The 68,917-nt window shown below is 34.6% G+C and overlaps 2 protein-coding genes and 2 long non-coding RNA genes across 4 annotated transcripts; all 4 read left to right on the top strand.

Moving 5' to 3' along the window:
* The first annotated feature begins 19,097 nt into the window (after positions 1–19,097).
* On the top strand, positions 19,098–20,369 carry LOC141701468 (uncharacterized). The gene is made up of 3 exons (XR_012566794.1): positions 19,098–19,124; positions 19,905–19,958; positions 20,191–20,369. It is a non-coding gene; the product is annotated as an uncharacterized LOC141701468 (long non-coding RNA).
* Positions 20,370–35,723: 15,354 nt separating this feature from the next.
* Positions 35,724–36,704, top strand: LOC141701470 (F-box/kelch-repeat protein At3g06240-like). The gene is made up of 2 exons (XM_074505114.1): positions 35,724–35,795; positions 35,859–36,704. Exons 1-2 carry the CDS (start codon positions 35,724–35,726, stop codon positions 36,702–36,704), a joined length of 918 nt encoding a protein of 305 aa, XP_074361215.1.
* Positions 36,705–51,865: 15,161 nt separating this feature from the next.
* LOC141701469 (uncharacterized) lies at positions 51,866–52,198 on the top strand. Its single transcript, XM_074505113.1, has one exon. It carries the CDS (start codon positions 51,866–51,868, stop codon positions 52,196–52,198), a length of 333 nt encoding a protein of 110 aa, XP_074361214.1.
* Positions 52,199–66,200: 14,002 nt separating this feature from the next.
* LOC141701471 (uncharacterized) lies at positions 66,201–68,302 on the top strand. Its single transcript, XR_012566795.1, has 3 exons — positions 66,201–66,297; positions 66,776–66,836; positions 68,271–68,302. It is a non-coding gene; the product is annotated as an uncharacterized LOC141701471 (long non-coding RNA).
* Positions 68,303–68,917: the final 615 nt, after the last annotated feature.

Genomic DNA, 68,917 nt, shown 5'->3' with positions numbered 1-68,917 from the left:
ATACGACCGATTTAACTAATATACTCGAGAAAACCGGTCGTATTTAGTTAAATACACAAAAACGACCGATTTAACTAAATACAACCAATTTTTGACCAGTCGTATTTACCTATTTTTCTTGTAGTGGATGATGATAATAGTAGTATCCTCGAATAATTTTATACGAATGGTGTGTTAAATTGAGGGTTGTTTGGACGATTAGTTCATTGATTGCTGCTTCTTCTAGGCATTATTTGCTTCTAGTGCTTCTAATTCACAGGTGGATACCTCTGAGATTTAAAATCCATTTTTAGATTAGGTAAAATTTCGAATTAGTTCGAATTTTTTATATTCGTCCGAATTGGTGGTTAATTTTTTTTGTTGATTGTTCATCAATTTTGTTTATGGATATGATTATATTGGTTTGTAATCAACATGTACATATTTTTATTTTAAATTTTTGAGGTGTTTTGTATGCTCATATGAAAACGGGCCACCGAAGATATTTTTACATTTTTTGGTTATAAAACTGATTGTTTGATGATTATAACTACTCGATTAGATTTTTAAAAGTTTAACATTTGTTGTTAATTAGTTTTATAAATTTGTAACTAATTTTTGGGTTCGATGAAATTGAGTTTAGGCCATCGGGTTCGATCACGATTTGGCTGATTTTTTCATGGTTATATAACTTTTTTTTACGATCGTAGTAATGGTCGATTTGGTCATGTTTGGCTTGAAAACATTGAAAACCAAGATGATTTGAGGGCTCATGGAGCTGTTGGAGTTGGCCGGAGTTCTTGAACTCGCTAGTCGGAATTTGGATTGCCCATTTCCTATGTCCTGTTCTTAGTATTCCGATCATCTTCAACATACTACCTCCATTTGATCAATTAGACAATAATAACTCAAAATTGTTAAATTCGTTAAAGCCAATTTGACGAAAGTCATTTATCTGCTTAAATATTGTAAGTTGCAGCCATCAAAGTGTAGAATTTGCAACAAATGCCAGCAAAAGCAAAAAAGTTATTTTCATGGACACTACAATTGAAGTTACTCATATAAATAAATTTATATTATAAATGACCTAAGTAATATGTTTGAAAAGAATAGGCGAACCAAATTGATATTAGAGATGCATTTTAGTTAGAACTGTTAATAGATAATTAGAATGGTTAAATATATTAATATTAAGAGACCGCTATTAAAATACCTAAATACCTAGTAGGACTATTTGTTGGACTTGTTAAAAAAACAAGATTGAAATCTAAAATTTAATTGTTATTTTGGGTGCAACTTAATAGTGATTATAACTTATTAATGATTGATGAATATAATTTAATTAATTTTTATGGGTGTATATTTTATTAATGATTAAAATATACAATTTAATTGATATCTTTGATAGTGTATTGGTGACTTATTAATGATCGGAAATATATTTTTGGGTGTATATTTTACTACTAATTAGAATATATAGTTTATTTGGTATTTTGTAAATGTATTAATGATTCAAAAATAATAAAATAATTGATATTTTAAGTGTGTTTATAAAAAAAGATAATATGTGTTATTTAAAGCGACCAGAGGGGCAGATTGGGCTGTTTCACGGCGACATCAGGGGGCGAAGGTGCAGGTTGGGGGTTGTTGGTGGAGATGGAGGGGGGGGGAGAGGGAGAAAGAGAAAGAGCGATGGGGGGAGCGTCTTGTGATTACCTCAGCGGTGGCGGAAGGCGCGACAGCGAGATGGGGGGTAAATGAAAGGGTGGGGGCGGGTTGTACTTTAGGTAGTAAGTTGTAATTAATTACAAATATACCACTAGTTTCTAGTTTTCATTATAAGAATATTTATACTGGAATAACACTATATTATATATGTAATGCCCCAAATTCAGGGTCAGAGAATTTGGTCATAACAATGAAACCTCAATATAAAAAATATTTAATAACAAAAAGTTCTTAACAATTGAAATATAACATCTGCGACCCAAATTATACCAAGATCTTTTTAGGTTATAGTTCTAGAAACAAGAATTTCTAAATTCCATAGATAATTTTTTTTCCTTTCTTTAAAACTCTTTTCAACAATTTACAAACCCAAAATTAAACCTGCTAGTATAACTTAGAAAAGTATACTAGGCCCAACTATACGATTACATAGCTGAAAAAAGCAAGCATCACATGGTTTTAGAGAGAAAAGCTACACCTCCTCACTAGATTCTATTTTCCCTCCTATCTTTTTACATTCTTCGGCTGATTCATTTCTTCACCATTCCTCCATATTTGATGCATTTAATATATGCTCTTCTTTTCTATAATCCTTGCTTCTTTTCCTTCCAAATCTACTCCATCTTTGCCTCCACTTTTCTGCCTTATTCTTCTATCTGATGGGTTCAAGAAACTTTGACCACTCTATTTCCATGAACTCAGATAAATTCACTCTTATGCTAGGCATCATTATGCCAACGTTACTATTCCAGCACATCAGGAAAAATTTTCTTTGCAGTTGCATCATTAAGAGTCCTTTAACACATATGATGTTGTCGATGCTCAGCCTTTGTCGCCTAGAAATCCGGTGGGATTGAATGTGCGTATGTAATAATGCGATACATAAAAGAAATTATCGATGATGACAAGTTGAATTTTGCTAAAAAGGTATTACTTTGACGCTTCCAGTTTGCTATATACTAAGATATGGTTACTTTTCAATATGGTTACTTTTCATTCATCTTGTACTGAATTTGTTTGTTTGGAATTTGTAGTGGTTGGCCAAGACTCGATCGTGTTACAACATTGAACAGCTAGATGAAGTTCGCATTGAGGCCCTGCAGTTCATCTAAGAGCATATCTGATCAATTCTTGTACTCAAGGTCTTTTCTTTTGCGTAGTCGTACATTTGGTAATTTAGACGGTTTGTGTAGTAAGAATATAAGTGTATGAATGCTGGGGTTGGTGTATAGGTTTGCAAATGCTGGGGGTTGTACATTTGGTAATGTAGATTCTGTAGTTTTTGAATGATTGATGCAGATGATGGGGTTGGTGTTGGTGATTTTTGGATGATTGATGCAGATGATGGGGTTGGTGTTGGTGGTTTTTGGATGATTGAATGGTTAAATGTATGAATGATTGACTGTTGGATTTGTATGGATGCTTGTTATTCCAATATTTTAGTTTTGGTTATGTAGTAAAGGACATCGGTTTTATTTATAACAAATGTCTATTAGTAACGAGTACATCGCTTTTTTAGAAAATTAGTGATGTAAAATTTTACACATTTTGGTCTATAAACTTCTTACACCTCACTTTCAATTAAGAAAAGCTGATGTCAAAAAGAATGTACATCACTTTAAGGTAAAAATATGATGTCAAAGAAATCCAGGTTCAAGTCTAAATGAAACATAGAAATCACTTTGTTTAAGATAAAACTGATGTCAAGTGACATTATAAACATCACTTTTAACCAAACAAAATGATGTCAAAAATTGCAATGTACATCAGTTTCAGACAAACAACTGATGTGAAAGACTAACATGTTCAAGTCTAAATGATACATAGACATCACTTCATTGTAGAAAAAACTGATGTCTATACGCTAAATTAGACATCACCTTTCATTAAAGAAACAGATGTTTAATATGCCATTTTACATCACCTCTGTCAAAATTATCGATGTTTTTGTGACAAAAAACATAGCTCAATATGTTTAATATGTTTTAATAGGTGTAATTTAGTTATTAAATAATTTTGTTATAACATTTTTTGTAAAAAATCATCACATAGACATCAATATTTTTCACTAAAATGGATGTTTTTGTGATAAAAAACATAGCTCATGATATGTTTAACATGTTTAATTAGGTGTAATTTAGTTATTAAAAAATTTATTTATAGCATTTTATGTAAATAATCAACACATAGACATCTATTTTTTAACTAAAATCGATGTCTGATCGAGTATAGACATCGAGTATCCACGTCTAGAATAGACATCACCGACATCAACATCGGTTATGAAACAACATAGACATCGGCCAAAAAGTGATGTCTATGGACTTTTTTCTTGTAGTGAAGAGACATAATTCCAAAATAATATGATATTGTACATTCTAGGCCGAACCTACGCAGATTTGTTTTTGGATTTATATGGCTTCTCCATAAACAAGAGAATATTCTCTAATATTCTTGATGTAGTACTTTGGTTGACACATACCCCCATCCCAAATTATCCCCGTAAACCAATAACTACAAATACCTTGGTCTTTTTCCCAGAATCTATTTGTTGGCATCCTGTACTACCGATATTTCTACAGAATCCGTTGTGTGTACACGATTAGGAAGACTTTTGATACAAGGCAACCAATAAAAAAACCAGCTTCAATGAAGGATGATGACTACACGAACCGCTGTAAGAGAAGGAACCAACTTTAATGAAGGATGAAAAATGGAATCTATTAGATAGCCAGGCTCTGGGGTTGTCAGATTGACTTTGGTGAAAAACATTGCTTAAAATATCATCAAGGAAACGACAACTTATGGTTTGATCAAGGTTTTTCCAATATGTTTGAGAAGCCATCTGCTTCAAATAAGGGGTATTTGAATCACTTGTTAGTTGCCATAAGATTGAATGAAGGCGATCATGTTGCTGACCATATGAACGAATTTAATTCTATCCTAGCAAGATTGACATCAGTGGATATTAAATTCCATGATGAAATATAAGACTTGTTGTTTGCATCCTCATTACAGACAGTTGGTCAGGTTTTGTCACTACTATAAGTAATTTATCCAGGAGCGGTAAGATGACTTTTCATGGAGTTCGAGATTCGATTCTTGGAGAAGTATTTGTAGAAGAAACTCAGGAGAGTCGTGAGGTTCCTTGTTAATGGCTGAGAGTAGAGAAAGAAAGTTCATAATGGGGCAGGATAAGGGCGTAGCAGATTAAAGTTACAGAAGAGAGGACAAACCAAAGATCAAGGATATTGTTTGTTGGAATTGTTAGAAGAAGGGTCACTTCAGGAATCAGTGCACACTCATGCGACCCTAAAGGAAAGAGTAAAGAGGATAATTCATCTAACATAGTTGAAGAAGTGATGGATGATGATGCTTTGATTTGTTGTATTAAATGTTCCGTTGAATCATGGTTATGGATTCAGGTGCATCATTCCATACTACCCTTGCAAGGATTTAATGTTAAATTTCAAATTTCAAAATTTTGGTAAAGTCTGTCTTACTGATGACAAGACTTTAGATATTGTGGGCATGGGAGATATTAATCTCAAAACCTCTTTGAGAACTAGCTGGATATTGAAAGATATAAGGTACACCCCTAGAGTGAAAAAGATGTTGCTATTTGTAGTCAGTTAGATAAGGAAGGGTATCGAGTTACTATCGGAGACAAACAGTGGAATGTTATAAAGAGAAATCTAGTTATTGCTCATGGAGAGAAAAAAAGGACTTTGTACATTGTTGAAGAATCCAGCTATGAAGCAAATATAGATGCTGATGAAATTGGGTCTTTAAGTTTATGGTACAAAAGGCCTGGTTATATGAGTGAAAAGGGTATGAAGTTGTTAACTTCGAAGGGGGAGATTCCAGAGTTGAAGAATGTGGAAAGTGGGTTCTGCGAGCCATGGTTTCTTGGAAAGAAGAAATGTGTTACTTTTGCAAAATCAGGGAGGACCCCTAAGACGAAGAAGTTAGAGCTAGTTCATACATATGTATATGGTCCAACAACAGTTGCGTCGTTGGACAAATCTCTCTACTATGTCACTATTATTAACGATTTCACTAAAAAAATATGGGTTTATTTCTTGAAGAATAAATCGATGTGTTTTCTACTTTCAAGAAGTGGAAGACTGAAGTTGAAAATCTGACCGGTTTGAAGGTGAAGAGTTTGATGTCAGATAATGGTGGTGAATACAGTAGTAATGAGTATAAAAGCTATTGCACAGAATTTGGGATTAAATGATTAAAAATATTCTAGAGACACCACAACAGAATGGTGTTACAGAGTGCATGAATAGAACCTTGAATGAGAGGGCCAATAGTATGAGATTACATGCAGGATTGCCAAAGATGTTTTAGGAAGATGCAGTTAAAATAGAAGCGTAACTCATAAATAGAGGACTTTCAAGTCCTTTGGGGTTCAAGATACCTGAAGAAGAGTGGCAGGAAAAGAAGGCACACTTGCGAGTTTTTAGTTGTGTTTCTTATGTGTGTAAATTATGACATGGATAAACTTGATCTGAATAGAAAAGAAGTGTATCTTCATTGGTTATGGCTCAGATAACATGGATTACTCTTTTTGGGATGAACTGACGAAGAAGATCGTTTGAAGTAGAGATGTTACTTTTAGTGAGAAAGCAGTGTTTATAATCTTATAGAAGATTATGAGTTTATAAAGGACCAACCTAAGAAATTGAAAGTAGTGCTTGAAGATATCAAAGAAATAGATCTGCAGGCATGAAATAGTGGGAGTTCGGAGAATGTCCATGACAGGGTTCCAGTTACCCGACAGACTGAGGTAAGAAAATCTAGGAGAATTGTGAGGCCACCACAAAGATATTCTCCTCCAGTATATTATATGTTATTGATGAGGATAGAGAGCCTCAGTGTTATTCAGAGGTAGTACAGGTGGATGATTCAGTTTTGTGGAAATCAGCCATGGATGAAGAGATGAGTTCTCTTGAGAAGAATGAGACATGGTCTTTAACAGAGTTACCAGCAGCGAAGAAGGCTTTACATAATAAGTCGGTGTTCAAGATCAAAAAAGAACATGATGGCATCAAAAGATACAAGGTGAGGTTAGTAGTCAAGGGTTATCAACGAAAAAAGGGTAATGACTATATTAATATATTTTCCCCGGTTGTTAAGATGACTACAGTTAGAATTATGCTAAGTATTGCGGCTGTAGAGGTTACATCTAGAGCAACTGGATTTTAAGATTGTGTTCTTACATGGTGATCTTGAGGACATCTACATGGTTCATTTAGAGGGATTTCAGGTAGTTAGGAAAGAAAAACTTATTTGCGAGCTTATAAAAAGCTTGTATGGTTTAAGCAGCAACAAGACAACGGTACTTGAAGTTTGACAGCTTTATGATGTGTTTTTAATGTTTTTCGGTCTGGGTTCCAGAATGGGTACATGAGGAGTGCTATGGACCATTGTTGTTACTTTAAACAGTTTAATTTATCTTATATCATATTGTTGTTATATGTTGATGGCATGTTGATAACAGGATCAAACATGAGGAAAATCAACAGGCTAAAGAGACAGATCTCTGAGGGAGTTTGAGATGAAGGATATGGGTGCAGAAAAATAGATACTTGGTATGAACATCATAAGTGATAGACCTGAAGGTACTTTGAAATTATCTCAGAAGAAAGATGTTGAGAAATTGTTGTAAATATTCAGTGTCCAGGATGCGAAGACAATAAGTACATCATTGGTGAGTTACTTTAATCTCATGAAGAAGCAATCACCTAAAATGGATGACGAAATAAAAGATATGGCTAAAGTTCCCCATGAGTCTGCAGTTGGCAATTTGATGTATGTTATAGTGTGTACAAAAACCATACATTGCTCATGTAGTGGGAGTCGTTAGTAGGTTTTTGTCTAATCCAGGAAGAGAGCATTGGGAAGCAGTCAAGTGGTTGTTACGCTACCTGAAAGGCACATCCAAGGTTGTATTATATTTCAGTAAGAAAAATCTTATCTTTGAAGGATTCCCTGATGCAGATTTGGGTGGATGTTTGGATACAAGAAAAAGTACAATGGGTTATATTTTTACTTTGGGTGGCACCGCAGTTAGTTGGATGTCTCGATTTCAAAAGAGTGTTGCTTTTTCAACCACTTGTAAGTCATATGTCATAGCCTATTTGTATATTCGAGGATTCAACTCAACTCAAATAAGAATGTAATAAGTAAATAGTGGATCGACCGTCAGAGAGATCTCGCAAAGTAATATCTGTCAAAGGATTCAGAAACAAGGTTCATCTACAGACTTGAGGAGTTAATTCACTGGAAGAAGTTCAAGAAGTTTATCATGCCTCAGTGATATAAATCAAGATCGTGGATTTAATCAAGTGACAGAGATCTCGTCAGAGTATCATTAATTACAAGGATTTAATCTGAAGAAAATCAAAGCGTCAAAGTCAAGACATGAAGAAACGTTACGGAAGTTAGTCACTCATGAACCAGACAGTACATCGAGTGTCAACGTTGAAGTGGTGGAATTGATTCATAATTCTCAGTGATTTCAGAAGATATTCAGAAGAATGGATGCTGCTCAGGGTTAGTATTAATTCTCTATTAATTAATTAAGTCATATAATTTAATTAAGTAAATAAATTATATCTGCAAAGATTAATTTATTGATTAATTAAATTAATTGATTAATTAATTCAGAATTAATTTTAGGAATTTTCAGAAGTTTAATTGGTTTAAAAACAGTCTTAAATCAGCAAGACAATTGAAAATGAACTAGCATGACAATCTGGATTGTCATACCAATTGTCATGCCAAGTCATTTCAATTGTCATACCCAAAGTTACACTAGGAAGGAGATTGTCTTGCTAGTTCAACTGATTGTCATACCGATAGTCATTGTAGTTCAATCAGATTGCCTTGCTAGTACAATTGAAAGTCCTACTGAAAGTCTTGCTGAGCCAAAGAGATTGTCCTACCGATTGTCATTGCAGTTCAAGTAATTTTGTTGGATTGCATACAAAAAGAAAAAGAAGCAGAAGACATTCACTCACTGAAAAATACAAGAACACAGCAGCCGCCTAAGAAATATTTCATTGTTCTCTGCTGAAATTCAAAGATCAATTTCTAGATTGCAAAGTTAAATCCAATCAACTAGAAATCTTTATCTTGTTCTTGTGTAACAATCTAGCGGATCAAAATCCCTAGAACTTAATCTCAAATCGCGTTTAGCATTTGATTCTAATTATTGCAAAAATAGAAAAAGTTCATGTCGAATTGAGATTAATACCTTGTAATCGATACAGTTGTTGTAACACCTTTCAAGTTTAATAATATTTTTATTTACCTTGAATTTTGTTTCACATTTTTTATTCCGCATTTATTCGATTATTTGGTACTGTTTGTATTCAACCCCCCTTCTACAAACACATTGGGACCTAACAATTGGTATCAGAGCCTTCTGATTAACGAACAAATCAAGATCCTAGACTTTTGTGATTTTTCAACTCCTTGAATTTTTATTTATTCAAAAATTCATAATGACTTCACATAAAGTTGGAACCGTTAAAATTCCACAATTTGATAAAGAGAATTATATCATGTGGAAGAAGAAGATGCTATTATTTTTACAAGTTGCAAATCCCAAATATTCAAACTTGTTAAAGAAGGGTATAAAAACTCCGATGGTTATTGAACCGGAGGTAATAATAGATGGTGTGGTGACTACTAAAGCTAGAACCTATCCAAAAGAGCCCGAAGATTTTACTCCTGCTGAGAAGGAAGAAGCCTCCTTGGATGCCAGCCTTCAATTAATATTAATTGATTCCCTTGATCCCTTGATGAACAGACATGTGATGAACTGTAAAAATTCTAAACACATGTGGGAAACTATTGAGGTAATTAATGAAGGCACAGAGGAAGTTAGGGAGAACAAGTTGGAAATCCTAACCTCTGAATATGAACATTTCAAATCAAATCCAGGAGAAGGAATTACTGAAGTGTTTGAGAGGTACAATGCGTTGATCAACAACCTGAACATCAATGGAAAGTATTATTCAATCAGGGAGGTCAACAAAAAGTTCCTTTTAACACTGCCAGCTCATCTTGAACATAGAATCACTGCCATTAGAGAAGCTAGAGATCTGAGTGAGATTTCTTTGGACAGGCTCTATGGAGTGTTAAAAACCTATGAGTTGGAGCAGATTCAACAGAAGGAAGTCTACGGGAATGATAGAATGGTCAGCACATCTACTGCACTTGTAGCTGAAGGTCAATAACAACAACAATCTCAACAGTTAGAAAGAATGGTACAGTTTTCCAAGGGTGAGGAAAATGAGTTAGTAGCAGAATATGATCCTCCTACTACAAATCAATCAAGTGATGATTTTTATTCCTTGGAAGAGCTGGAGCAATTGGAAGATGAATCAATGGCCCAAATTGTCAAGAGATTCTCCCATGTCAGATTCAGGAGGAGTCCCAAGCTTAAGTACAAGTCCAACTACAACAAATTCCAGAAAGGTGGATCTTCATCCTCTAACACCAGCAGTGGTGGATACCAAACAGGGATGGTTGATCGGAGCACCATTAGATGCTATAACTGCAATGAGTTGGGACACTTTGCCACAGAATGTAGGAAACTAAAGCAAGTAAGAAAGAACTCTGAAAGGGCTTATCTGGTAAAGGGAAGAAGCTGGGATGATACTGACAGTGAAGATGAAGAAGAAGGAAATCTTGCTCTTATGGCTATTGATGGAAAAGCTTCATCGTCAAGAATAGAGGTAAAACTTTCTGATGCTGAAATGGTTTATCATCTAAGAGGTAACTTAGATTGTGCACGTCGTGATAATGAACTGTTAAGTTTACAGATCACAGACCTTGAGAAAGAGGTCAATGAATTAAGACTTGTGCACATTAATCAAGACAAATTAAAAGAACAGGTATCTTTTCTAGAGAATAGAGTTGACTGTTATAGAAAACTCGAAACTATTCTCAAAGACAAGATCACCGGTCTTGAGAATAAGGTTAGAGCCTACTTCAATTCTTGTTCGAAGGCTAAAGAGTTCTACAGTAAGCAAGCTGTTAATCAAACATCTGGAATAGGTTATGATTACAATGCTGCTATTGGAGAATTAGGCATAAACTCCCCTCCTCATGTCTGTGCTAAAGGGAGGGAAGTACCACATGTGCTTAAGGGTGTTGATGAACCCCTCTATAAAGCATCAATTGCTGAACCATTTGATGCGACCTCTTCTGTTATTCAAGAAGAAATACGTGCTGAGGATCATGCTTATGAGAAGATTGTTTCCAAGTCAAGTGAGTCGAAAGTTCCAGTCAAAGTTGTGAAAGCAACTGAGACTAACTCAGACACACATGAGTTGGATAACAATAATGCCATGTCTACCATGCATAAATTACCTGCTGTTAATCGCTCTCATAAAGCATGTGGTGTTGCTTATTGTATGTCTTGTGCTTTTAATATGATGTATGCTTATTTTAATGGTAAACATGTGTCTAATGATAAGACTACTCCTCGTCAGCATGTGAATAACAAGAAGCATGATAGGTCCAAGACTGCTAGTCCTTCTAAGGCTAGAAAGGAGACATTTATGCCTAAGATTAAACAGAAATTTGTTAACGCTGTTTACAAGGTCAAATGTTCAGTCATTGAGAAAGTTGAGGCAATTAAAATTAAAAATGTTGTTTTGCCTGACAAAGGACAGTTCTACAAGTATGCCGGACCCAACCAAGTTTGGGTTCCGAAGAAGGTCTAATCCATTTGAAGTGCAGGGCAATATACAGGTGTAACCGGTAGTGTGGATTCTTGACAAGTGGATCATCAAGACTTATGACCGGAGATAGAGCCCTGCTATCAAATGTGGTTGAGAAAGTTGGCCCCCTGGTTACCTTTGGAGATAACAGCAAAGGTTTATCTGAGGGATATGGCTGTTTGCAAGCTGGGAATGTTATCATTGTAATTTTGTATATTGTGCTAGGTTATTATCAGGAAGCAGTATCTAACATATAGCACCAGTGACGAGACTTGAGAATATTACGACATATCAGACACCTGCTGCACATTACACTTGGAATTGTACTCTAGTAAGATGTGTACAAGTGTACTCCTGGTTGGTAAGTCAAAAGAGGAAGTCAATGCACCACAGTTCATGGACTTTGCAGCTGCAGATCTATTGGACTATGCAATTTCTTCTTCACAATCTCACTTCAGGTTGGTATGAACTAGTATACTGCTCAAGCAATCGTCAAGGACATGGTATGGCACTCTAACAGAAGTTATAATTTTATATGAATAAGTAGAGTCGTCATATTAATAACTATCTTATCACTAAGCACAATCATATTGTTTTATATGTGCAGTGGTATATTGATAATGCAACATAACAATTAGTATCTAAAGTACTTGACAAGTATCGGTCAATGATATGTTGTTAACATTATGTTGCAGATATTTGTGAGCTTTTGACATGAATGAGAATTACTTAGACTTTACCCTAAGTGATAAATGTTTTATCAAAAACTCATTCATATTTTAAAATAAAATCAAACTTCTTTCTACATTAGTGATTTCTTATTTCATGTAAAATCCTTTGAAATCACTATTGTACATCATTACTCTCAAAAGATTAAATGTATAATTTTCATTCATTATAAATCTTAAATACATTTTATCTCTATAGTGCCATATATTCTGTGTTACAGGTTCAGTCTCCAATGACTTTCTTTCATTGACAGTCATGAGGTTTAAAACCCACAACATTTATCCCAGACTGTAAAGACAAACACAGAAACAGAACCAACCAACACTCTCTTACCACTAAATGTAGTATGAATGAGCGTGAGGGAGATAGTGCCATAGTGCACCACATAAGGAAGGTTCTGTAGTCGACCCAGAAGCTCTGTCTCCTACATAGATGAGTAGTATTTAAACCGAGACAACTGCTAACCCCCATACATCTTCTCAAAAAGATGTAATGGCTGAAAAGGCACAAAAACAGTTACTAGATTCATTCTCTCAACAGGGTGTGTCTATTGAAATTTGCCTGTCGGCCAGGGTATCCAATGTAGTGTCACCACTTCAAACATAAACAATTCTTGATGCACAAGGAAAGGTTACACACATAAAGGATGAGTTGACGGAAACAAGAGTTTCGACCATTTTAAGGTCAGATTCGATTGTTCAAGGTTTGTTAATGGACCAATTGCCTTTACAGGTGTTAGGAGAGGATACTGATCCAAAAGCCATATGTCAGTGGTCAGTGTCTACCTCCCCAGGCTTAAATCCCCTGGATGCATCTACGGATAGTGGATCTGACATAGGCGCAGATCGGCAACTTGTTGACAATGATTCAGATATTACCTGATGAGTCACAACGAAATGTCTTCACAGACATTAGAAGGGAACCTTGATCTTTATGCTAAATTCGTTGGATCATTGTTTACCTTCCCAGAATTCAAATCTGGAACCCTAAAAGGGAAACTAGCAACTTGTAGATTATGACTCAGATTCATCTGACGAGGTTAACAAGGATGGGGATTTGTGAACTCCCATTGCACCACCTGTGACCTCCTTAAGGATGGCTACGGTGATTTTCCTTGCAGGTACAGCTGAATGTTGGAGCTATGAGAGAAGAGTGATACACTTGTGAGAATGAGTGTAAACACGAGTGGAGAGAAGAGTGAAACACATGTGAGGTACACTAAACAGAATCACACACTCACAGTGAGGAAGAAAGAGAAACTACTTGTTATTTCTTTTCCAACCAAGTGGAATATGAGAACTCCTTCAGACGTCAGACGACAGCATACATTCCTTCTTTAAGGGGGAGATAAAAGCTTAAGTAATAGTTTGGAGGATTCCTCAACTAAGGGGGAGAAATAGCAGGGAGGAAGAAAAAGATCATATGTACACTACACCACACCATTGTTGTTTGTAACTACGGATCCTATTGTACGGGAGAGGTGGTAAACACAAGGTGATTTCCTAGTAAGGGAAGAAGCTGTTAGGGGAGTACCATTGGTTTTTATCTACAGACTTGAGGAGTTAATTCACTGGAAGAAGTTCAAGAAGTTTATCATGCCTCAGTGATATAAATCAAGATCGTGGATTTAATCAAGTGACAGAGATCTCGTCAGAGTATCATTAATTACAAGGATTTAATCTGAAGAAAATCAAAGCGTCAAAGTCAAGACATGAAGAAACGTTATGGAAGTTAGTCACTCATGAACCAGACAGTACATCGAGTGTCAACGTTGAAGTGGTGGAATTGATTCATAATTCTCAGTGATTTTCAGAAGATATTCAGAAGAATGGATGCTGCTCAGGGTTAGTATTAATTCTCTATTAATTAATTAAGTCATATAATTTAATTAAGTAAATAAATTATATCTGCAAAGATTAATTTATTGATTAATTAAATTAATTGATTAATTAATTCAGAATTAATTTTAGGAATTTTCAGAAGTTTAATTGGTTTAAAAACAGTCTTAAATCAGCAAGACAATTGAAAATGAACTAGCATGACAATCTGGATTGTCATACCAATTGTCATGCCAAGTCATTTCAATTGTCATACCCAAAGTTACACTAGGAAGGAGATTGTCTTGCTAGTTCAACTGATTGTCATACCGATAGTCATTGTAGTTCAATCAGATTGTCTTGCTAGTACAATTGAAAGTCCTACTGAAAGTCTTGCTGAGCCAAAGAGATTGTCCTACCGATTGTCATTGCAGTTCAAGTAATTTTGTTGGATTGCATACAAAAAGAAAAAGAAGCAGAAGATATTCACTCACTGAAAAATACAAGAACACAGCAGCCGCCTAAGAAATATTTCATTGTTCTCTGCTGAAATTCAAAGATCAATTTCTAGATTGCAAAGTTAAATCCAATCAACTAGAAATCTTTATCTTGTTCTTGTGTAACAATCTAGCGGATCAAAATCCCTAGAACTTAATCTCAAATCGCGTTTAGCATTTGATTCTAATTATTGCAAAAATAGAAAAAGTTCATATCGAATTTATTCTAGATTTGTGATAATTGATTTGAGATTAATACCTTGTAATCGATACAGTTGTTGTAACACCTTTCAAGTTTAATAATATTTTTATTTAACTTGAATTTTGTTTCACATTTTTTATTCCGCATTTATTCGATTATTTGGTACTGTTTGTATTCAACCCCCCTTCTACAAACACATTGGGACCTAACACCACTGCAGCAGAATATATGGCTAAACTCTTACGTACTGATTCAAACGGGCGCTCCGGAAGAGTGCTGCCCTGATCTCTGAAGCTAGCAAGGAGATGATTTGGTTGAACAATTTTCTGGAGGAGTTGGGCAGGAAACAGGCAGACAGTGCTTTGTATGGCGATAGTCAGAGTGCTATTCATCTTGTGAAGAATCTTGTGAGTGCTATTCATCTTGTGAAGAATCTTGTGATTCATGCTAGGACGAAGCATATTCAGCTAGATATCACTTTACAAAAGAGTTGATAAGCAATGATACTTTGTCCCTAAAGAAAATCCTTGGTTTAAAAGATCTTGCAGATATGTTGACTTAGGTGGTAACCAATGAAAAGTTGAAGCTTTACGTAACTTCAACTGGCCTTAAAAATTGATTGATGAGAAGGCGCTGCACTAGTTAGAATTATTGATTGGAGTATAGATAATACTATATTCACAAGAGTGAAGTGAAGATGTTAGACTCCAAGTGGGAAATTATTGGGTTTGTGGAGTCTATTAATTAAGCCCATGAAAATACACTATTTAGATTCAGATTCAGATTAGATTATGGATTAGTTTACTTTTCAGATATGGAGCATTATTTGATTTAGGACCAGTTTCTTCTCTTATAAATACTAATGTAATTGTAAAATCATAACATAACGAATTGTGAGAGATCAATACAAAGCTTGTGGAGTAGGAATTTCTGAACCATATAAATCTTTGTCTTATGTGATTTTCGTTTATTTTCTTATTCTTATTTATTCAACTTGGGTTTTGCTTTCGTTGTAGAACAATAAATAATTGTAGGCCTGTTTATTGTAGGATGATATAATTTTGACAATAAGAAAAGTGTGTATCGGAGTAGAGAAAGAGAAAGGAATATTTAATTTTTATAGGGTAAAGAGTGTTAAGTGCATCAAAAGTGAAAATAATTTTTTTTTCCATATTTTGAAGAATAAATTTTGTTTTCTCTACAATAATAAAACCTAAAAAAATAGGGCCCTTGTAAGTTTGAGCCCAAGCCCTTCGTCACTACTATCCTATGACCGGACTTGCTTATAAATTTTAAATTTTATTTCTACAGTTTGGTTTTCCTTTCTTCTATTTCATTTTATCATAAATTTTAATGATTTATTTGATAATTCCTTAATGCATTAACAATATGATGATAAGTTACATGTTGTTTAACATATACATATTAACAATTTTCCAATATTAAGAACATAACTTCTACTTACATAGAACCAAAATATAAATTCCTTTTAAGCTAATACTTATATTAAATCTAATTAGCGAATATACTCTTAAGATACAATATTGTAAAATCTAAATAGATTGCTAAAGTTAATTAATCTAATACATTCAAAGTAAAAAGAATGGCCAGAGACGTTCATTTGAATATGATATTCACATAAAAATATATTAATTCCGACCCGATTAGTTCCTTTAACCATAATCGAGTTTAACCTTGATTAGTTAAAAGCCGTCAGATATACATAATATCAACCAATATGATCCGTTGATATAGGATGATATTTATATATATATATTTATCACATCATGTATTCATTTTAGGGTTTTACACCCCCTTACCGCCGCTCTCTTGTTCATATATCTTATCTTTCTTTGGCTTAATCTCTTGATTTCTTCTGCAAATATTTATAAAATTTAACTGGTTTATACATCCAAGAGGCTGGTTAGATAGTTGTTTATGTGTATTTATGTCAAATCGTGAGATATATAATCACTTCCCTTTTCCATTCAAACAATCAGGTTTGCAAAACTGCTCTCTAGAAGTTTATCATATTTTACGAATACTTTCAATCCCCTCCATATAAGAAATCTCATTTTCCATTCTTTACATTATCCCTCGGTACACATCCGACTATCTCCGTCTTGGTATGTATCTCAAAATTTTACAATCTATTTAAATCGAAATATGTGTTGAAGTATTAATTATGTACAAATGTAAGTATTTCTTCATCAGTTGATTATATCCAACATAACACAACACTATACCAACAAGAATCTAAAAACATTATGTCACCATGTTATGTTCTTTTTTATTTATACGTGATTTAATATTTTTTACTGGTTTGCGATTTTTTACAGATCTTCAATATTCCGCGACCCCAATATTTTCATGCAAATTGAATTGCATCATGACTTTTCTCAAGTTCAAAGGTAAGCTATATTTAAATTTCTTAATTTGGATGATAAATGTATAGATAAATTTTGATTGCCTCGGTTAGGTGTAATTGAAACCAAATTTCTGAATTTATATTTTTATCAAACCGAAAAGGATTTAGTTCACATTTATTTTGCTCCTAAATAAAAAATGAATCCATATTCGAACTTAGTCGAAAATCTGAATATTTATTTATACATAGCATATTATTTCTTTTGTTCGATTTCTAATTCATTTTCAAATATCCATCAACCGTGTCAAGTGACTTAATGACATCAATTTTGGATATTGGTGTAACGAGATTTGGATCAACCTTACGTGATTACTGAACATGATCCTTACCCCAATTTAATATGAGTTTTCTCCCCAAAATACACATAACATAGTAAATATTCAGTATTCCAGCATGATTTAAAAATCTTTATTGCTCAAGTGACCAATACATATTTACTTATATGTTTATGAATTATTTGTAGTAAACAATGAAGTAAATGCTCCAGAAAAGATGGATGTCTCTGCACCATGGTTTATCTATCGATAATACTCCTTCATATATATTTTTCATTTATGCCAAAATTTTCAACACTACACTTTAGATGTTTTTATTATGTTGCTCTTATATGTACCCTTACATGTACCCTCGTATGTACACGCTACCAATTTCATGCCAATATATTGAACCTGAATTATTACAAATAGAGTTGGCTATAAATGTGTAAATGGTGAACAAACTGGCCTGATAACGACATGGTTTATTAGGAACTCGAACTCGAATATAAGAATGTGTGGGTTAAGCTAACGAGCTCAGGCCGAGCTATTAGCATGTGTGGCTTGAGCTCGACGCGAGATCATTAGACTTGAACTTGGCTAGTTAAATCTAAAAAATTTGACATATATCCCGATTATTAATATTTTAAGTTTAAAATTACACTTAAATATGTAATCCATAAATCATTTGAGAATAATAAATTCAAATTTAAGCTTTTTCAGTTGTGTTGAAAGTGATAATTATATTGGTTCTAGTGGGCGGGTTTGAACTTTTTTTAGATAATAAATGTTATTTTTCACAAGCTGTTCGTTAACGACACAAATATATATTGGCTTATTTTCATTTGATGAAAGATCGTGTATGGCTCTATTATTTTCGAAACTTGAGGTTGATACATATTTTTGCGGTAGCTCATCTTGGCTTGTTAAGAATAATATTAAACTAAGGAACAATTATAAATTAATTAAGAATATGCTTTATTTTCATTTTTATTGACAAGAGATAATTGATCAATGTAATCCTTTCATTATGTTTTCTACTCGTGAAAATACTCCAATAGACAAGCCACCGAATTAGATAATTACTACAGGGAGACAAGAAGATAGTGAGCAAGATGACGGTTGGGTGGATCATTATAATGAGAAAAGGAATGATGTTAGTTATATATACACAATTATTCTAAATTTTTTGGACAATATTTTCTATATAATTTTGCCCAATATAAAAATTGACCAAAAATTTGCATTAGGACGAATAGAAATGAATTATGACGAAATGTCACTCTTGCATTTCTTGAATGCTGAAAAAAATATTTCTCAAACTTGTTTCTTGATCCTTTACTAAACAATGCGGGAGAATGGAAGATGCCAAGTACGACAAAACAAATTTAAAAAAAATTCATGTTTAAATAAAAGTAAAAAAACAAAATTTAAAACTCCCTTAGTAAACTGAAGTTAGGATTGATTGCTAGATCAAGTTCGTAGAAATAAACAACAAAAAAGAATCTAGGGGTACCTTTAATTAATCTTTATACTAAAAATTAATAAGTGTGATAGTATAAGGAAGACATATATGTGGTCAAAGTCGTAATATGTAGCTAGCTATTAGGGAACATTATATGGAAATGCAAACTTCATATTTTCATGTTCTTGTTACCTTCTGCTACTAGTAAAAAATGTGTGTGTCCTCTGATTTCCCTTTCAATCATTCAGGAAAGCATGGGGTTTTCGGACATGATCAATGGTGAGTACGCCATCATGCACACACATACGTACCCATATGACATGTTGTATTGCAAAAATTATTAGTAATAATAAACATTGGTCATATCTCTTAGGAAATATGTTGTTATCATGGTTCGCTTTCCTTCTGAAATTTATTTTATAAATCCCTACTTAGATTTCACATGTGCTCTGTAATTGTCATAACATAATTGTGGTTGCCAAATTTCTTGAACACGTTTTTAACTTAATACACAAAATATCAGATTCAAATATTCCAACACATAATACAAATTACATAAAAGCTGAGACAAAATTGAAAAGTAAAAAATATTGTAACCAACTTGTAGTATTGATTATATATTTTTCATGTGCTGCCTCAGTCCATTAAAGAAAATTAGAAAAAATCATAAATTTATATCAATGTGCCTATAAATTCTGAATTTATAGTCAGGTGTTAGACTTTCTTGCGAATATGAAGATAGAAAAATTATTTAGAATGGTTGGTAGTTTATCCAGATTAAAGGATCAACTAAAAAGGTACTGTTATTACTTAACTAACAACGATCTTTTAGTAGGGATCTTACAACACTATATATATTATTAGGATTCTAAATCTCAAATCCTGGATGAGACGGGAGTGTTAAAAAAATAGTAAGATTTGACGGAATATACATGTGTACGTGACTACATACATATAAATGTAACCCCTCTGTTGTCATTCTTGCATAGCCATCAAGCACTCCATTTCTTTCTTTTTGTTTGCTTCATATTTTAATTCTCTGCTCATATTTTATTTCAGGCACTTGAAGCTTTGCTAAATATAGTTCGGTTCCTGAGGTTTCTTTTTTGTCAGGTATTGTAAAAACACAAAACACAATCACATTTATCTCCTCTACATGCACTTCAGAACAAATCTCTCTCTCTCTCTCTCCCGCTCTCTCTCCTTCTCTCTCTCTCTCCCTCTCTCCCTCTCCCTCACTCTCCCTTAATAGTACTCTTTATGAAATACATGTGCTTTATGTATGAGCTTCTGCAACTGATCGATCAAATTTGAAATTTAATTAGGATGGTTGATGTTGTTACAGGAACTAATTTCGGAATATTAGTCTGCTACTACCATCAAGCTCATTGATGCCTACCACTTCCAAGTTCACTCTGCAAATTCTTTGTGATTGTTTAACCCTCATGTCTTCAGGTTGCAACTTGTACATATATATGTCAACTTTTTTTCAACAATTTGGTTTTCTTTACATATGTTTAGTTTTATCAAGAATTGTGATGATTGATAATGCCTATGTTGATCACATTCTAGAGTTATTAAACATAGAAAATATTACCAGTTTCCCAATATTAACTATGTAACTTCTACTTATTGAACCAATTCCTTATTGAAAAACTCATTACAACCTACATGTATGTAAGTGTCTTGTTAATTAATGGTTAATATCAATAAGCAAAGCAAACTACCTTGGTAGAGAAAGATGCTATAATTGTTTAGCCCCATATGATATAATCATATATAATGTATTTAAGCAATTCTAGTGTTAAAAGTTTTCTATTAATTTTTTTTGAACCAATATGACACCATTGATTTTATTCTCATGACAGTTTAAAAAAAAAGTTATGCAAAAATTCATTTATAGACAAAAAAATTACATGAAATATTTCCACCACATCACTACAACAAAATAGGCCAATTACGACCGCCATCATGAAAAATTATAGTTTTAAAATTTCAATGCTAAAATGGTTTTAAATTGAACCCTAAATATAAGTTATAAATTATATGTACTATTATTAACATGATATTAAATAAAATTTAAAATTGTTCAAAAAATATTTTAAAAAAGAGTACTTAAAAGATTGTAGCATGAACTTTGTTTTAATCAAAATCTTATGCCAAATATGTGTTATCATTACACACATAGATTAAGAATCGAGCACTAACAAAATTTGAGCCAATAAATTACTATTTATGATCATATTAAAAATTCCTAAATATAAGACCATTACAATTTAACATTTTACTCCTTTTCTTTTAGCCTTTTCTTTGCTTTCTCTTCTGATGATGCATAGGTGATATGGGTGAACCCGCTGGACGGGTTAGAGGATAAAAATGACCCAACACACTTACCTGGGTTTGTAAAAATTTTAACGGGTCAACATAAAACTATACTTTTGACCCAATCCTATTATTTATATATTGGATTGGATCGGGTTGGTTCAGGTTGGGTCAAACCCCCTTATCATGGTTCGATTCCCAAATAAGAATAGAAAATTAAAATCTAACATTAATACATGACCAATGAAAATTCTAAAATGTAATTCGAAAATGAAATTATTTTTCACATGGGAGTATGACTAGAAGACCGGAATAAAAAAAATTGACAATCGAACATAAAGTTCTTGATGAGTTGTAGAAAGAGTATATAAAAGTTCAAAAGATTATACATCACTCGCTATTTAAAAAAATAAAAAATCATACTACTATTATGATTTAAACAAAGTTCATTTAAAAAAAGACATATCCTTGCAAGTATTTTGAGTATATAATTGCAGTAGATTCTTTATCTGACATCAAACTGTTTCGAGGATTTTACTATAATAATGTATTTTGACTTTAGTTAAAACTTAGTTTTACATAATGTATGTAAATTAATTTATAAATTATATATATATATTACTATTATATAAAAGACAAAACATTGAAAGTTTTTTTATGGTACCTGTTTTATAGTACACGATTGTTGTGGAACAAAAACCTGAGTGTGTTAGTATTCAATGCTAGGGTTGGTGAGCTTCGAGGTTTAATTGTCGCTCTTGCGTTCAGGACTATCGATCCTTGCAAGATGCATACGCATCTATGTGTTGTAGAGAATCAAGCCAAAAACGTAGTTCCAGGTTGAGGGGTAGAGCCCTTTATATAGAGGTGAGTCCAGTGTTAGACTTTTGTTGGGAGACTTGGTTGATAAGTCTCCAACTTAGATGGTGATTATGAGTCCTATTGAGGAAGGAGCTCTAGAACCTTCTGTGTAGGACTTTGAGTCTGTTTAGACCATATGTCTCTACTCTTTCAGCCGTATTGAGCCTAGTCCTTGAACAATTTGTGTTCTTGGACCTTGACGACCTGAGCTGGTGGGCCTTGCCTAAATGGGCTATCTTGATCTTACTACGAGCTTGGACCAGACATGTCTATACTGGACTTCAGACAAGAAGCCCAAGTATAATTAATGCGACATTAAATGTGTCTTTAGGATATATTTTCTATCCATATCATTTGCCCCCCAACTTTCATGAATACTGCTCGAGTTTTCGTGGAAGTTGTAATGGTCTATTCGCGACTCGGGGTACTTTCGGCCATTCTTGGGTATCGGCCCTTCATGGGTATCGGCCCTTCATTGGTATCGGCCCTTCATGTGTGTCAGCCTTTCATGGGTATCGTAGTTTTATTGTAAAGTGTGGAGCAACCTACATATTTACAACGACTTATTAGTGCAAGTACACACACTTAAGGCCTTTGCACAGGCTATTTGGATAGTGTTTAACACTAAACGGCCCTATCCGGGGCTAAAAACCGAGCGTTTATCACCCCTTAACCTTCGACAAGGTTAATTATAAGGTGAAAGCTGCTAACTGTCCCTAATCTGGGCTAATCAGCCCTAATATGGGCTAATTTCCATGCACAAGTTGCTAATTAGGCTTAAAAGAGCCTAATTTTAAGCTAGAATGCACTAATTAGCCTTAATAGAGGCTAATCGGCCCTAATCGGGGCTAATTAAGACTAATCAGTATGTATAAGACACTAATTATCCCTAATTCACACTAATTATAAGAGTGACTGGGTTAAACGACCATAATCTGGGCTAATTTCATCACAAAAATCACTAATTCCCCATAATTTGGGTAAATTACGCCTAATATACACTAATTAGCCCTAATCTAGGCTTAATTTCACTAAATGGCCATAATCTGGCCTTAATCTTAAAACCTTAAAATTTAAAAAAATTTCAAAAAATTTCTGATTTTTTTTTCATTTTTTTCGAAATTTTTCAAAAGGGGTTACCGGGGTTGTGCAGAACCACTTGTAGCAGGACTCTACAGGAGGCTCTGCTCGGCCTCATGCCCTCAAATGTGGGCTACTCGGCCACTTTGAGGAGAACCTCCTGGTCGGCCTTTTGGTGGTTGCCCAGGGGTTCCTGCCCCTAACTTTTTTTTTTGAACTTCTCACTAAGAGTTCACGGTTTCTACATACCTTTTCATGCCTTTGCTTCTGATGGTTGTCCATGGAATTAACTTCATGGTTGCCTTTAAGTTCCGCAGGGCTTTGTTACGACTGTTTCGGTGAACGTTCTGTACTCATTCTAGCGGACGTTATGTACTCGTTCTTGCTGAATGTTCTGTGTTCTATTGAACTTGTATATATAGAAAGTCTTATACTCCATCGAATTTGTCCAAACCTCCTTCGTAGGATGTTCTATACTCCAACAAGCTCATTTTCGTGGACGTTCCAGTCTTCACAAAACTTGGTTTTGCTGAGAGTTATGGTTTTCGAGAAATTTCCTAAGGACCTCTCAAGAGGGTCTCCGGAACAACTTTTGAAGGCCTTATGGTTCTCCTACAGGAGTTTCTGGTCGGCCAAAAGGCCTCAACTTGAGGGCTGGTCGGCTGGCAGTTCCCCGGGGGCAAGTTGTGGCCATCATGGCTCTCCTACAAAGGCTTCTGGTCGGCCAAACGGCCTCAACTTGAGGGCTGGTCGGCTGGTAGTGCCCCGGGGGAAAGTTGTGGCCGTCATGGATCTCCTACAAAGGCTTCTGGTCGGCCATACGCCCCCTATTTTTGTGCTAGTCGGCCAGGAGTACTCTGCATATAAGTTGGGGTCGTCACGACTCTCCTACAGAGGCTTCTAGTCAGCCATATGCCCCCCATTTGTGGGCTGGTCGGCCGGGAGTGCCCCGCACATAAGTTGTGGCCGTCACGGCTCTCCTACAGAGGCTTCTGGTCGGCCATATGCCCCCCATTTGTGGGCTGGTCGGCCGAGAGTGCCCCACACGTAAGTTGTGCCCGTCAAGGCTCTGATACGAAGGCTCTTGGTAGGCCAAAATGCCTCAATTTATTGGCTGTTCGGCCAGAGCTTCCCCGCATGCAAATGATGGCCGTCACGGCTCTGATACGGAGGCTCCTGGTAGGCTAAAAGGCCTCAGTTTGTTGGCTGGTTGGCCGGAGCTTCCCTGTATGCAAATTATGGCCATTATGGCTTTGATATGGAGGAGAACATTTTGTTCTCGTACTCGTGAGTTCAGCTGAAGAGATAATCTTGTCTTAATTTTCATTAATTTTTCTAATCATGGTGATTAACATAATTGTCCTTTAGTTAAGACTAATGACTTGTATTTGGTTTCAGCCAGGCTTTTTTTGGAAGACTGATACGATAAGCGATGTCATGCATCGCTTTTCTCGTTTATTATGTCGTCCTTTCTTGCCTTTCTATCGCTCTTCTTCATCATTTCCGGTGTTATTTTAGGGAGGTACCTGCTAGCGCGAATCAGGCAGACTTACGACCTGATGTAGCAGGTGACCTTTTTCTATAAAAGAAGATGATAAGTGCTCATTTTTATTCACACCTTCATTCCTTACCTTCTCAAATTCTCAAACTCTCTCAAGCTTGTATCTTTCTCCAAGCTCTTCAAGAATGTGTGGCGAACAAGGTCCTAGCAAGTCCTCTTTTTCTCAAAAGGAAGCTCTACACAAGAGGGCCACTCTCCGCTCCCTCCAAGGTATAGCTCATATTTCCCCCTTCTCAATTGACCGTTGTTAGAACAGTCTAAAGAGTATGTTAGATGGGAGGGCAGACGAGTACCCTAGTACCGTCCATTTCGACGCGTTTCATCACAGAAGTATGCTCCGTGAGAAGGATGTCGAGGAGATTAAGTCGATTTACTCCTGGCCCGACTGCTTAAGGTTTCGTAAAGCTAAGCCAAGTGAGAGGGCTTGTAACCTTTGCCACCAAAGGCTATTTCTATTCAAGGCGGCCCTGAAGTCCGGGCTAAGGTTTCCCCTGCACCCTTTCATTCTGAGACTTCTAGCTAAACTCAAGATTCATCCATGCCAGCTCTACCTAATGAGTGGTCTTTTATAATTTGATTCATAGTGTGATGTCTTGACTTAGGCATCCCCTTAAGTGTGACGATGTTCCGTATTATCTTCATGATGAAGCCTTCTCCTTTGAATCAGCCTATCTGAGTTGTGATACAACACAGAGCCCACATTCCTCATATGTTGAACACCAGTTTTCTCAATGACTTGAACCACAAGGGAAACAAGAAGTTTGTGGTCGTTGGGTGGAAGGATGGAGACTGGGGGGCATACTTCAGACGTGACTTTAGCAGCCCAGTTGATAGTTCTCACTTAATTCTCAACCTTTCTGATACCGAGCTTCTAGCCAGAGATCTACTCACTAAAAATGATGGGGTAACCCCTTATTGGGAGTTCATAACAGAAGTCAAGCTTGTGGAGCTGGCCTTAGTTCCCTCTCTATTGAGGTTATTTATCTTTATTTCTCCTTAACTTTGTGCAAGTTTGTTTTAATATCTGCTTTCTTTTCTTCTTATTTCAGCTGTAGAGGCTCTCGATGCCAAAGCCAAGCCGAGCGATGCTGTTACGGGGAAGATGGCCAAAGATGCAAATAAAAAGGCCAACCATATTCCTAAGGTTCCTGCATTCCTTGAGGCGTTGGGATCTGGTCAGAAGAGAACCAAAGATTTTGACGGGAGTGCCAGGACCCCTTTTGAGCCGGGATGGGGTATCTCTTCCAGCGACTCCGTATTCGGCATCCCGGGCCTTGCCCTTGAGTGGTCGAGGAACTGAATCACTCCTCCTGACCTCCTATTCATCTCTTCTGCTGAGAAGCTTCTTGAGGCCGAGATGCTGGGGGCTCACGCCCTCTATCAGGTAAATTTTTATTTAAGTTTTCCTTTTTTTAGAACTTGGAAAGTATTATAGGAATCACTCCTTGGGGGCTCGGCCCTTCATACTTAAACTTTTTATAACTATACTCATACTTTCTTTGTCAGGCCAATGCCTACTTCGTTGCGTCCTCTACTCAGGCTGTCAAGATGAGAGGCGACTATGCTGCACTGCAGACTTCCATGAACAAAATGACTGTCTCCGTGGGGGAGTGGGAATCCAAAGCTCATGAAGTGGAGGGAAAGCTCGCAGTTATGGAGAGGAAATATGCTAGCTCGGAGGAGAAGAGGAAGAAGGAATGGAAAGACCTCGAGAGAGCTTATCACAGATCCTCTAGGTTCACCAAAATGATGGACGAACATGATGATGAGATGCGTCTTGTTAACATGGCCATGGGTTGGAATATGGGAATCAAAGACGCTCAAGGCGTATGGACGGATGTGGTTGATCCAAGCCTTCTATCTTGCCCCTGGAAACTACCTACCATGGATCTATCCGTACAAGCTTCTGGATCTGTGCCCTCGACTCCTCGTATGAGGTCTCAATCGAGTTCTAGTCACGGGGGTTCCGGTTCCGGTTCTAAGGGTAAGGCCCCCTCGGGTAGCCCTAACTCAGAGCAGCCCTTCATGGGAAGATTGCGGAGCCGATTCCAGGGAGGAGTGGTTCTTCTTCTAAGGAAGGCTCGGATGTCGAGGGGGAGGATTCTTCTGATGAGTGAATAACGTGGCCTTGCATGGCCTTGATTGCTATACGTGGCTTTTATTTTCAGAACTCATTGATTTGAACCTTATTGGTCTATAACTTATTGGTCCTTCGGGACTCTAACTTATGATCCTTTGGGATCTTTTATCTATGCACTTCGTTTAATTTCATTTCATACTTATCTTTTATTTTCGGCATTTGGTCCTTCAGGATTTGCATTCTTTATATGCTCGTACTTAAATAAATTGGTAGACGAGATGATAGAAATAAACTTGCATAGATAATATCTCTAAGAAATGGGTTCAACCCTTACATAAGATGGTTTGTCGACCTTATTTATAAACTTAATACTAAGTACTAGGAACCTGTAGTGAATGTCCTAAACATAATAAACCTTCAGGTTTGAAGCATGCCAAGTGCGAGGCACTTCATCACCATTCATGGTCACTAACTTGTATGATCCCCGTCCCAGTGTCTTCCTGACCTTATAAGGTCCTTCCCAGTTGGGGGCTAGCTTTCCTCCCTACCCTACTCCAGATGCCTCAATCTTCCTCAAAACCATATCTCCCTGTTGAAAGAACCTTTCTTAAACCCGTCTATTGTAATAAAGGGATGCTCTTCGTTGATGCTCTGCATTGTAGGCATTGGCCTCATCCCTGACCTCGTTAATTATTTATATACCGTAGTCGTAGTAGCACTGACAATCATACATATATATTTTTACTCAACAGAGCATCAGTCATGGATGTGACATAAAAATAATTCATATATCGCAAAGACTAACTACTGATATTCAGAAGTTTTTTCCAAGAATATGAAGATAAATTTGTTATAATATCATCATTCAAATTATTTTGATGTTTCTTTCAATTATGATTATAATATTTATTTTTATTGTAACTTGATAACATTGTATATTATTTTTATAAAATTAAATATTTTCAATTTGATGAATTTTTTTAAATATTAGTTGAACTTGTTAATCCTTCAAAATATCGACTAATATTATTTTTTTAGTTAGATAGCATAACATGGATTAAATCAAATAGTACAATACATTATAGTGTTAACCTTTTTCAAATAATTGAAAATAGTTGTACAATATTTTCCAACACTAAATATTTTTTTGAAATTTATTATTGCTAATTTTAAATATTTTTTTTTTCAAAATATTGATTTCTATAATTTTTCAAGTTTCTTATTTATATATATATGAGTTAAGTTCTATTGAGTCTTTGTTTTTGGTTGAGTATGGGAGTCCATATATGTTCTGCAAGTAAAATAGTACAATTTTTTTTGTAAAATGTATTATAATGTGAATCATGTTCTACAAATATCACTATTTTAATAAATATCTTGCAAATCTTATACATTTGACAGGTTGAACATTGTAGAACATATGATTTTTTAAAATATGATCAGTTTGAAGAACATACATATTCACGTTGTAAAAAAAGTAAATATTCAACTTGCTGAACATTAATGATGTAACACACGTGTACGTTATGTAGTTTATTATTTTAGTTTTTAAATTATTGGAAACATAAAACATGAACCATTAGATTGGATTGTAATATAAAGTTAGGATTTTGGACTCGAGAACTCCAAAAAAGGGACTTTATGTATATGATTATTTATAATAACCATATCAAATTGAATAATATAAATTTAAATATTGGGTCAAGTTCTAGATGTAAATATTATAAAACCAGTGAGTTAGTAATTATGATACATAATATCAATTGACTTGATCGTATAAAGACCTCAAAAATATTAATTTTATTAATATAAGATATTATAAAATTTATCCTTATTGGTAAGATATTCTCGTCGAACTCGTAATTTAAATTTATTAAACATAGATAGTGATGATGTATTTTCGGCTCTATCATATAGTCAAATTTCGAGTATTTTTCAAAATGGGTAAAATTCTGATTTTGAAGTTAGTAATTTTGATATATATTATCAATTAAATTGCTTTTATAAAGATCTCAAAGATATTAATTTTTACCAACATAAGATATCACAAAAAATTTCTTTGTTGGTAAGATAGTCTAGTCGAACTCGTAATTTAAATTAAACCCAGCTAGTGACGTGATATTTACAGGCACGTCATTTAGTCAAATTTCGAGTATTTTTTAAAAAATGGGTCAAGTTCTAATTTTGAATTCGAAATAAATCGAAATACGCTAATTATAACTTAACTAAATATGTAGTACACATATACAATATTTATATAAGTGTATCTCTTTTTAACATATAAAAAATTTTAATTATATGTACAATTTATTTTTTATTAAAAATATATTTAAAAAATGTATAAGACATAATTTTCAAATTAAAAATTATATAATAAATAAGGGAATGATCCGTTTATATACTATGCTTAATTTTATATCTCAAATTCAATTGTTCAAAACTAATTCCACAAATATTTTAGTAATCATGTTTAAAGTTAAATAAATTGTCGCTATTTACGACACTGACATATTATGTATATGATAAAAAACTTAACTAATAGTGTGGTGTGGTGTTAAGTTGATATGGTTGTGAATGTAAAGACTCGGGTTCAATTCTTCCCAACAACCTTTAAATTTGGTTGGTAGTCGGTCTGGTCACCGTAATTATAATAATATTTTAAATAAAATACTCTCATAAATAGATAAATATTCATAACAAAGTTATAACATGTCTAATGATTTTGGTTAATACAAAATAATATATTAAATTCACCCGGCCGGGCTAAACAAAATTATAGTATTGATCCAAAAAACTATATTTAGTTAGTTGAATTTGAATAAGCGGGCTAAAATAAAATAATAAATATTATTGATCCCGCTAAAAACATTATATTATTGGATCAGACTATAACATAATATACATTTGAAAGGAAATTCGTAGGGTCGATATAATATCATCAAATTAAAGCAAAATAATCCATAATATTCGTTCGGTCTAAAATAAAATAATAATCATCCCGAGCTAGAGTAAAATTAAATAAAACAGTAAGTGTAATTAACTGGATTTGGTTGATATAACGCGTCTTAAGCTAATATAATTTTTTGTCATTAACACAAAAAATTTTATCATTGATTCGGGTTTAAACATATTAAGCTAACATAAATGTGAATATAGTTGGTTGAATTTGGTCGACTAATGACAATTCGTATACTACTAATCTCATATAAAATTTATCTTTTATTTAAATATAATATTTTTTCATAAAAACACCTATAAATATCAATAAAAATATAAATTTCAATCATTACATTATTTTTTAAAACTATAGTATCACTAACTTATACACATATGTGTATGTTAAAAAGTATAATGAAATCATATTATTAAAATTTTAAATAAATAAGTTTCGTAACTTAAATTTTTTACTTCAAATTGAATTCAAAAAAATTATATAATATTAAAAATAATCCGTATATCGTCCGGGTTTTAGGCCGGTATTAAGAATTCGTAAAAATCCAAATTAAAAAATAAAATTCTAAAATCCAAATTGAACAAGTCTGAAATTTCAAAATCTAAAAAGTAATTGAAAATCCTGATTTATATTGCTCAATATATTCTGGTTGAATAATGTTTTAAAATAAATTCTTAATAATGTTTGAATAAATAAATTGATTGTTGTTTTTTCAAAGTAAATTATTACATGATGGTTTCGTTTGCTTGGGTAATTACAAATTTATATTTGATTGTTACAGCATAGGAAAAAGAAATTGTTGGAATTGGGACACTGTCAAGGGAGATGACGGTTGTTAGCAAGAGTGTACTTGTGCATAATTGGGGTTTGTTACGATTACTTTAAGATACAGGAAGAATATTATGATTAGGAGCTTATTTTTGTACTGATCAAGGTTCTATTAAGTCCTAGCTATCCTAATGGAGGTTATGCTTTAGTTTAAAGAAGTATAGTTTGGAAGTTATACTTTAGTTTAAAGATGTATCCCTGACGCACAAACAGTTTGGGGTTTGAAGGCACTATATGGACAGTAGATAAAAGGCATTAGAGTATGTATGGGTTGCAAATACGTTATCTTATTAGAGGATTTACATAGAGATTAAACTGGAGCATAGTCTGTATTTCAATGCTCTTTGTTCTGTCTTACCTATGATCAAGAGGGTGTCATACCTAAAAATAGAGTAACACTCTATGGACATATCTAAACCAAGAACAAAGACGTGGCTAGAAATTCAGGAATAAGTAAAGGTTTGTGATTATTGGACTGATTGGTGCCTCCTAATTTTGATAATACTCTTTCATTGATTGTTATATTGATGTAATATTAGTACTGTTACATTTTTTCTTCCTTTGGAACACTTGAACTTTTTCTTCATACGAATTAACTATGGATGAAATTCCTATGTGCATAATGTTAGAAGTAATGTGTTTTTCAAGACGTAGTTATCCTATATAAATCTGCTTTTAATATCCAGGAAAATGAAACACTTCTTTCCCTGGTGGTTATGTAACTCAACAGCCACAATCTTGTAGTATATAAGGTTGTTATCTAATGAAATATCACATACTCTTCCAGTACCTTTTTTTCTCTTATATAATTCATGATATGTTTAACAAATTGGTATCCGAGCTAGATTCGATTAGAAACTGGGCGTAAAGAACAGCAGTAGGCGGAAACAACACGTCAACAATGGTTGCAACAAATCAAGGTGTGAATATTCAACAACCTACAATGCCCATTTTTAATGGTGAAAACTATGATTATTGGAGTTTGAAGATGAAAACACTTTTCCAATCTCAAGACTTGTGGGATTATTGGAGCTTGTTTCCCAGAATTATGAGGGTTGCAACGGCAAAAGAAGCTTGGGAAGTTTTGCAAGAAGAATTCCAAGGAAATTCCAAGGTAAGATCTATTAAGCTACAATCCCTCAGGAGAGATTTTGAGAACTTGAAGATGAATGAGTCTGAAAGTTTGAAGGATTATTATTCAAAAATAAATGAAATTGTCAATCAAATGGCTTTGTACGGTGAAGTGGTTACCGATAAGAAAGTTATTGAAAAAATTCTGATTAGCTTGACTGATAAATATGATGCTATGGTGTCCATTATTGAAGAAACCAAAGATATTAACACATTAAAATCTGGTGAGTTGATGGCATCATTACAGTCCCATGAACAAAGATTGATGAGACACTCCGAAAAATCCATTGAAAGTGCTTTGCAATGTAAGCTCAACTTAAACAAAAAGGAATCACCGTCTCAGAGTTATAATGGAGGAGTATCATCAAGAGGTGGAATGTTCAATAGAGGAAGAGGAAGAGGCCAAAGAGGAAGAGGAAAAAGTAATTATAACAGATATTTAGGTGATGCAAGTCAATCAAACAAGTGTGAAATATGCAAACGAAGTAGCCATACAGAGAAGGATTGCTGGTTCAAAGGGAAACCTCAATGTCATCATTGTAAGAAATTTGGACATTTGCAAAAAGATTGCAGGTTCAAAAATCAGCAGCAAGTGAATGTATCTGAAGAAAAAGAAGATGGATATGCAGTCTTTTATGCAAATTGTCAGGTCACAAATGAGAAAAGTAGCACTACTTGGTTATTGGACAGCGGATGTAGCAATCACATGACCGGAGACAGCACAATATTTACAAAGATTGATAAAAGTATTACCGCTGAAGTGAAAATGGGAAATGGCATATTGGTTCAGGCAAGAGGCAAAGGTACGATATGTATTCAAACAAAAGATGGCATACGATACATTAATGATGTTTTATTAGTCCCTGATTTAGATCAGAATCTACTTAGTGTCGGTCAGCTCATAGAAAATGGATATGCTGCTTATTTTGAGAATGGTACTTGCACAATTTTTGACAAAAATAAAGGCAGAAAATTGGTTGCAAAAATACAGATGAAAAGGGGCAGAAGTTTTCAGCTAATGTTCAATTATGATGCTGATTTGGCCTTAAAAGCACACCTGAAAGATGAATCCTTGCTTTGGCATAAAAGGCTTGGACACATACATTCTCAAGGGCTGAAGGAACTGAAAAATATGGTGTATGGGCTGCCTCAAGTTGAAGATAATAATGAAGTGTGTGAAGGTTGTGCCATGGGAAAGCACCATAGAAATTCTTTTCCAAAAGGAGGATCGTGGAGAGCTGGGGGACTGCTGGAGCTTGTTCACACTGACGTGTGTGGACCAATGAGGACTCCTTCACTTGCTGAAAATAGGTACTTTGTTTTATTTATTGATGATTACTCAAGAATGGCGTGGGTTTATTTTATGAAATATAAGTCTGAGGCCTTTAGCATTTTCAAAAAATTCAAGAAATTTGTAGAAAAACAAAGTGGTTGTTACATAAAAGTTTTGAGAAGTGATAGGGGTAAAGAATATACCTCTAGAGAGTTTGATAAATTTTGTGAAGATGAAGGAATTGATAGACAACTCACGGTTGGTTACTCACCTCAACAAAATGGAGTTTCTGAAAGAAAGAACCAAACTGTAGTGAATATGGCCAAATCAATGTTAAAGGAGAAAGGGTTGCCAAATTCATTCTGGGCTAAAGCAATTCATACTGCTGTGTACTTAATTAACAGATGTCCAACTAAGGCAGTTAAAGAAATGACTCCATTAGAAGCATGGTGCAGAAAGAAGCCTTCGGTAAGCCATTTAAAGATATTTGGTTGCATTTGCTATGCACATATTCCGAAAGAAAAAAGACATAAACTGGAAGACACGAGTGAAAAATGCATTCTTCTTGGTTACAGCTCAAAATCAAAAGGATATAGGTTGTATAGTTTAAAGAAGAAATCAATAATCATAAGTAGAGATGTGTTGTTTGATGAAGGAGCTAGCTGGAATTGGGAGAAAGAAGCATGTCAAAATCAAACTATTACATTTGAAGCAGAAGCTCAAAATGAAGACAAAAATAATGATCAGTCATCACCAGCATCATCACCATCTGATCCATCTTCACCTACTGATCCATCATCACCTTCAAGTGATAGTGCAAGATCGTCAAGTTCAGGAAGTACTCCGCTGAAAATGAGGTCTCTTGCTGATATTTATAAGTCGTGTAATTTTTGCATGATTGAACCAACGAGTTTTGAGGAGGCAATTAGAGAAGATGTTTGGAAGAAGGCAATGGAAGAGGAGTTTCACATGATTGAAAAAAATAAGACATGGCAACTCGTTGAAAGACCGAAAAATAAAGAGGTTGTGGGTGTGAAGTGGATTTATAGAATAAAGCACAAGTCAGATGGTTCTTGGTTAAAAAATAAAGCGCGTCTAGTGGCCAAAGGATATTCACAACATAAAGGAGTTGATTACCTCGAAACATTTGCACCAGTAGCTCGAAAAGACACAATCAGAACCCTCATTGCTCTTGCAGCTCAAAAAGGATGGAAATTATATCAACTTGATGTGAAATCAGCCTTCTTGAACAGAGATTTAGAAGAGGAAATCTATGTAGATCAACCAGATGGTTTTGTCATTAAAGGACAAGAAGGAAAAGTTTACAAGTTGAAAAAGGCGTTGTACGGGTTAAAGCAGGCACCTCGTCAATGGTATACCCATATCGACAACTACTTCCTGGAAAATGGATTTGTCAAAAGTAAGAGTGAGCCAACTCTCTATGTGAAGAAGCAAGGTATATCAATTCTTATCGTTGCAATTTATGTTGATGATCTGATTTTTACTAGCAATGATGAGCATATGATAAATCAGTTCAAAAGTGATATGATGAAGAAGTATGAAATGAGTGATATGGGACTGCTACACCATTTTCTTGGGATTGAGATCCACCAACAAGGTGATGGAGTGTTTATTTGTCAGCACAAATACGCTGAAATGATGTTAAAAAGGTTTAATATGTATGGTTGCAAAGCAATGGCAACACCTCTTGCAGCAAATGAAAAATTGATGAAAGATGACGGTGGAAGAAAAGTAGACAGGACTTTTTATAGAAGCATTGTTGGAAGTTTAATGTATCTTACGGCAACTAGGCCGGACATTATGTTTGCTTCTAGTTTGTTGTCCAGATATATGCAAGATCCTAGCGAGGTTCACCTTGGAGCAGCCAAACGAGTTCTTCGTTACATAAAAGGAACTGTGGCATATGGAATCAAATATTTTAAAGGTGAAGAGCTAAAATTAATTGGTTTTTGTGACAGTGATTGGGCAGGTTCCAGAGATGACATGAAGAGCACAACAGGCTTTGTGTTTTCATTTGATTCAGGAGCATTTTCATGGCAATCAAAGAAGCAAGATTCAGTTGCACAGTCATCCGCAGAAGCTGAGTACGTAGCTGCTGCCCTGGCAACATCACAAGCTATTTGGTTGAGAAGAATTCTGGAGGATATTGATGAAAGGCAAAGAAACGCAACAGAGATGCTATGTGACAATAAGTCAGCCATATCTATGGCAAAGAATCCTATCTACAATAGTCGTACAAGGCACATTGCTGTGAAACATCACTTCATTCGTGAGAAGATCGAGGAAAATGAGATAAAATTAGTCTACTACAAGTCCGAGGAGCAAGTTGCTGATATATTCACAAAGGCACTTCCAAAAGAGAAGTTTCAGATGCTGCGTAATCTACTGGGAGTTCAGGAAAAACACATTAGGAGGGAGTGTTAGAAGTAATGTGTTTTTAAAGATGTAGTTATCCTATATAAACCTGCTTTTAATATCCAGGAAAATGAAACACTTCTTTCCCTGGTGGTTATGTAACTCAACAGCCACAACCTTGTAGTATATAAGGTTGTTATCTAATGAAATATCACATACTCTTCCAGTACCTTTTTTCTCTTATATAATTCATGATATGTTTAACACATAATGTTCAACATGCAGATTCAAAATCGTGGCTGAAAATCATAGATGATCCTTTTCTCTGCCACATGCAGATTCATTGCAGAAGTTTGGAGCTACAAACACCTTTGATTCTCCCGAAGTTTACCAATTTGATAAATAGCGTAAGTATGTATGCGGCATATGACAATGAAGATTATAGCATGATCTATGCAGGAAAAATTCCGATGGCAGATTTAAATGTTAATGGTTATTATACCTTTGGTTCTTGCAATGGATTGCTTTACTTTGCAGAATACTACTAGGACGAAAAAATCCTTGTGTCAAATCTGCTGAGAAATCAGTTCAGAGCTCTGCCCCCAATCTACCTTCCGCCAAAGGATGATTTTCTTGCTCCAGTGAAATACACCTCGTGGTCCATATCAAAGCATCCAGAGGAATCGCCAGTAAATGCCTATGGATTAGGTTTTGATAGTTCAACGAATACCTTCAAAATGGTTTGTACTCTGCAGAATACAGGTAAATGCATAGGTACAGTAGTGCACAATTTGGGCACAGACTCATGGAGAAAGATTTCTAGTTTTCCTCAATATCCCATATACGGAAAGCCTGTTTTCGTGCATGGATTTTTACATTGGCTGTTAAGCCCTCTTGGACAATACTACGGGGAATTGCCTGTGGACCAAACAATAGTCTCGTTCGATGTTTGTAAAGAGAATTTCCAGCTGCTTCCGCATCCTGGGATTTGGTCGAAATATATTGAGGAATTCAGACTAATTGAGTGCAATGGTCATTTTAGATTATTTGATATGAGTAGTGACTTAGCCGTAGCTGATATCTCAATGAGTGATGAAGACATTGATATATGGATGATGGACTATAGGAAGAAGGAATGGAGCAGAGTGTTTAATATTAGACTCACTCAGACACTAGCAACTGCTTACAATGATATTTGTATTTATGCAATTGCATGTACTTATAATGATAATGATATAGGCATATGGAAGGAGGGAGAAATATTTGTGAAATCTTATAAAGGATACTGGATATATAGTACCAAGACTGGTGGCTTGAAATTTAAACTATTTTCTGGTTTGAGCAATGGTGCTGCACAAATTCCGAGTCAGACTGGGAGTCTGGTTTCCATCTAATATTATACAGAAGTTTCCTAAGGCCAACTAAATTTCTGTTAGTGACTTAAGTTCAAATTTTAAGCAATTAAATGACTTCTATCAATTTCTGTTAGTTGAATAAAAGCAACATTAATGAATTGTAATTACACACAAGTTCTACGGTCATTTTTCCCTTAACGAGTGTCTACTCCATTTTTTATTTTACTTTAATTACTTTTCTTCTTCGTCTCGATTACAACCCCACCGACACCGCCGTACACCGCCCCGTTCGTCTCCAAAATACCTTTCCCTTCCTTCGCTCTTTTTTCATATACACAGCTATATATACACATAAGTAATGATCATTACAAGAAAACAAGACTGAATAGCATAATTGGGGTCAAATTCAACAACTTTCGGTTGAATTGAATGGCACGGCTAAATTCAACCGCGTGTAGTCGTATTTATGCGGTCGAATTTAGCAACAAATTCGAACGTATGCAGTTGAATTTAGTCGTGCTCTTAAATTCAACCGCATCCGGTCGAATTTGATAATTTGAAATGACCGGAAATTTTCCGTACTTTTAAAACATTGGTCGTAAAAGTGGGGAGAAATTTTATGCTATTCTGAAAATTTTAATTTAAGTGGAAAATAGTTGTATTTATCTATTATTACTGCATTCCGATATATATATTATTTTAAGAATTTTATTATTTTTAAATAAATTAATTGAGTAACTTGGTAACTTTGTACAACAACCGTTGTATCAAAAAGAGTGCATAGCGATTTTGTTAGAGCTATTTGTGAACAGAGTTGTTCGCGAAATATATTAAGATTTAAATATTTTAGTGATATCATAAAAATTTTAGAAAAAAATTAACGTATTTGTTTCGATATTTTAATAGTGAATTAGTATTTTGACCACTACTTTTTACTAGTATTTAGTTTCATACTCATGTTTCGATTTTTTAAAAATATTTATGAATGATCCATCCTTACAGATGTCAAGATCTATATATTTTATTGATATGATAAAAAAATTAGAAAAAATAAATATATTTGATTTGCTATTTTAAGAGTCAACTAGTAATTTGACCAATACTTCTTACTTGTATTACTCTAATACAGATGTTTCAATTTTTTTAAAAATGTTTATGAATGATACACCTTACAGATCTCAATATCTATATATTTTAGTAATATGATAAAAAAATTAGAAAAAAATAAATATATTTGATTAGCTATAATAAAGGTCAACTAGTAGTTTGATAAGTACTTCCAACTAATGTTAGTCTAATACCGATGTTTTGATTTTTTAAAAAATGTTTATGAATAATCCAATCTTAAAGATGTCAATATATATATATATATATTAGTGATATGATAAAAATTTTAGAAAAAATAAAAGTATTTGATTTGCTATTTTAACAGTCAACTAGTAGTTTGACCAGTAATTCTTACTAGTGCTAGTGTAATACCGTTAGTGTAATACCGATGTTTCGATTTTTAAAAAAATCTTTATGAATGATTCAACCATACATATGTCAATATCTATATATTTTAGTGATACAATACAAATTTTAGAAAAAATAAATGTATTTGATTGGCTATTTTAACAATCAACTAGTAGTTTGATCAGTACTTCTTACAAGTGTTAGTCTAATACCGATGTTTCAATTTTTTTAAAAATATTTATGAATGATCTAACCTTACAGATGTCAATATATTAGTGATATGATAAAATTTTTAAAATAAATAAATGTATTATATATATATATATATATTACTTCTTACTAGTGTTAATCGATGTTTTGATTTTTTTAAAAATGTTTATGAGTGATACAACCTTACAGATGTCAATATCTATATATTTTAGTGATATGATAAAATTTTTAGGAAAAAATAAATGTATTTGGTTTGCTATCTTAAAAGTCAACCTGTAATTTTACCAATTACTACTGTTTAGTCTCATATTGATGTTTTGATTTAAAAAAAAAATTATAAATGATCTAACCTTACAGATGTCAAGATCTACATATTATAGTGACATGATAAAAAATTTAGAAAAAATAAATATATTTGGTTTGCTATTTTAAGAGTCAACTAGTAGTTTCACCGATACTCATTACTAGTATTAGTCTAATACTGATGTTTAAATTTTTTAAAAAATGTTTATGAATGATCCAAATTTACAGATGTCAATATCTATATATTTAGTGATATGATAAAATTTTTAGAAAAATAATAAATTTATTTGATTTTCTATATTAACAGTCAACTAGTACTTTGACAAGTACTTCCTACTAATGTTAGTCTAATACCGATATTTCGATTTTTTACACAATGTTTATTTATGATCAAATCTTACATATATATATATATATTTATATATATATATATTAGTGATATGATAATTTTTTTTTAAAAAAAATGTATTTGATTTGATATTTTAAGAGTCAACTAGTAGGTTGACCAGTACTTCTTACTAGTGTTAGTCTAATACCGATGTTTTTGATTTTTTAAAAATGTTTATGAATGATCCAACCTTACAAATGTCAATATATATATATACATATTTTAGTGATATGATAAAAATTTTAGAAAAAAATAATTGTATTGGATTTGTTATTTTAACGGTCAACTAGTAGTGTGACCAATACTTTTTACTAGTGTTAGTTGATGTTTCGATTTTTCAAAAAATGTTTATAAATGATCCAACATTATTGATGTCAATATCTATATATTTTAGCCATATGATAAACTATTTTGAAAAAAATAAATGTATTTGGTTTGCTATCTTAACCGTCAACCTGTAATCTTACCAATATTTCTAACTAGTGTTTAGCCTCATATTGATGTTTTGATTTTTTTTAAAATATTTATGAATGATCCAAACTTAGAGATGTCAAGATCTATACATTTAGTGATATGGTCAAAATTTAGAAAAAAATAAATATATTTGATTTGCTATTTTAAGAGTCAATCAGTAGTTTGACCAATACTTCTTACTAGTATTAGTCTAATACCGTTGTTTCAATTTTTTAAAATATATTTATGAATATTTCAACTTTACAAATGTCAATATCTATATATTTTAGTAATATGATAAATTTTTTAGAAAAGAATAAATGTATTTCCTACTAATATTTGCTATATTAACAGTCAACTCGTAGTTTGACAAGTATTTCCTACTAATGTTAGTCTAATACCGATATTTCGATTTTTAAAAAAATATTTATAAATTATCCAATCTTACAAATGTCAATATATATATATATATATATTAGTGATATGAAAAAAAATTTAGAAAAAAATAAATGTATTTGATTTTTCTATTTTAATAGTCAACTAGTAGTTTGACCAGTACTTCTTACTAGTGTAAGTCAAATACCGATATTTTGATTTATAAAAAAATGTTTATGAATGATCCAACCTTAAAGATGTCAACATCTTTATATTTTAGTGATATAATAAAAATTTTAGAAAAAAATAAATGTATTTAATTTGCTACTTTAACCGTCAACTAGTAGTTTAACCAATACTTCTTACTAGTGTTAGTCTAATACCGATGTTTTTGATTTTTAAATTTTTATTATAAATGATCCAACCTTACAGATGTTAATATATATATATATATATTAGCGATATGATAAAAAGTTTAGAAAAAAAATAAATATATTTGATTTGCTATTTTAACAATCAACTAATAGTTTGACCAGTATTTCATACTATTGTTAGTCGATATTTTGATTTTTTTAAAAATATTTATGAATGATCAAACCTTATAGATGTCAATATGTATATATTTTAGTGATATAATAAAATTTTTAGAAAAAAATAAATGTATTTGATTTGCTATTTAATAGTCAACTTATAGTTTGATTCTACTTCTTACTAGTGTTAGTCTAATACCGATGTTTCAATTTTTTAAAAAATATTTATGAATGATCCAATTTTACAGATGTCAATATCTATATATTTTATTGATATGATAAAAAAAATTTAAAAAAATTATAGTATTTGATTTGTTATTTTAACAGCCAACTACTAGTTTGATCAATATATTTTATTACTGTTAGTTTAATACTGATATTTCGATTTTTTAAAAAATATTAATGAATGATCCACCCTTACAAATGTCAATATTTATATGTTTTAATGATATGATAAAATTTTTAGAAAATAATAAATGTATTTGATTTACTTTTTGAACAGTCAACCAGTAGTTTGACTAGTACTTTTTACTAGTGTTTAGTCCCAGATTGATGTTTCGATTTTTTTAAAATATATTTATGAAAGATCCAACCTTACAAATGTCTATATATATATATATATATATATTAGTGAAGTGATAAAAGTTTTAGAAAAAATAAATATATTTTAATCATTAGATCTTAATTAAATTAACAAATAATGTATAATTAAACATACATTTAAACCTCTTTAAACTAATAAGGACGGGACTAAGAAAAAAAATTACTTTACCGAGTTTATTATGTTAGGTCACACACACTGTAGAAGGGGGTTGAATACAGTGTTTACTACAATCAAATCGAATATAAGAACTCAAGTAACTGAACACAGATTTTATTCAACACAATAAACTCTGTTACAAAGAACTGTTCTCTCTCAGTGATAAACAAATTATCACGAGAGCAGCTAGGGTTACAAAGAATAATAACTTCGATTAAGATAACACTTATAGTGTAAACCCCCCTGTGTTTATATGCTACACATTTACAAGATAATGTTCTAATTGATATGGAATATAATTCTGCTTCCTAAAATATATCAACTAGTTATCTTTTTTTCCAAGTATTCTGTTCTTCATAGAATTCTTTCTTCATGTATATTTCTTTCTGTCTTAGTCTCGATCTTCTTTCCTTTCAATGAGCCGCCTGCCTTATCTGAAAGTCACCTTAAGTCCTGATATTATCTCCTGATAAATATCTTCCAATAACTTAAGTTCTGATAACTTAAGTTCTGATAACTTAAGTTCTGATATCTTAAGTTCTGTCTTCAGTATAAGTGCTGATTTCCAGTTAAGTACTGATTTGTCCTGTTAGTTAAGATCTGAAAACTAAACACAAATCATATTACACATGACATCACAAATATATCTAACATATTATTTTAACGGGAGTAAAGATACACTGTGTCTATTATGTTGAGACCGGAGTAAAATATTATTTTAGCGCGATTATTACTTTATCGATTATTACTTCATCGAGGTTTACCTGTAATTCTAAATTTTACCGCACACTCTTGTGAATGGAATTTATCATAGAATCGAAAAAAATAATTTCAATTTTTTTATTAAAATAATTAGTTGTTAGAATAAATTATAAAATTATAATATTTTAAGAAAAAATTTAACAAATAACTAATATTTTAATTTTTATAACATAAAATACGTAATATATGAACTGAATTTATAACTTGACGTTCGTAAATTCGACTGACTGCGGTCGTATTTAGCCTTGCCACTATGAGGCATGATCTTCATGATCTTCTTCCAGAGTTTATTCTTAGGCTTGAGACTGTTTACAGAAAAATACTCCAGTCTAATCTATTGACACTTTTACAGACTCAAGTAACACAATACAAAATGCAAACTTAGATTACCATACAACTTACTTAGGGCTGTCAATTTGACTTAGTCTTGTTATAGTACAGGCATGTCCTAATAATCTCCCCCAATTTGTGAGAAGATTGTTTATCACAAATTTATGTCTGTTAACAAGACTAACCCCAAGCTATAATGAACAATAAAACTTTACAAAATTTTTTTGACAGAAATACAACATTTATACATTAGGTGATTTCTTGAGTTTGACATATACATACATCAGACAAATGTCCCATCTCCTGTTTCTTCTCTAATGAGATCCTTTAACTTTACAAGTACTCCCAGTTCCTCTATAATTGGTGTCCCTCTTAGAGTTTCTACAAGTTTGAATTTGTCACGTAATGGATAACCACTAAATAAATCAATCCTAAACCTTGAGAATCTGCCAGCTTTGATGTTTAGAAATTGTCCATCCTTGGTAACTCTGCTCAAACCCTTTGCCTTGAGATCTTCAGATTTTTGTATATACATGTCTATCTCCTCAATATACTTTCTTTTCCTCTTCTCAGTTTCAGCCTTGTTCTTTGCTCTTCTTTCTTCCCTTTCTACCAACCATTTCACGTGATTTAGATACAACATGCTAAATTTATGCACTAAAGATAATCCAACGGTTGGTATAATATTTTATAAAAAAACTAAAAAATAATATTTTTTTAACTTTAAAACCCCCTCCTACCTATCAGCAGTTTTTTAAAATATAAGAAAACGTTACATTTTGATGTTGCCGTTGATATCATTGAAGTTGCCGGATTTTTTGAAACTCACCGGAATCTAAGAATTTTCCGGTGAGATTTTTTTTAAAAACTGGTGCTCGTTATTTCAACCACATTCAGTCGAATTTAGAATAATATTTTAAACCATATAAGGTCGAGTTTATATTTTAGGTGGACGTTTCAAAATTTTTCAAAAAATTAATATTTTTGGGGGGATTTTCAAATTTTAGGCGAAAAATAAATTCGACCGTTTTCGATCGAATGTAAGCGGTCAAATTTAGCCGCTCGTATACTAAATACGACCGATTTACTAAATATGACTCGAGAAAACCGGTCGTATTTAGTTAAATACAACAAAAAATGGCCGAATTTAACTAAATACAACCAATTTTTGACCAGTCGTATTTACCTATTTTTCTTGTAGTGGATGATGATAATAGTAGTATCCTCGAATAATTTTATACGAATGGTGTGTTAAAATTGAGGGTTGTTTGGACGATTAGTTCATTGATTGCTGCTTCTTCTAGGCATTATTTGCTTCTAGTGCTTCTAATTCACAGGTGGATACCTCTGAGATTTAAAATCCATTTTTAGATTAGGTAAAATTTCGAATTAGTTCAAATTTTTTATATTCGTCCGAATTGGTGGTTAATTTTTTTTGTTGATTGTTCATCAATTTTGTTTATGGATATGATTATATTGGTTTGTAATCAACATGTACATATTTTTATTTTAAATTTTTGAGGTGTTTTGTATGCTCATATGAAAACGGGCCACCGAAGATATTTTTACATTTTTTGGTTATAAAACTGATTGTTTGATGATTATAACTACTCGATTAGATTTTTAAAAGTTTAACATTTGTTTGTTAATTAGTTTTATAAATTTGTAACTAATTTTTGGGTTCGATGAAATTGAGTTTAGGCCATCGGGTTCGATCACGATTTGGCCAATTTTTTCATGGTTATATAACTTTTTTTTACGATCGTAGTAATGAAGTCGATTTGGTCATGTTTGGCTTGATGAAAACATTGAAAACCAAGATGATTTGAGGGCGTCATGGAGCTGTTGGAGTTGGCCGGAGTTCTTGAACTCGCTAGTCGGAATTTGGATTGCCCATTTCCTATGTCCTGTTCTTAGTATTCCGATCATCTTCAACATACTACCTCCATTTGATCAATCAGACAATAATAACTCAAAATTGTTAAATTCGTTAAAGCCAATTTGACGAAAGTCATTTATCTGCTTAAATATTGTAAGTTGCAGCCATCAAAGTGTAGAATTTGCAACAAACGCCTACAAAAAGCAAAAAAGTTATTTTCATGGACACTACAATTGAAGTAACTCATATAAATAAATTTATATTATAAATGACCTAAGTAATATGTTTGAAAAGAATAGGCGAACCAAATTGATATTAGAGATGCATTTTAGTTAGAACTGTTAATAGATAATTAGAATGGTTAAATATATTAATATTAAGAGACCGCTATTAAAATACCTAAATACCTAGTAGGACTATTTGTTGGACTTGTTAAAAAAACAAGATTGAAATCTAAAATTTAATTGTTATTTTGGGTGCAACTTAATAGTGATTATAACTTATTAATGATTGATGAATATAATTTAATTAATTTTTATGGGTGTATATTTTATTAATGATTAAAATATACAATTTAATTGATATCTTTGATAGTGTATTGGTGACTTATTAATGATCAGAAATATATTTTTGGTGTATATTTTACTACTAATTAGAATATATAGTTTATTTGGTATTTTTGTAAATGTATTAATGATTCAAAAATAATAAAATAATTGATATTTTAAGTGTGTTTATAAAAAAAGATAATATGTGTTATTTAAAGCGACCAGAGGGGCGAGATTGGGCTGTTTCACAGCGACATCAGGGGGCGAAGGTGCAGGTTGGGGGTTGTTGGTGGAGATGGAGGGGGGGGAGAGGGAGAAAGAGAAAGAGCGATGGGGGGAGCGTCTTGTGATTACCTCAGCGGTGGCGGAAGGCGCGACAGCGAGATGGGGGGTAAATGAAAGGGTGGGGGCGGGTTGTACTTTAGGTAGTAAGTTGTAATTAATTACAAATATACCACTAGTTTCTAGTTTTCATTATAAGAATATTTATACTGGAATAACACTATATTATATATGTAATGCCCCAAATTCAGGGTCAGAGAATTTGGTCATAACAATGAAACCTCAATATAAAACAACATATTTAATAACAAAAAGTTCTTAACAATTGAAATATAACATCTGCGACCCAAATTATACCAAGATATTTTTAGGTTATAGTTCTAGAAACAAGAATTTCTAAATTCCATAGATAATTTTTTTTCCTTTCTTTTAAAACTCTTTTCAACATTTTACAAACCCAAAATTAAACCTGCTAGTATAACTTAGAAAAGAAGTATACTAGGCCCAACTATACGATTACATAGCTAAAAAAAGCAAGCATCACATGGTTTTAGAGAGAAAAGCTACACCTCCTCACTAGATTCTATTTTCCCTCCTATCTTTTTACATTCTTCGGCTGATTCATTTCTTCACCATTCCTCCATATTTGATGCATTTAATATATGCTCTTCTTTTCTATAATCCTTGCTTCTTTTCCTTCCAAATCTACTCCATCTTTGCCTCCACTTTTCTGCCTTATTCTTCTATCTGATGGGTTCAAGAAACTTTGACCACTCTATTTCCATGAACTCAGATAAATTCACTCTTATGGTAGGCATCATTATGCCAACGTTACTATTCCAGCACATCAGGAAAAATTTTCTTTGCAGTTGCATCATTAAGAGTCCCATACTACCTATTGGGTTTAACCCCAACAATCCTCCCCTTCAACCCAATATGATTTCATGCACAACCGAATTAACGATCACCATCAAGCCATCAACGTCGATTCACCAATACCTCCCCTCGAACAATAACCCCTCCTTCTAGTACAAAAAGATTTCTCTTATCTTTTCGACCTTTGAGTATCTCTTAATCTCCTTTAGTGACTTTTAACATACTGTTCTTCATCATAACATTATATCCCAAATCAACTAATTTACCAAACGAAATTAGATTTCGATTTAACTTCGCTATATATCTTACTTGAGTTAACTTCTGAACACGACCATTGTGACGTTTCATTGTCACCTCACCAATGCCAGCAACCTTTACCGTTTTACCGTTCGGTTAAGTTACCATCTTTCCCTCACACTTTTTGTAGGACGAGAACCACTCCCTCCTACCATATATGTGATGAGAACATCCTGAGTCAAGCACCCATTCTTCTTTTGATCCCTTCTCTTCTTGAACCAAAAGAACATCTTCATCAGCTTCTACAAGCGAAACACTACCCCCTCGATTTTTCTTTAACTCTCTCAAGTCTTCTCTTGCCTTTGGACACATAAATTGTATATGACCCAATTCCTCACAATGAAAACACCTGATATTAGGGTTAAGTTTCTTAACATACTTCTTTTTCGTGTCACGCGCACGTACCACGAATGCACTTCCATCAGATATGTCACTCGATTCTTGTTTCATCAATCTTTCGGCCTCCATAAGAACAACAATAGTCTCATCCAAATCTAACTTCATTTTTCCAACCAATAAAGAAGTCATCACAGTATTATACTTCTTCGGTAGAGACACTAGTAGTAGAATAGCTTTGTCCTCATCCTTCAATTTTTTATCCAAATTATTCAGCTGGTTGATTAAGCCATTAAAATGATTCAGATGATCTCTTAAATCTCCGTCTTCTTCCATCTTGAGCCCGAACAAATCTTTCTTGAGAAACAACTTGTTGGCCAAAGACTTTGAGTGATAAGTCTTCGTTAACTTCTCCCATAAATTCTTGGGATTGTCCTCTTCAAGAACATCATACTTGATTTCTGGTGCAAGGGCCAACCGGATCGTTGATGACGCACGTAACTTCATGTCTCCCCACTTTGTATCATCAACTTCAATAGGCTTCTTCCCTCCGAGAGTCGCATATAATCCTCGTTGAAGCAACAGATCTTTTACCATGCTTCGCCACAAGGTAAAATTGTTTTTCCATTAAACAATTCAATCTCAAATCCCCCAACCTTCTCCATCATGAACCTTGGCTCTTGATACCAATTGTTAGGTGAAATACACACAAGTATAGAAACAAATAAACAATGCAAAACACACACTCAATATATGACGCGAAAAAACCCACGTCCCAACTTGTATTATTAATCAAAACAATTGTCAATAATACAATCAATCTCACCAAACGGTATTCACTCAAGAGATACTTAAGTCAAACAATACTCAAGCATACATCGAAACAATAACATGACTATGTATATATAGCCATCACAAACTTAGTCAACAAGACATACCAGATCTGATTACAATAATAATTGTCTACCCATACAATTATTCCCCATTCCCATAATAATAATAACTATCAACACATACAATTATTACCCAACTCAATTATGATAATAATTGTCTACCCATACAATTATTACTCAATCCAATTATGTTTTCTATCACCAAGCCCATACTACCTATTGGGTTTAACCCCAACAGACCTTTCCACAAACCCTGTCGGGTATTGTTCAAAAGTGGTACAACCGTCTACCCCTGAACTCGATTGGATCTTTCAAGGACTTGAGCCAAGATTTCATCACATAATTCATTAGTGGCAGAGTACACGAGAAGAGTTCAGATTCCCTTATAGGTCTAGTGCAAGGAGCAAAGGAGTCCCTTAGAGACTACCTGAGCCAATTCATGAAGGAGGCCCTAAAGGTCCCAATTCTTGACGACAAGGTAGCTATGATAGCCCTACAATAAGGGACAAGAGACGAGTTCTTTAAGATGTCCCTGGCCAAGCCCCCTCCTGAAAGCATGCTGCAGCTTCAAGATAGGGCTGGAAAGTATATCAAGGTGGAAGAAAGTATGAAGAATACAGTGGTGAGTAATGAGCCTGTAGGTAACAAGAAGCGGAAGACAGATCAAGAGTATGATGCCAAGGACAAGTTTCCTCGAACTGGAAAAAGCTCTGACTCCTCTTCTAAGAAGAATCAGCCACCAAGGTTCACTGAATATGCGAGGTTGAATGCTCCTAGGAGCCAAATCCTTATGGAAATTGAGAAGGACAAAGAGTTCAAATAGCCGAAGCCACTAAGGGGAGACCCCGATAAAAGAGATAAGAGTCGATACTGAAGGTACCACAAAGATGCTGGTCATGATACTGATGATTGTAGGCAACTCAAGGATGATATTGAGTATTTGATCTGAAGAGGAAAATTTGGACGTTTCACCAAGGGTGAAGAGGCTGGAGGCCAAAAAATAGATAATGATCAAAGAGATGACGATCAAAGAGGTAACGACAGGGATCGTAACCCACATCCCCGAGGACCAATAATTAACACGATCTCATAAGGTCCTACAATAGTTGGGACTACAAGGAACTCTCGCAAACCTTATGCGAGAGAGGTAGTGAGTATAATCGGAGAACCATCTAAACGTATCAAGTCAGAGATGACGCTTGAGTTTGGTGACCCAGACCTCGAAGGTTTGAAATTTCCTCAGGATGATCCGTTAGTTATCACACCAATGATTGGAAATTGTCCAGTCATGAGGGTCCTAGTGGAAATGGAGCTTCCGTGGAAATTCTTTTCCATGACACGTTTCTAAGGATCGGATACAATTATTCTCAATTGAATCCATCCGATGTACCTATATACCAGTTCAATCAAGTAGAATTCCAGGTCAGTGGAGCGATTCAACTTCCCATGACTATTACGGAAGAGCCTAGGGAAGCCAGACAGATGTTAAAATTTCAGGTTGTTAAAGAAGCCTCAACTTACAATGCTATCATGGGTAGAACAAGAATCCATACATTTAAAGCCGTGCCCTTAACCTACAACATGGTACTGAAGTTCCTAACTAGGAACAGTGTTGGTGAGGCAAGTGGAGATCAAAATATGGCCCGCAGTTGTTATGTTGCATCACTTAGGCCCGATGGAACTAGGGGGCAGATCCTCCTCATAGAAAACATGGATGTCCGTGAGAATGAATAACTTCGAGGGAAGCCAGCAGAGGACCTAGTTCCAATTCCTTTAGACTCCTTAGACCCGGAGATGGTAAAGTATATTAGAGCATCTTTGGACAAGACCTTGAAGGGAGAATTGATAACCTTATTACAAAAGAATAGTGATGTGTTTGCCTGGACGACAGCTGATATTCCTAGGATTGACCCCAACCTCATAACTCATAAGTTGAAAATCGATCCAACTCGGAAGGCCGTGTAGCAAAAGAAGAGAACTTATGCCCCTGACAGGATGGAATCCATTAAAAAGAAGGTCGAGAAGCTCCTAGAAGCTGGATTAATTGAGGAAATACAATTCCCTGGGTGGTTGGCCAACCCCGTAATGGTCAAAAAGGCCAATGGGAAGTGGAGGATGTGCATCGACTTCACTGACTTGAATGATGCTTATTTTAAGGACTGCTACCCCCTACAAGCGATTGATACCCTGATCAATGCCACCGGTGGACACAAGATGCTAAGCTTCATGGATGGATTCAGTGGTTACAATCAGATCAAAATGCACAAAGATAATACCATATCTCGTAACTGTCTTTGGTGTCTTTTGTTATCTTGTTATGGATTTTGGACATAAGAATGCAGGAGTTACTTACCAAATGATGGTAAATAAAATATTTGCCTATCTAATTGGGAAGACCATGGAGGTCTATGCTGATGACATGTTAGTCAAAATCCTAGCCAAGGTCGGTCATATTAATCACATCAGATAGGCATTCAAAGTGCTGAGGCACCATAAGATGATTTTTTAACCCCACCAAGTGTGCTTTTGGCGTTGGGCCTGGAAAATTTCTTGGTCACATGGTCTCGAAGAGGGGAATCGAGGCTAACCTCAAAAAGATCAAAGCCATCCTGGACATGCAAACACCACGTTCCATCAAGGACGTTCAGAAGCTGACAAGAAGAATCACAGCTCTAGGGAGGTTCATCTCCAAGTCTAAAGCTAAATGCCTTCCCTTTTCAAAACTCTTAAGAAGGTGAAGAATTTTGAATGGATAGCTGAGAGCCAAGAGGCCTTTGAACAGATGAAGAAGTACATGACCGAGGCCCCATTATTGTCTAAACCTAGTCCAGAGGACATCTTTTATTTGTACCTCGCGGTATCTGAAGAAGCCGTGAGTGCAGTCCTGATAAAGGAATAACAGAAACTCCAGAAGCCTGTATACTATGTAAGAAAGGTTCTCCACAGAGCAGAGTTGAATTACTCTACCATGAAGAAATTTGCACTTGTCCTCATCACAGCCTTGAGGAAGTTGAGACTATATCTCTAGGCTCCGAAGATCAAAGTCTTGATAGACCAACCCTTGAGGAACATTTTTCATAGACCGAAGGCCAGTGAAAGGCTCATTAAATGGGTGATTGAGTTAGGAGAATTTGACGTCAAGTACAAGCCTCAGATAGCCATCAAGGCTCATGCCATAGTAGATTTCGTGGTCGAGTGCACCATTAGCGACCAAGAAATCGGGGGGTAAGAGATAGTAACCTCAGATGGAGGAAAGAAAGAGAAAGATGAGGATACAACTCTGAAGGAGTTTTGGGTTCTTCATTTTGACGGAGCATCCAAATAAAGTCCGGTGGTGCAGGCCGAGTTTTGCAAAGCCCTGAAGGGTTCATGATAAAGTATGATTTGAAGTTGGACTTCCCAGCTACGAGTAGTGAAGTAGAATACAAAATGTTAATAGCTAGCTTATGCTTGGCTAGAGCCATGAGGGCCAAGAATCTTAAGATCTTTGGAGACTCAAGACTTGTAGTTGCTCAAGTCAACAGAGAGTTTGATGCTCAGGATGATACTATGGCCAAGTACCTGAGAGTCATGAAGGGAATTCTTACTCAATTTGATAAATGATATACTGAACATATTTCGAGAGAGGAGAACAATACGGCCGATGCCCTATCTAAGTTTGCCTCGTCAAAAATCAAGAAATACCCGAGGAGTATTTACTTCCAGGTCTTGAAGACCCCTACTATACATGTCATAAATTTGATAACACCAGCTGGGGTGACAAGTTGTTGGATAGATCCAATCAAAACTCACCTTGAGACTGAATGACTCCCCGATGATGCCTAGGAGGCACGTAAGTTTTCAGTGAGAGTGTTGAGATATTCTTTGATTGAAGGCCTTCTGTACAAAAGGTCCTCTATTATTCCGTACTTGAAGTGCTTGAGACCTCTTGAAGTAGAGGAGGCGGTTAAAAGAAGCCCATGAAGGGATTTGTAGACAACACTTGAGGGCAGGGCCTCCGCTCACAAGATAACTCGACTGGGATTCTACTGGTCAACGATGTTAACCTATGTAAAAGCTTACGTAAAGAAATGCGACATATGCCAGAGGCATGCTTCGATAGTATGACAGCCCCTAGAGAGGCTTGCATCTATCAACACACCCACCCCTTTTGCAATATGGGGAATGGATATCCTTGGACCATTTCCTATAGCATCGGGACGAAGGAAGTTCATTGTGGTAGTCATAGATTACTTCAAAAAATGGATTGAGGCCAAGGCACTAGCCAAAATAACCACCAAGCAAATTACCCAATTCTTCTCGGAGAATGTGATATGCTAATTTGGGATCCCACACATTCTTGCTATGGATAATGGACGACAATTTGATAATGCAGAGTTCAGAGAGTATTGAGACGATAACAACATAGAGCTTCGCTTTAGAAAAGGGTCGAACACTCGAGAAACACTTGGGTGAATAAGTTACTGCCTACACTATGGGCATACTGTACCATTTGCAAAGTGTCAATTGAAGCTACCCCATTCATGTTGGCTTATGAAGACGAATCTGTAGTACCCCTAGAGATCACCCATGGATCTCCTAGGTTCGAAACTTATGAACCAGAGATCAATGAAGAAGGCATGAGGCTCGTTCTTGATCTCATTGACGAGGTCCGAGATAAAACTAATGCCCGCAATACAGAGAATCAAAGAAGAGCCTCCCTCTATTACAATAGAAGGGTCAAGGAAAGGTTCTTTCAACAAGGGGACCTGGTCTTAAGGAAAATTGAGGCGTCAGGGGTCGGAGAGAGAGGAAAGCTAGCCCCAACATGGGAAGGACCTTATAAGGTCATGAAGACATTGGGACAAGGGTCCTAAAAGTTAGAAACCTTGAACGGTGATGAAGTGCCCCACACTTGGCACGCTTCAAACCTGAATGTTTATTATGTTTAGGACATTCATAACCTGTTCCTAGTACTTAGTATTAGATATACGAATAAGGTCGATGAAACCATCTTATGTAAGGGTTGAACCCATTTTCTAGAGATATTATCTATTTATGCAAGTTTGTTTTTATCATCTTGACTACCAATTTATTTAAGTATGAGCATCTAAAGAATGCAAGTCCCGAAGTATCACAATTTAAGTCCCGAAGGACCAATAGGTTACAAACCAAGATAGTTCAAATAAAAAAGTTCTGAAAATAAAGACACATATGGCACCTAAAGCCATGCAAGGCCAACACAATCACTTGTCCGAAGAATCTTCTGCCTCTTTATCCCCGTCTTCCTAGCGACCTATTCCTCCTCGTCACCATCTTCATCTGAGCCTGTCCCGGAGGAAGAACTGCTACTCCCTGAAGCCAGCTCATGGATCTTCCCATAGAGAGTAGCTTTAGAGCCAGGGCTTCCTGAATGAGCCTTACCCTTGGAACCAGAACCCCCGCGGCTTGAACTAGAACACTAGCGGGACGTCTCGAGCATGGACCTAGAGGCCAGTCCAGATGGATCTAAAACAGGTGCCTCCCAAGGGCAGGTGAACAGACTAGGATCGACCACGTCCGAGTACATTCCATAAACGTCCTTGACATCCCTTTGCCAACCTATGTCCAGGTTCACAGGGCGCATCTGGTCGTCACGGTCATACGTCATCTGAGTAAACTTGTGAGATCTATGATATACGTTCACAAGCTCTCTCCACTCCTTCTTCCTCTTCTTCATCTCCTTGGAGAATTTCTTCTCCAAGGCAACAACCTTGTCTTCTGCTGGGTGAGCTTTAGACTCCCACTCATCTGAGGAGATCTTCATCTTGTTCATGGAAGTCAGCAACGCTACATAGTCACTCCTTATCTTGATGCTTTGAGTAGAGGACACAACAAAGTAGGCATTGACATGACAATGAAAACACATATAGGAGTTATAAAAAGTCTTACTCGAATTAGGATCAAGATACTAAGACTGAATAAGACTCAAAAGGGCCGAGTCCACAACACATAGAGCCCCGACCGACTAGCATATTCTCGAAAGAATGATCCTGGCCGACTAAGACCAGAATGGGCCGACCAGGCTATATTGATGGCCAAATAAGCTGACCAGGATCTCCTGCAAGGATATTCCAGACCCCCCTGAAAGATTCTCCGAGGCCTTCCTATGAATTTTATTGGAAATTCCGAAAGAAGTGCACTTGATTGAAAATTTATACAAGTTGAAATGTACCTGGTACAAGGTATGAGCCCTCATCACCTCGGATTCAAGCAACTTCTCACCCGAGGAGACAAATAGAAGGTCAAGAGGAGTAATGCAGTTCTTTGACCACTCAAGAGCTAGGGCCAGACTCCCAAACACCGAACCATTGGTAGAGATGCCGCATGAAGGTTCAAAAGAAATCTTCATATTCCTGTCAAAATCCTTATCCTTCTTCTTGCCAGAGCCAGAAGCTTCAAGAAATGTAGGGATCTTGGGAGTGCGGTTCACTTAATTGGCTGCTCCCTTGCCATCCTCCCCATAACCACGTCACTCTTGTCAGTCATGGAATCAAGAGCCTCAATAGCTGAAAAGATGAATGAAAAATGGATATAAGAACAAACTTGCACAAAGTTGAAGTAAAATAAAAATAAATACCTTCTCTAGAAAGGCTGCTAATGCCAGCCTCAGCGAGATTGATCTCTACGACGAGCTCTCAATAGGGGGTTCTCCTATCATCATCGATAAGGTGATCACGGTCGTGAAGCTCGACATCTGACAGATGAAGGATGTAGTGAGATCTGTCAACAGGACTGCTGAAATCAATTCTGAAGTATACCCCCCAGTCTCCCTCTTTCCTTTCGAAGATTATAAATTTCTTTTTCCATTGATGAATATAGTCATGGAGAGAACTTATATTCATAATATGAGTAACACGAGGCCTATGTTGTAGAATGAACCAACCATTTATGTTCAAAGGAGACGCCTTCAGCATAAAAATACTTCGGAACATTGTGACACTCAGTGGGATGCCCAGGTCATTACACCTCACTATGAAGATGATGATGAAGGCCCACCAGATCGGATAAAGCTGACACAGTTGAATCTTCAACTCGGCGAGGAGCCTCGGGATAAAAGGGTGCAATGGAAACCATAACCCGGACTTTAGGGGTGCCTTGTACATGTATAATATTTGGGGGATGAGGTTGCAAGTCCTCTCGTTTGGCTTAGCCCTGCAAACCTCTATGCATTCGAGACAGTAACTCGATCGAATCTTCTCGACGTCCTCTTCACCGAGCACACTCTTATGATGGAATGCATCGAAATAAACAGTGCTCGAGGAGACAAAATCTTTACCTTTCAAAGAATAGATTGCAGCCCTCTTATGTATGGCCTCCTTGGCTGAGATGGAATATTTTCTAGGACCTTGAGACATCTTGGAAGAACTTGAGAGAAGTTGAGAGCTTCTGAAAAATTTGAGAGAATTTGAGAGAAGTTGAGAAATGAAAGTTTGAATAAAAATGAACACTTCTCATATTCTTTTATAGGAAAAGAGCTACCTGCTGTATGCGGTCACAACTCTCCCTGGTTCGCGTTAGTAGGTAACTCTCGAAAAAATACCTAAAATGGTGAAAAAACAATCAGAAAATCAGAAGGACATAATAACCGAAGAAAGTGATGCAGAATGTCGCTTATCATATCAGTCCTCCAAAAAAAGCCTGGCCGAGGCCAAACACAAGTCATTAGTATTAACTGAAGATTAATTACGCTAATAACCATTATTTATGAAACCTATGAAGATTAGAGCAATATCAGTTTCTTAGCTGAATAAGTTTCGTGAAGAACAAAGCATTCACAAGAACAAGAGTAGAACGTCCCCCAAAAAAATAGTAAGACATTCATTGAAACATGTTCGGAGAACAATCGCCTCCTGGTTGGTCATGATCACCATGGAGGTGGCTTCATGGCTGACCAAGAACAAGATTGGCCGACCAGGCCACATGAGGGCCTTTTTGGCCAAGTAGGAACTCTTGTGGATTTGGTCTAGGCCCTCTTGAAAGCTTTATGGTGGCCCTCCTAGGGAATTTCTTTAAAATTCTTGGGAATTTGGCTATCAACGGAAAGAAGTTTCATAAAGACTAGAACATCTGCGAGAATAAGTTCCAGAAGATCATAAAGTCAACGAGAACAAGTTCCGTGAAGATTAGAACATTCATCGAAACAAGTTTCATGAAGAGTATGATGTTCACCATATCAAGTTCGGAGAACGTTCTCCTCCCAACCGATCAGACCACCATGAAGGTGGCTACATGGCCGATAAAGACTAGAATTGGCCGACCAAGCTACATTGAAGGCCTTACGACCGACCAGGACCTCCTGTAAAATTTCTTGAAAATTCTTGGAAAGTCTGGCTCTCAGCAAAAATAAGTTTAGTAGAGACTAGAACGTCTACGAGAACAAGTTGGATGTAGTATAGAATGTTCAGCACAACAAGTGTACAATGTTTAATAGAAAAAGTACAGAAAGTTCAGTAGAACAAGTAGAGAATGTTCAGTAAAATGAGTAAATAATATTTACTAAAACAAGGACCGAACAACAATAAGGGGCTTTGGGACCACCTGGGGTTGGCTTCATGGCCGACCAAGAGCAGAAAAAGCCTAGTAGGTTACATGAAGGGCTTGAAGCCGGATAGAAGGTTCTGCACAAAAAAATTACTGGACATTCAACCCTGGCCAGCAGGGGGTTCTACCCCATGGCCGGCCAGGAGGGGCCGACCAGGCCATATGGGGGCCTTTTTGGCCGAGTAGTCAAGACGGCCCAAATAGTCAAGCCCACTAGCAGAGGTCGTCAAGGTCCACGAACATGAGCTATTCGTGGTCTAGGCTCGATACGGCTAAAAGAGCAGAGATATGTGTCCAAAACAAATACACACTCCTACAAGGAAGGATCTGGAATTCCTTCCCATACAAGAGTCCTATTACCATCTAAGTTGGAGACTTTTCCACTAAGTCTCTCAACACAAGTCTAACCCTAAACTTGTCTCTATATAAAGGGCTCTACCCCTCATCCTAGAACTATGTTTTTGGATTAACTCTACAATACCGAGATACGTAGGCATCTTTCAAGGAAAAACAGTCTCAAACGAGAGAACAACCATTAAAACTGGAAATTCACAAACCCTAGCATTAATTAGTAACACACCCTAGTTTTATTCCACAACAGTATTAATCGTCAAAAGACCAATATATTCAACACCACTAACAAGATAACTGAATTAATTATGAAATATGTTTAGTTAATTTTAAAGTTATGCACAAAGATTCGGTGTTAGTTTAGCACCAAATTATGTGGGTCTGTTATAAACAGTCAGTTCATAACGGCCGATAAACAAAAAATGTATCATCTAGTGATGACACGTGGTAGGCATTGGTCGGTTATGCGGTTCGGTTACCTGACAATCAGTTAAATACAGTCGGTTATACATAAAAGTTCGATGGCCTAGTGTTGACACGTGGCATGGGACCGCACAACTTTCACCTGACGTGGATGTGCCCCATCACGGTTTGCGGACCCGACATGTCAGTCGGGACCCAGACACGTGTCAGGACACGTCACTTTGACCGTCAAACAAGGTCAACATCATTTTTGGTCAAACCCGACTAGATTTCTATAAAACCAACCTGGGTAAATCGGACTACCATTTACGGTCGGATTTAACGAAAACCGATCATAATTTGTAGGAAACCGACCATTTCAGCGCTTGGTTTAAGCTCTGTTTCTTGTAATACTGGTCTGGTCCACAAAAGAAAATAGAGAATTACATCTATTTATCTGCCCATAAAAGAAATTATAGTCACGTGTTAGAATTTCTTTTGGATACTAAGATTAGAACAAAAACTAAGAATCGTTTATCATGGTTCATACTGATTAAAAAGTTCAACTAAGAAAATACTGTTTCACATAACTAATAAGAGCTGGACAGTGGGAACTTTATGAGGGCTTTTATAACACTAAATATAGTGGACATTTGCATCTTGGCTCATTGGGAGCCTATCGAGATTATTAGAAATTTTCTTGTATATTGCATCAACAAGGCTCATTGGGATCCTATCGAGATTATTACAAATCTTCATAACCTCAAACTCTAACATAACTTGTTGGAACGTGAACAAGCACTACAAGAATAATGTCAATAAATATCACACATTAGACATCGGTTAACTTTGCCACTGATATTAAAAAAAGTATTGACATCACCCCGTGTTTTTGTGATATCTTTTTCTTTGTAGACATCGATTATAATTAAACCGATGTCTAAAATTCACCAAAAAAAAGTAATTTCACGCCCTCCTTTTCTTTCCCCCCTTAGTCAAATTTTCATTCAGTTTTAGTTCTAAATTCCCCCCCAATCCCAAAATTCTCCCCTCTTAACCAAATTTTGGTTCCCCCCAAATCAATCTTCAGACACAAAATCAAAACAAAAAACTAAAAACTAAAAAATTAAAACTAAAAACTAACAAACAGAAACTCTCTCTCTCTCGAACCCCCCTCTCTCTCGAACCTCCCTCTCTCTCTCGAACCTCTCTCTCTCGATCGAACCTCTATCCCCTCACAATATCTCTGAACTCCGGCCATCATCTCACCATCACAATCTCTCGAACCTCTCTCTCTCTCTCTCTCACCTGTCTCTGGAACCTCTCTCTCTCGATCGAACCTCCGAATGTGTTTGGACATAAAAACAATTTATTTGTTGCATGAGAATGTTGTGTTTTATTGGAGTTTGAAATGCTGGGCGAAGCAGTAGTTGCAAGTTACATGGCGTAAGTTACCTTTTTTTCTTTTTAATGATCATTTCTTTTTAATGTTTGTAATTTTCCAGAACTTGCATTTTAATATCAACAATCTTTCGATAGGCACTTGCATTCTGAGATTAGTGAAATACCAGAACTGGCGGAGACATTTGCTTTTATTGACCCCGGATCCACATATCACGTGAATGCTGATTTTGAAGCATACATTTTAAACCGGTTGAGAGAGGGTAACCCGGATCGCCTATTCTTTCTTCCGCATAAACAGAAGTAAGTACTTATTGTAATAATGAAAATTAAAAACATGGATAGTACTGTACAAACTTCTATGTGATGTGTCCTATCTGTCTTTGTTTTTTTTTTGTGAAAATAGTATGCATTGGATTTTGGTCGTTATCTGGGAAGGGGAAATATATATTCTGAATCCACTACCACACCCGACGCAATTTTCAGAACTAGAAAAGGCGTTATCAAGGTAAATTTTTATTAACGTAACAGTTTGGTATAATTGCATGTTTATTTCTGTACATTGTATGAGATTTTATGTTTTTTATGCAGAGTTTTGAAAAGTTACAACTCTGAAACCGGTACGGGGCAACAAGATGGCCAAGGCAAAGTTTCTTAGTGTAAGTACAATAGATTGAGTACCTAAAAGTTTTGCTTAATATATATGATTTATTTGACATGCTTGATTTGTCTTCTAATTAATGAAATAGGGATCTCCCAAACAATCCGGTGGGATTGAATGTGCGTATGTAATAATGCGATACATAAAATAAATTATCGATGATGACAAGTTGAATTTTGCTAAAAAGGTATTACTTTGACGCTTCCAGTTTGCTATATACTAAGATATGGTTACTTTTCAATATGGTTACTTTTCATTCATCATGTACTGAATTTTGTTTGTTTGGAATTTGTAGTGGTTGGCCAAGACTCGATCGTGTTACAGCATTGAACAGCTAGATGAAGTTCGCATTGACGCCCTGCAGTTCATCTAAGAGCATATCTGATCAATTCTTGTACTCAAGGTCTTTTCTTTTGCGTAGTCGTACATTTGGTAATTTAGACGGTTTTGTGTAGTAAGAATATAAGTGTATGAATGCTGGGGTTGGTGTATAGGTTTGCAAATGCTGGGGGTTGTACATTTGGTAATGTAGATTCTGTAGTTTTTGAATGATTGATGCAGATGATGGGGTTGGTGTTGGTGATTTTTGGATGATTGATGCAGATGATGGGGTTGGTGTTGGTGGTTTTTGGATGATTGAATGGTTAAATGTATGAATGATTGACTGGTTGGATTTGTATGGATGCTTGTTATTCCAATATTTTAGTTTTGGTTATGTAGTAAAGGACATCAGTTTTATTTATAACAAATGTCTATTTGTAACGAGTACATCGCTTTTTTAAAAAATTAGTGATGTAAAATTTTACACAATTTGGTCTATAAACTTCTTACACCTCACTTTCAATTAAGAAAAGCTGATGTCAAAGAAGATAATGTACATCACTTTAAGGTAAAAATATGATGTCAAAGAAATCCAGGTTCAAGTCTAAATGAAACATAGCAATCACTTTGTTTAAGATAAAACTGATGTCAAGTGACATTATAAACATCACTTTTAACCAAACAAAACTGATGTAAAAAATTGCAATGTACATCAGTTTCAGACAAACAACTGATGTGAAAGACTAACATGTTCAAGTCTTAATGATACATAGACATCACTTCATTGTAGAAAAAACTGATGTCTATACGCTAAATTAGACATCACCTTTCATTAAAGAAACAGATGTTTAATATGCCATTTTACATCACCTCTGTCAAAATTATCGATGTTTTTGTGACAAAAAACATAGCTCAATATATGTTTAATATGTTTTAATAGGTGTAATTTAGTTATTAAATAATTTTGTTATAGCATTTTTTGTAAAAAATCATCACATAGACATCAATATTTTTCACTAAAATGGATGTTTTTGTGATAAAAAACATAGCTCATGATATGTTTAACATGTTTAATTAGGTGTAATTTAGTTATTAAATAATTTATTTATAGCATTTATGTAAATAATCAACACATAGACATCTATTTTTTAACTAAAATCGATGTCTGATCGAGTATAGACATCGAGTATCCACCGATGTCTAGAATAGACATCACCGACATCAACATCGGTTATGAAACAACATAGACATCGGTCAAAAAGCGATGTCTATGGACTTTTTTCTTGTAGTGAAGAGACATAATTCCAAAATAATATGATATTGTACATTCTAGGCCGAACCTACGCAGATTTGTTTTTGGATTTATATGGCTTCTCCATAAAAAAGAGAATATTCTCTAATATTCTTGATGTAGTACTTTGGTTGACACATACCCCCATCCCAAATTATCCCCGTAAACCAATAACTACAAATACCTTGGTCTTTTTCCCAGAATTTATTTGTTGGCATCATGTACTACTGATATTTCTACAGAATCCGTTGTGTGTACACGATTAGGAAGACTTTTGATACAAGGCAACCAATGAAAAAACCAGCTTCAATGAAGGATGATGACTACACGAACCGCTGTAAGAGAAGGAACCAACTTTAATGAAGGATGAAAAATGGAATCTATTAGATAGCCAGGCTCTGGGGTTGTCAGATTGACTTTGGTGAAAAATATTGCTTAAAATATCATCAAGGAAACGACAACTTATGGTTTGATCAAGGTTTTGTCCAATATGTTTGAGAAGCCATCTGCTTCAAATAAGGGGTATTTGAATCACTTGTTAGTTGCCATAAGATTGAATGAAGACGATCCTGTTGCTGACCATATGAACGAATTTAATTCTATCCTAGCAAGATTGACATCAGTGGATATTAAATTCCATGATGAAATATAAGACTTGTTGTTTGCATCCTCATTACAGACAGTTGGTCAGGTTTTGTCACTACTATAAGTAATTTATCCAGGAGCGGTAAGATGACTTTTCATGGAGTTCGAGATTCGATTCTTGGAAAAGATATTTGTAGAAGAAACTCAGGAGAGTCGTGAGGTTCCTTGTTAATGGCTGAGAGTAGAGAAAGAAAGTTCATAATGGGGCAGGATAAGGGCGTAGCAGATTAAAGTCACAGAAGAGAGGACAAACCAAAGATCGCAAGGATATTGTTTGTTGGAATTGTTAGAAGAAGGGTCACTTCAGGAATCAGTGCACAACTCATGCGATCCTAAAAGAAAGAGTAAAGAGGATAATTCATCTAACATAGTTGAAGAAGTGGTGGATGATGATGCTTTGATTTGTTGTATTAAATGTTCCGTTGAATCATGGTTATGGATTCAGGTGCATCATTCCATACTACCCTTGCAAGATTTAATGTTAAATTTCAAATTTCAAATTTTGGTAAAGTCTGTCTTACTGATGACAAGACTTTAGATATTGTGGGCATGGGAGATATTAATCTCAAACCTCTTTGAGAACTAGCTGGATATTGAAAGATATAAGGTACACCCCAAGAGTGAAGAAGATGTTGCTATTTGTAGTCAGTTAGATAAGGAAGGGTATCGAGTTACTATCGGAGTCAAACAGTGGAATGTTATAAAGAGAAATCTAGTTATTGCTCGTGGAGAGAAAAAAAAGGACTTTATACATTGTTGAAGAATCCAGCTATGAAGCAAATATAGATGCTGATGAAATTGGGTCTTTAAGTTTATGGTACAAAAGGCCTAGTTATATGAGTGAAAAGGGTATGAAGTTGTTAACTTCGAAGGGGGATATTCCAGAGTTGAAGAATGTGGAAATTGGGTTCTGCGAGCCATGGTTTCTTGGAAAGAAGAAATGTGTTACTTTTACAAAATCAGGGAGGACCCTTAAGACGAAGAAGTTAGAGCTAGTTCATACATATGTATATGGTCCAACAACAGTTGCGTTGTTGGATAAATCTCTCTACTATGTCACTATTATTAACGATTTCACTAAAAAATATGGGTTTATTTCTGAAGAATAAATCAGATGTGTTTTGTACTTTCAAGAAGTGGAAGACTGAAGTTGAAAATCTGACCGGTTTGAAGGTGAAGAGTTTGATGTCAGATAATGGTGGTGAATACAGTAGTAATGAGTATAAAAGCTATTGCACAGAATTTGGGATTAGAATGATTAAAAATATTCTAGAGACACCACAACAGAATGGTGTTACAGAGTGCATGAATAGAACCTTGATGAGAGGGCCAATAGTATGAGATTACATGCAGGATTACCAAAGATGTTTTAGGAAGATGCAGTTAAAATAGAAGCGTATCTCATAAATAGAGGACCTTGAAGTCCTTTAGGGTTCAAGATACCTGAAGAAGAGTGGCAGGAAAAGAAGGCACACTTGCGAGTTTTTAGTTATGTTTCTTATGTGTGTGTAAATTATGACATGGATAACTTGATCTGAAAAGAAAAGAAGTGTATCTTCATTGGTTATGGCTCAGATAACATGGATTACTCTTTTTGGGATGAACTGACGAAGAAGATCGTTTGAAGTAGAGATGTTACTTTAGTGAGAAAGCAGTGTTTATAATCTTATAGAAGATTATGAGTTATAAAGGACCAACCTAAGAAATTGAAAGTAGTGCTTGAAGATATTAAAGAAATAGATCTGCATGCATGAAATAGTGGGAGTTCGGAGAATGTCCATGACAGGGTTCCAGTTACCCGACAGACTGAGGTAAGAAAATCTAGGAGAATTGTGAGGCCACCACAAAGATATTCTCCTCCAGTATATTATATGTTATTGACGAGGATAGAGAGCCTCAGTGTTATTCAGAGGTAGTACAGGTGGATGATTCAGTTTGGTGGAAATCAGCCATGGATGAAGAGATGAGTTCTCTTGAGAAGAATGAGACATGGTCTTTAACAGAGTTACCAACAGCGAAGAAGGCTTTACATAATAAGTCGGTGTTCAGATCAAAAAAGAACATGATGGCATCAAAAGATACAAGGTGAGGTTAGTAGTCAAGGGCTATCAACGAAAAAAGGGTAATGACTATATTAATATATTTTCCCCGGTATTAAGATGACTACAGTTAGAATTATGCTAAGTATTGCGGCTGTAGAGGAGTTACATCTAGAGCAACTGGATTTTAAGATTGTGTTCTTATATGGTGATCTTGAGGACATCTACATGGTTCATTTAGAGGGATTTCAGGTAGTTAGGAAAGAAAAACTTATTTGCGAGCTTATAAAAAGCTTGTATGGTTTAAAGCAAGCACCAAGACAACGGTACTTGAAGTTTGACAGCTTTATGATGTGTTTTTTAATGTTTTCGGTCTGGGTTCCAGAATGGGTACATGAGGAGTGCTATGGACCATTGTTGTTACTTTAAACAGTTAATTTATCTTATATCATATTGTTGTTATATGTTGATGGCATGTTGATAACAGGATCAAACATGAGGAAAATCACAGGCTAAAGAGACAGATCTCTGAGGAGTTTGAGATGAAGGATATGGGTGCAGAAAAACAGATACTTGGTATAATATCATAAGTGATAGACCTGAAGGTACTTTGAAATTATCTCAGAAGAAAGATGTTGAGAAATTGTTGTAAATATTCAGTGTCCAGGATGCGAAGAGAATAAGTACATCATTGGTGAGTTACTTTAATCTCATGAAGAAGCAATCACCTAAAATGGATGAAGAAATAAAAGATATGGCTAAAGTTCCCCATGAGTCTGCAGTTGGCATTTGATGTATGTTATAGTGTGTACAAGACCATACATTGCTCATGCAGTGGGAGTCGTTAGTAGGTTTTTGTCTAATCCAGGAAGAGAGCATTGGGAAGCAGTCAAGTGGTTGTTACGCTACCTGAAAGGCACATCCAAGGTTGTATTATATTTCAGTAAGAAAAATCTTATCTTTGAAGGATTCCCTGATGCAAATTTGGGTGGATGTTTGGATACAAGAAAAAGTACAATGGGTTATATTTTTACTTTGGGTGGCACCGCAGTTAGTTGGATGTCTCGATTTCAAAAGAGTGTTGCTCTTTCAACCACTGAAGCAGAATATATGGCTAAACTCTTACGTACTGATTCAAACGGGCGCTCCGGAAGAGTGCTGCCCTGATCTCTGAAGCTAGCAAGGAGATGATTTGGTTGAACAATTTTCTGGAGGAGTTGGGCAGGAAACAGGCAGATAGTCAGAGTGCTATTCATCTTGTGAAGAATCTTGTGAGTGCTATTCATCTTGTGAAGAATCTTGTGATTCATGCTAGGATGAAGCATATTCAGCTAGATATCACTTTGCAAGAGAGTTGATAAGCAATGATACTTTGTCCCTAAAGAAAATCCTTGGTTCAAAAGATCTTGCAGATATGTTGACTTAGGTGGTAACCAATGAAAAGTTGAAGCTTTGCGTAACTTCAACTGGCCTTAAAAATTGATTGATGAGAAGGCGCTGCACTAGTTAGAATTATTGATTGGAGTATAGATAATACTATATTCACAAGAGTGAAGTGAAGATGTTAGACTCCAAGTGGGAAATTGTTGGGTTTGTGGAGTCTATTAATTAAGTCCATGAAAATAGACTATTTAGATTCAGATTCAGCTTAGATTATGGATTAGTTTACTTTTCAGATATGGAGCATTATTTGATTTAGGACCAGTTTCTTCTCTTATAAATACTAATGTAATTGTAAAATCATAACATAACGAATTGTGAGAGATCAATACAAAGCTTGTGGAGTAGGAATTTCTGAACCACATAAATCTTTGTCTTATGTGATTTTCGTTTATTTTCTTATTCTTATTTATTCAACTTGGGTTTTGCTTTCGTTGTAGAACAATAAATAATTGTAGGCCTGTTTATTGTAGGATGAGATAATTTTGACAATAAGAAAAGTGTGTATCGGAGTAAAGAAAGAGAAAGGAATATTTAATTTTTATAGGGTAAAGAGTGTTAAGTGCATCAAAAGTGAAAATAATTTTTTTTCCATATTTTGAAGAATAAATTTTATTTTCTCTACACTAATAAAACCTAAAAAAATAGGGCCCTTGTAAGTTTGAGCCCAAGCCCTTGGTCACTACTATCCTATGACCGGACTTGCTTATAAATTTTAAAGTTTATTTTACAGTTTGGTTTTCCTTTCTTCTATTTCATTTTATCATAAATTTTAATGCTTTATTTGATAATTCCTTAATGCATTAACAATATGATGATAAGTTACATGTTGTTTAACATATAAATATTAACAATTTTCCAATATTAAGAACATAACTTCTACTTACATAGAACCAAAATATAAATTCCTTTTAAGCTAATACTTATATTAAATCTAATTAGCGAATATACTCTTAAGATACAATATTGTAAATCTAAATAGATTGCTAAAGTTAATTAATCTAATACATTCAAAGTAAAAGAGAATGGCTAGAGACGTTCATTTGAATATGATATTCACATAAAATATATTAATTCCGACCCGATTAGTTCCTTTAACCATAATCGAGTTTAACCTTGATTAGTTAACAGCCGTCAGATATACATAATATCAACCAATCTGATCCGTTGATATAGGATGATATTTATATATATATATTTATCACATCATGTATTCATTTTAGGGTTTTACACCCCCTTACCGCCGCTCTCTTGTTCATATATCTTATCAAACCATCTCTTTCTTTGGCTTAATCTCTTGATTTCTTCTGCAAATATTTATAAAATTTAACTAGTTTATACATCCAAGAGGCTGGTTAGATAGTTGTTTATGTGTATTTATGTCAAATCGCGAGATATATAATCACTTCCCTTTTCCATTCAAACAATCAGGTTTGCAAAACTGCTCTCTAGAAGTTTATCATATTTTACGAATACTTTCAATCCCCTCCATATAAGAAATCTCATTTTCCATTCTTTACATTATCCCTCGGTACACATCCGACTATCTCCGTCTTGGTATGTATCTCAAAATTTTACAATCTATTTAAATCGAAATATGTGTTGAAGTATTAATTATGTACAAATGTAAGTATTTCTTCATCAGTTGATTATATCCAACATAACACAACATTATACCAACAAGAATCTAAAAACATTATGTCACCATGTTATGTTCTTTTTTATTTATACGTGATTTAATATTTTTTACTGGTTTGCGATTTTTTACAGATCTTCAATATTCCGCGACCCCAATATTTTCATGCAAATTGAATTGCATCATGACTTTTCTCAAGTTCAAAGGTAAGCTATATTTAAATTTCTTAATTTGGATGATAAATGTATATAAATTTTGATTGCCTCGGTTAGGTGTAATTGAAACCAAATTTCTGAATTTATCTTTTTATCAAACCGAAAAGGATTTAGTTCACATTTATTTTGCTCCTAAATAAAAAATGAATCCATATTCGAACTTAGTCGAAAATCTGAATATTTATTTATACATAGCATATTATTTCTTTTGTTCGATTTCTAATTCATTTTCAAATATCCATCAACCGTGTCAAGTGACTTAATGATATCAATTTTGGATATTGGTGTAACGAGATTTGGATCAACCTTACGTGATTACTGAACATGATCCTTACCCCAATTTGATATGAGTTTTCTCCCCAAAATACACATAACATAGTAAATATTCAGTATTCCAGCATGATTTAAAAATCTTTATTGCTCAAGTGACCAATACATATTTACTTATATGTTTATGAATTATTTGCAGTAAACAATGAAGTAAATGCTCCAGAAAAGATGGATGTCTCTGCACCATGGTTTACCTATCGGTAATACTCCTATATATTTTTCATTTATGCCAAAATTTTCAACACTACACTTTAGATGTTTTTATTATGTTGCTCTTATATGTACCCTTACATGTACCCTCGTATGTACACGCTACCAATTCCATGCCAATATATGAACCTGAATTATTACAAATAGAGTTGGCTATAAATGTGTAAATGGTGAACAAACCGGCCTGATAACGACATGGTTTATTAGGAACTCGAACTCGAATATAAGAATGTGGGTTAAGCTAACGAGCTCAGGCCGAGCTATTAGCATGTGTGGCTTGAGCTCGGCACGAGATCATTAGACTTGAACTTGGCTAGTTAAATCTAAAAAAATTGACATATATCCCGATTATTAATATTTTAAGTTTAAAATTACACTTAAATATGTAATCCATAAATCATTTGAGAATAATAAATTCAAATTTAAGCTTTTTCAGTTGTGTTGAAAGTGATAATTATAGTGGTTCTAGTGGGCGGGTTTGAACTTTTTTTAGATAATAAATGTTATTTTTCACAAGCTGTTCGTTAACGACACAAATATGTATTGGCTTATTTTCATTTGATGAAAGATCGTGTATGGCTCTATTATTTTAGAAACTTGAGGTTGATACATATTTTTGCGGTAGCTCATCTTGGCTTGTTAAGAATAATATTAAACTAAGAAACAATTATAAATTAATTAAGAATATGCTTTATTTTCATTTTTATTGACAAGAGATAATTGATCAATGTAATCCTTTCATTATGTTTTCTACTCGTGAAAATACTCCAATAGACAAGCCACCGAATTAGATAATTACTTCAGGGAGACAAGAAGATAGTGAACAAGATGACGGTTGGGTGGATCATTATAATGAGAAAAGGAATGATGTTAGTTATATATACACAATTATTCTATATTTTTTGGACAATATTTTCTATATAATTTTGCCCAATATAAAAATTGACCAAAAATTTGCATTAGGACGAATAGAAATGAATTATGACGAAATGTCACTCTTGCATTTCTTGAATGCTGAAAAAAATATTTCTCAAACTTGTTTCTTGATCCTTTACTAAACAATGCGGGAGAATGGAAGATGCCAAGTACGACAAAACAAATTTAAAAAAATTCATGTTTAAATAAAAGTAAAAAAACAAAATTTAAAACTCCCTTAGTAAACTGAAGTTAGGATTGATTGCTAGATCAAGTTGTAGAAATAAACAACAAAAAAGAATCTAGGGGTACCTTTAATTGATCTTTATACTAAAAATTAATAAGTGTGATAGTATAAGGAAGACATATATGTGGTCAAAGTCGTAATATGTAGCTAGCTATTAGGGAACATTATATGGAAATGCAAACTTCATATTTTCATGTTCTTGTTACCTTCTGCTACTAGTAAAAAATGTTTGTGTCCTCTGATTTCCCTTTCAATCATTCAGGAAAGCATGGGGTTTTCGGACATGATCAATGGTGAGTACGCCATCATGCACACACATACGTACCCATATGACATGTTGTATTGCAAAAATTATTAGTAATAATAAACATTGGTCATATCTCTTAGGAAATATGTTGTTATCATGGTTGGCTTTCCTTCTGAAATTTATTTTATAAATCCCTACTTAGATTTCACATGTGCTCTGTAATTGTCATAACATAATTGTGGTTGCCAAATTTCTTGAACACGTTTTTAACTTAATACACAAAATATCAGATTCAAATATTCCAACACATAATACAAATTACATAAAAGCTGAGACAAAATTGAAAAGTAAAAAATATTGTAACCAACTTGTAGTATTGATTATATATTTTTCATGTGCTGCCTCCGTCCATTAAAGAAAATTAGAAAAAATCATAAATTTATATCAATGTGCCTAAATTCTGAAAATTTATAGTCAACGTGTTAGACTTTCTTGCGAATATGAAGATAGAAAAATTATTTAGAATGGTTGGTAGTTATCCAGATTAAAGGATCAACTAAAAAGGTACTGTTATTACTTAACTAACAACCGATTAGTATTACCTATATATATTAGGATTCTAAATCTCAAATCCGGATGAGACGGGAGTGTTAAAAAAAATA

Source organism: Apium graveolens, unplaced genomic scaffold (assembly GCF_009905375.1).
Source record: "Apium graveolens cultivar Ventura unplaced genomic scaffold, ASM990537v1 ctg3893, whole genome shotgun sequence".
Classification (NCBI taxonomy): domain Eukaryota; kingdom Viridiplantae; phylum Streptophyta; class Magnoliopsida; order Apiales; family Apiaceae; genus Apium; species Apium graveolens.
This window is presented reverse-complemented; position numbering and strand designations above follow the sequence as displayed.

Excerpts from the sequence above, each read along its gene's own strand:
- LOC141701470 (XM_074505114.1), top strand. The coding sequence starts at position 35,724 with ATGTATGCGGCATATGACAATGAAGATTATAGCATGATCTATGCAGGA. Across the intron at positions 35,796-35,858 it reads TTCCGATGGCAGATTTAAAT|GACGAAAAAATCCTTGTGTC; the intron begins GTTAATGGTTAT and ends GAATACTACTAG.
- LOC141701469 (XM_074505113.1), top strand. The coding sequence starts at position 51,866 with ATGTTGGCTTATGAAGACGAATCTGTAGTACCCCTAGAGATCACCCAT.